Source organism: Ambystoma mexicanum, chromosome 6q (genome assembly GCF_040938575.1).
Source record: "Ambystoma mexicanum isolate Mex_15411 chromosome 6q, UKY_AmexF1_1, whole genome shotgun sequence".
Taxonomy (NCBI): Eukaryota; Metazoa; Chordata; class Amphibia; order Caudata; family Ambystomatidae; genus Ambystoma; species Ambystoma mexicanum.
In genome coordinates this window covers 226,615,435-226,687,523 of record NC_090937.1, presented here as the reverse complement: position 1 = coordinate 226,687,523, position 72,089 = coordinate 226,615,435, and the positions used below count along the sequence as shown (strand labels likewise).

General features: G+C 48.2%; 1 protein-coding gene across 1 annotated transcript; it reads right to left on the bottom strand.

The window, feature by feature from the left end:
* Nucleotides 1-30,655: 30,655 nt before the first annotated feature.
* LOC138515496 (fatty acid-binding protein, intestinal-like) lies at nt 30,656-51,216 on the bottom strand. Its single transcript, XM_069630309.1, has 4 exons — nt 51,026-51,216; nt 43,225-43,397; nt 32,855-32,962; nt 30,656-30,991 (listed from the first exon to the last, which is right to left on the bottom strand). The coding sequence occupies exons 1-4, from the start codon at nt 51,090-51,092 to the stop codon at nt 30,941-30,943; spliced, it is 399 nt and encodes a 132-aa protein (XP_069486410.1). The 5' UTR covers nt 51,093-51,216; the 3' UTR covers nt 30,656-30,940.
* Nucleotides 51,217-72,089: the final 20,873 nt, after the last annotated feature.

The window sequence follows — 72,089 nt, the reverse complement described above, 5'->3', positions numbered from 1 at the left end:
AACCCATATCATGACATACATGAAACCAATGAGATGATACCACAAATGGAAGTATAAAAAAATATATATTAAAGATAACATGAACGTAAATCAAATTAAACACACAACTATGGGAATAACAAAAGACATGGTCCATGTCCGATAAATTATGAAAATCCAGAAAACATAAGCAAAAGAAATCCAAAAAGAAATGTTGTCCAAAATCACAGAGCAAAAACCATTGCTCCATGGTGAACACAAAAAAATATTAAAAAAGATGAATCCAATGTAGAACTATGTACAATTGAAGAATCCAGGGTCCATGAGCCCAATTTAAGAAATGAAACCTACCAAAAACTACTACCTAATAAAAAAACTATATACAAAAATGTGGTCCATTTTCCAAGCGGTCCAAAATAAAGAAAAAACGAAAAGAAACCTAATACTAACTAACTAACTTTTTACAAGGGCAGCGGGCAGGTCCAACGGCTCACATGTTGATGTCCCGGGCCAGGGCATCATCGAACTCCTGCTCGATGTCCCAGAGGCGGTCCTCTTCCATGGCCCCGAGGGTTCGCAGGGACGATGACATCTGGAACTCCAGGTCCCTGCGAATGGCCTCGAGGCACTCGGCCCGCCTCAGGGCCCTACGCATGGAGTTCTCTGCCCTGACCATCGTGAGCCATGCCTCTTCTGCCCGCTGCCGCTCTGCATCTATCGCATGGCCCAACCGCTGCCACACGGAAGACACTTCCCGTCCAGGGTCCTCCTGCGCTATGGCCGATGCCTGCCCCTCCGATGTTGATGGCCCCGAGCCATCATTGCTCCCATCTACAGCCTGCTCCTGCTGCTGCTGTCCATGTGCCCTGTCCGATGGTGCCTGCACATCCTCCATCTGCTGGTCTCCAGTTGTGGTGTCCACCCCTGCTGGACCGCCAACTCCCGACTGTGGCAGGGATGGGATCTCCACCAAGTTGGCTGTGTTGGTCAGGCCAGGTCCACAGGGGGCCCTAGTGGAATCTGAGCCGGAAGACGATGTGGAGAACGACCGGCGCATAGCCTCCACAGAGGAGGAGAGGTCCGCCAGAGTGCGCGTCACATGTAGGAACCCACCGACCAGGGCCCCTCCCAGCAGTGCTATGTCACAACGCTGCTCTTCGTGATGGCGTGTGTTCTCCGCCCAGGAAGAACGCACGTCATCACGAATGACACGCGTGCGCAACACGACACCCACCAGGACGGATCCCATACGGTCGCGGGACCCCTCGCCCGCAGGTAGTGGAGAGGCAGGTGATATGGCACTCTCCCCTACCTGCGGACGGGCCTGGGACAGGGCCTCCCTGCTGGTGCATGATGGTGCAGTCACAGGGTCAAGGACAGCGACATGCACAGGCCCCTCCGCGGTGACCTGTGCTGCCTCCTGACCCTGGCCCTGGACTGCACCCCTTGCACCAGTGGTACTACCCCCACCAGGCCCCATGTGCGGCTCAGTAGCGGGCTCCTCCTCCTCTGTGGAGACCACCAACCTGGATGTCTCCACACTGTCTTCCGCCATTGGAAGCCCCTGTGGGGGCTCACCCGGCCCTTCCACCACAGCAGTTGTGACAGACGCGGCACCAGCCCCCTCGCTCCCAGATAATGGTAATTCCTGGGAGGGTGGCTGAGCCATGCGGCGCCGCCCGGCGGAGGCATCCCCGCCGCTTGGCTCCACAGCGCCGTCTCCACCCTCTTCTTCACTTGACGCTGCGTAGAGGGAGACATAGAACACAAGCATCAGGGTACAGCACAAAATACCCCAGACAGGAAGCAATAACACATGAGTGGCACTGTCAAATGTCACTTCCATCCTGTCCTTCCACAACACATGGGTCAATACATGCAGAAACCCTCCCAGCGCCTGCAATCAACATCAACACCCATGTACAAGGGCCCCTGTAAACCAAGATGTTGCCTTCAAAGTCACATGCATCCATGGTGTTTCAAAGTCAAACACACACTTCTCTTGCGCACACACACACACACATGTGCACCATACATGTATATGAAATCAGCACCCATTACTCACCCCCCCTCCATGTCCAGGAACAGACTGGCATGCTTTCAGGTGTGCATTCTGCATAGAGGTCCCCATGTTGCATTAAAACACATGCACCTACCATGTGGTTCACACATAACTGGTCCCACATGCATGACCATGATGCCCCTGCACACACACATATCCATACATGGCCTATGTCACACATACAGGCAAGTATCAGACTACCAGCACACTGCAACATGCCCTGTCTCACACAGCAATGCTTGGCCACTTACCGCTCAACTCCAGACGGGTCTGCTCCGAAGGATCTGGGCGTGGAGGGCTGGGCCTACGTGTTCCAGGACCCTCATCTGGATGTTGCTCAGGCTGCCCGGCCCCCCTCCGTGAGGCGCCGGGCCTTGTTGAGGGTCCTGGACCTGAAGTCCTCCCAGCGCTTCTTGACATGATGGAATTTGCGGACTGCCACCCCCTCCGCGTTGATGGCAGTCACGATGTCCGTCCAGATCTTGGTCCGTCCTTCCTTGTTGGCGTGTCTTGTTCTGAAGAGGACATCATAATGCCCCAGGACATGCTCCACCAGGACACCAACTTCGGTGGCAGTGAAGCTGGTGGCCCTCTGCCTCTCTGGCTGGGGGTTGCCAGTGGTGCCAGATGGAGATGTGCCCGACATGGCAACCCCAGAGGCATGAGTGGGTGGGCAACTGGGTCCTGGGGCTGGGCTGTGGAGCGATGGAATCCCAGTCGGGAGTCTTCTGTTCCAGCAGGGGTGGACACAGCAACTGGAAACCTGCAGATGGCTGACGTGCAGGCACCAAATAGCAGGGCACGTGGGCAGCAGGCAGACAGGCAGCAGCAGATGGCTGTTGGGAGCGTGCTCGGGGCTCTGGGGTGCAGGAAAATGGCCTTCAGGGCAGGAGCGTGGTCTTCCGTGTGTGTACACGTGGCCAGCTTGATACGGAGTGATTTGGCACGAGAGAATCTTGCACATCAGCGTGTAATTCGAGGAAAGGCCCTTAGCCCGTAAGCGCGTCAGCGCACGTATGCGATTTCATTGGACCAAAGGCCCTTAGCGCGTAAGCGTGTCTGTGACTTGACATGCACAGGTGTTTCCCTCATAGCACGTGATGACAGAGCACACGTGGAAAAGCTGCACGTCCGAGTGTCAGCGCGTGTAATTGGAGGAAAGGACGCGTACACGCGTAAGTGACGTGTACGTGTGGGCCGGTTTAAAAGGTAGGTGTAGAACGCCATTTTCTTGTACGTACTTTTCGTGGAGAGCGAGTGGGTGAATTCTGTACTTCTTGTCGGTTCACACGCGATTACTTCACAGCGTTTCAAGTTCGTACTCCCTGTTACCTCTGACAGCTTTCATTTTTCTACTTTTTCTGGGCCTGTTTCCTCAAACAGTGTTCACTTCTCCTTTTGTCCTGTCTCCTCAGACAGCGTACAATTCTTCTTTTGGCGGGGGTGTTGCCAACGCGCACACGTTTGTATTTTTCACGTTCTTATTTCAGGCAGACAGTGAGTTCCGCACATACATAGCAACTGTGCTTGCCCCGTGTGTCCCACTCCCCTTCAGAGGTCATTTTAGGCTGCGTGTATTATGCTTATTTTTGTGTTTCTGGGTGCCACAGCGTAGTGCGGGTTCATTTTTCCATGCACGTGGTCTACGAGGGGTTGCGTGCACATTTATTTTTGTTTTTGGGCTGCCTGTGCGTTGCGTGACCCTTCATCTTCCCTCAGGGGTCACAGACAGCCTTGTTAGAGCACTATGGTACGAATTCCATCTAGTACCCTACCCCTTTGACCCCCAATTGCCCAGGACAATAGTTTACTGCTCCTCCCATACGCACAACAACATCAGTGCCATGGTTGGGAGGCGACCAAGCGGTAAGGGAGGCAAAGGTGGCCAACCTTCAAAAGGTTGACGTGGTGGGTGCGGTAGGGGACATGACCAGGATTTGCAGGGTGCCCCTAGACCCCCATGTGTGGAGGACCAATCAGGGACACCCATGCCCCCCTCCATGGTTGAGGGAAACGTGGCTGAGACCATCCCAGCTCAGCCCCTGTTGGACCAGCCCATTGTGGCACCTGACCTGGCACAGGATGACTCCCTGGCTGACTTCCAGGTCAGCAAGTCTAGGCCACGTGTGGCGGTGCAAATTGTCACCAAGGCACGTGGATCTGGGGCAGCTATGTCATCTGCTGCCCCAAGTATGCAGGGCGGTGAGGCTGCAGGGGCAGCTGCAGCTCCATCCGCCCCAGCTCTGACTCTCCCAGCCAAGACAGTGTCGGTCCTGGTCCATCATACTGATGTTCCCCCTGCCAACATCACACTTCAGACAATGCCTGCACCAAGTCCTATGGTCAATGTGCATTCGCACACGCCAACAACCCAGTCCACCGGTGATTCTGCCCCTACTGACCAGAGCGGCGTTAGCCACTCTGGCTCCACTCCAACTTCTAAAAAGAGGAAGAAGGGTGCTCTGGCATGACAGGCTAAGACCCCAGGCACGGCTACACACTCCGGCATGTCAAGGAAGCCTTGCTTTAATGACGCGGAGCTTAATGCACTTGTGAGCTACGTGTCGCAACATAGTCACGAAATGGTGGTGACTGCAGGGTCCAAGACCACATCTGGTCAACGTAAGGCACACTGGCAGACCATCGCCAACCACTTAAGTGCCCTTGGATTTGTGAGGCGCTCAGCTGATGATTGCTACAAGCGGTGGAACGACCTGAAATGCAGAGCAAAGGACAAGCTGGCCTCAAATAATGCCGCTACTCTGGTGACTGGCGGTGGGTCTCCACAAGAGGACAACGAACTCACTGAACATGAGTCTGTTGCTCAGACCTTCGTCACAGAGGAACAGATCCGAGGTGTGGGAGAACTACCTGATTACGAAGCATTGTCCGGTGAGTGCCCATGCTTGTGTGTGTAGTGCATGTGTATGTATTTTGGGTGACGGGTTCTGATTGAGTGCCAGGTGAGGGTGTGTACTCCAGAGTGTTATGGGTCACCCATTTCCTTCCTCACATGGGATCACGTGCCTTGTATTTGGCTATGACTGCATCCCTTCTGCCCACAGTATCCTATTAGGTCCACAATTGTGCAGTTGACCTTGTACTGCCATCTTGCAACTACATTGGTCAGAATTTATAAGTGTGCCTTCAGGATAATATTTTCCACTCTCCCCTTTTTTGCTAGACATTTATCAACCATATTGTGACATATGTGATATGCTTCGGTCATTGTTTACTGGCCACACTGGGGCAATGCTTTACCTGGTTATGTACACAATGAGACCATTCAGGCTGATGGAGTATTGGCCAGCACAAATGTTTAGATGAGTGCCTGTTTGCATGTGGAATATGAGAGATGTCTCCTGCGATGTCAATGTGACGAAAAATAGATCGGCCAACTATTACTGTATTCTTGTACCTTGCATGTGTTGCAGTGAGTGGCACATGTGTACTTAGTCCCAGTATGCAGCATTTTTCATGTCATCATGTCCATCTCACATGGATGGGTGACAGTACTCAATCACTGACATATGGCTGTACTTGTCAAATGTACCATGGCTATGCTAAATGCCATCTGTGTGCTGCCATGTGTCATGTATGTGTATTGGACATGCCACTCACAGGCCAATGTGTGATGGCAGTGCTAACCAGCATGCAGAAAATGTGTTGCTCTCCCATATTGGTGTCATCAGTGTCTGCCTTTTGCCTCCCCTTACTACTCAGTGACAGTGCAGGCATTGGAGGGTTATAGTCATGTGGGACATGTGTGAATCATGTACTGGTTCTGTAGCTTGACAGGCCTATTTGTGTGCTATTGTGCTAATGCCTGTTTCCATTTTTTCTCTTTCATGTTTTTGCAGGGCATGACGCAATTGATGCTGTTGAGGTTGAGGAGATGGTGCAGACCCAGGAGGAATCCCAGGCACGACCGGGCACCAGCGGGGGACATGGTGTGGTGGTGGGTGAGAATCCAATCCTCCTGCAGACCATACTTTCCAGGGGTGTCTCTGGGTGCACCTCCCCAGACCTCTGTTCAGGTGCTGATTCGAATGATGAGACCTATGTGCCGTCACAGGTAAGTGTTTCTGGCAGGGATTCTGTTCTGTCCAACCCACCTGCACCAGGGGTAGATCCCTCTATGGGGATGTCAGTGTTGGTAGAGGCGCCTTTGGCGGTTACGGATGCAGGGTCACACTCCACAGCATCTGATCCTGTTCCTGGGCCAGCAGATCAGAGGGGGAATGCAGTCCTGCAGCCTCAGGTGGTGGCAGCACAGCAAGGTGCACATCGCCTTGCCCCAAACAGGTGTGGTGCCCGTCGACGCGGTGGCCGTACGCCACCAGGCAATAGCGTAAGGGAGAACTCCATGTACGCTATGGCAACCCAACAGTCAGCATCAGTTGAAATTATGGCTTAAGCAATGGAGAGGGTGGCCACTTCCATTATCCCCCCTGAAAGGCAGATGGAGCAACTACAGCAGGCAACAGACTCCATTTGCCAATCACACAGGGAAGACATGTTGGCGTCCAACAGGGACCGACGGGCGGCACTGGAGACTCTGCGCCAATCCATCTCAATAGAGTCCCAGGCCCACAGGGAAGCCCTGAGTGAAGAACTCCATAACCTCAGGCAGACTCTTGAGCTTGAGACTTCCGCTAATTTTAGGGCAGAACAGCAGCTGGAGCACCTCACAAGTACGCTCTCAGCTGAGATGCGGGCAACTCGGGAGGAGATCCGGGCATCACATCAGGTGTTGCATGGGGATCTCCGCACTATAATCCTCCAGAACGAGACCTTCCACACCCGCATGCTTGCTGCCATGGAGGACCATACCAGGGCTTTGCGTGGGCTGCCTCACATAGCACCACCACCTCCTGATGCAGCAGCAGAGGGTCATGAGAGTGACGGCAACAGTTCTCCCACATTGGCATAGCCGTGCAGGCCATGAGCCCATGGAGGTGTTTTTTTCCCCAACATCCACTGTATGCAGTACACAGACCAGTTTTGAAGGCTGCAAGACTACAGTTTGAAGGGGGCGATGTGGTGGCATATTCAGGTTGTATGACTACGACTACTTTAACTTAGTACTGTCATGTTTTAGAAATGTTTGAACTTGTCTAGATGCATTGTTTAGTTGGTAAGTATTTGGTCATGTGTGTTGTTAGTTCAACATTACTAGGAGCATATTGTGTGTGGCCAGTTTCCATTAGGGACACTGTACTTTGTGACCCTTGTGTCAGGTTTTTGGGATTGCTTTGTTTGCTCTCACATAGCATGACATGCCATGGTGTGTTGGGTGGTGGTGCTGGGGAGGGGTTGGGTGACATGGCACTGTTCTCATGTTGTATTTTGCAAGGGGGTCATGCATTTAGCAGCATATGTGTCTTTTGATGACACAGCATTGGTGGTGTTTCTGTAGGTAGGGATGCACACATTGTGACACTTCCAGGTGACCAATCTCAGGATGGTATGGTTGTGACAGTTGACTGTCCCTCATGTCATCATCATTGATTGTCAGCTGGTATGTGGCAGGGCTGTGTGCACTCCACAGGGGTGTGATTCTAAGTGAAGTAATTAGCCACCAGCTGTGTTCGGGCTGCCTCACCCCGTGCCCTTTCCCCTCCCATGCGCAGCGGGCGTGCAGGTGGTTGGGGATGTGGGGGCACCACCATGCCCACCGGCAGGCCCCGGCGTGTTGCAACGTTGTGCAGGACACATGCTGCCACTATGATCCTGCACACTACTGGGGGAGTGTATAACAGCTGCCCACCAGAACGGTCAAGGGAGCGAAAGCGTGACTTGAGCACTCCGAATGTGCGCTCCACTATGCCCTGGGTTGCAATATGGGCTGTGTTGTATCTTACCTCGGGTGGCGTGGTGGGGTTCCGAATTGGCATCATCATGTGGGTGCTCAGAGGGTAGGCACTGTCCCCTGGGGAGGTGGTGATGGGTATCATTAGTGGGGTTGTGACATTACTCAGTATCTGGCATGCATGCATGTGCTGTGGCATTTATACTCACCAAGCAGCCATGTATCGCCATGCCACCCAGCTTCTAGGTCCCGGTTTAGGGTTGACATTCTGTAAATGAAACTGTCGTGGGTGGACCCTGGATAGTTGGCATATACTGAGGTGATGATTCCCTTGACATCACATACTACCTGCACGTTGATGGAATGCCAGTGCTTGCGGTTTCTATAGATGTGCTCTGATGCCCTGGGGGGACGTAGGGCCACATGGGTGCAATCAATGGCACCTAGGACTTTGGGGAATTGTGCCACTCCGTAGAAATCCTGGACGACAGCCTGCCTTTCTGCAGGTGTTCTGGGCAGGTATATGTGCCTGCGCACTGATGGGCGTGCAGTCATGATGGCCAAGACCTGGTGTAGGCAGCGTGACTTTGTGGCCTGTGACACCCCCCCCCCCCCCCACTATGGCACTTGTCCGCTGAAATGATCCGGTGGCCAAAAAGTGCAGTACATTGAGGACCTTCTCCAGGGGGCTAGGTGCTTGGGAGCAGAGGGTGGGTGATGTGAGGTCATTCTCCCACTCACTGACCAGGTCGAGTATTATGTGAGGTGGAAACCTGTACCTCCCATACACCTGGTCATCAGGCATGCCAAAAAGGCTGGTTCTGGGTGTGAAAATTCTGGGCCTGACTATCCTCCTTCTCCTCCTGCGGTATCCCACGACCACTGCTGCTAGGAACGGTATGTTCATCCTGGCGTCTGAGCTTGCTTGTTGTTTGCGTGCACTTTTATGCTGCGCGGGTCCACGTACGCCTGCTTCCTGCTGGTGTACGTGTTTCCGGATTAGCGCATCTTTTTTGGTGCGTGCGTGTGGGCGTTCCGCGCATTTGCCTCCTGTACTTCCCCGCCCACCCGAGATGCACACGTACCCCGCTCGCACAGGCCCAATCACGTGTAAAACGTCACGCGAGCCCAACTTCCCGCACGCCCAACTTCCCGCGAGCCCCTGAAGTACACGTACCCCGCTCGCCCAGGCACAATCGCGTGTGAAACTTCCCGCGCACCCACGAAATACACGCTATTGTTGACACAACGGGTGTCCGTGTTTGTCGCGTACCCCTTTGCACGTCATTTGTCCTAGAGGGCCACAGTATGGGAAATTAATCACAGCTGTATATACGTGCTTTTTGATAGCGCACATTTTTTTAATACGCAGGGACGCTACCGCCTGCCTTCGTGTGGCGGACATGTGTTGATGTACATAGTTGACTTTTGGTTTGTGTCATGAAATCGCCATTTCACTGCTGGGGGGTAGGGGTGCAAGGGGACATGAGTGGGGGCCTGCTGGCAGGTGCCCCTGCACTGCTGGGGGGTGGGGGTGCATGGGGACATGAGTGGGACATGAGTGGGGGCCTGCTGGCAGGTGCCCCTGACTGCTGGGGGGTGGGGGTGCAGGGGGACATGGGTGGGACATGAGTGGGGGCCTGCTGGCAGGTGCCCCTGACTGTTGGGGGGTGGGGGTGCAAGGGGACATGAGTGGGGGCCTGCTGGCAGGTGCCCCTGACTGCTGGGGGGTGGGGGTGCTGGGGGACATGAGTGGGGGCCTGCTGGCAGATGCCCTGCACTGCTGGGGGGTGGGGGTGCAGGGGGTCATGAGTGGGACATGAGTGGGGGCCTGCTGGCAGGTGCCCCTGACTGCTGGGGGTTGGGGGTGCAAGCGGACATGAGTGGGGGCCTGCTGCCAGGGGCCCCTGACTGCTGGGGGGTGGGGGTGCAGGGGGACATGGGTGGGACATGAGTGGGGGCCTGCTGGCAGGTGCCCCTGACTGTTGGGGGGTGGGGGTGCAAGGGGACATGAATGGGGGCCTGCTGGCAGGTGCCCCTGACTGCTGGGGGGTGGGGGTGCTGGGGGACATGAGTGGGGGCCTGCTGGCAGGTGCCCTGCACTGCTGGGGGGTGGGGGTGCAGGGGGTCATGAGTGGGACATGAGTGGGGGCCTGCTGGCAGGTGCCCCTGACTGCTGGGGGTTGGGGGTGCAAGCGGACATGAGTGGGGGCCTGCTGCCAGGGGCCCCTGACTGCTGGGGGGTAGGGGTGCAAGGGGACATGAGTGGGGGCCTGCTGGCAGGTGCCCCTGACTGCTGGGGGTGGGGGTGCAGGGGGACATGAGTAGGACATGAGTGGGGGCCTGCTGGCAGGTGCCCCTGACTGCTGGGGGGTGGGGGTGCAAGGGGACATGAGTGGGGGCCTGCTGGCAGTTTCCCCTGACTGCTGGGGGGTGGGGGTGCTGGGGGACATGAGTGGGGGCCTGCTGGCAGGTGCCCTGCACTGCTGGGGGGTGGGGGTGCAAGGGGACATGAGTAGGACATGAGTCGGGACCTGCTGGCAGGTGCCCCTGACTGCTGGGGGGTGGGGGTGCAGGGGGACATGAGTGGGACATGAGTGGGGGCCTGCTGGCAGGTGCCCTGCACTGCTTGGGGGTGGGGGTACAGGGGGACATGAGTGGGACATGAGTGGGGGCCTGCTGGCAGGTGCCCCTGACTGCTGGGGGGTGGGGGTACAGGAGGACATGAGTGGGACATGGGTGGGGCCTGCTGGCAGGTGCCCCTGACTGCTGGGGGGTGGGGGTGCAGGGGGACATGAGTGGGACATGAGTGGGTGCCTGCTGCCAGGGGCCCCTGACTGCTGGGGGGTGGGGGTGCAAGGGGACATGAGTGGGGTCCTGCTGGCAGGTTCCCTGCACTGCTGGGGGGTGGGGGTGCAGGGGGACATGAGTGGGACATGAGTGGGGGCCTGCTGGCAGGTGCCCCTGGCTGGTGGGGTGTGGGGGTGCAAGGAGACATGAGTGGGGCCTGCTGGCAGGTGCAACTGACTGCTGGGGGGTGGGGGTGCAAGGGGACATGAGTTGGACATGAATGGGGGCCTGCCGGCAGGTGCCCCTGACTGCTGGGGGTGCAAGGGGACATGAGTGGGGGCCTGCTGGCAGGTGCCCTTGACTGCTGGGGGGTGGGGGTGCAGGGGGACATGAGTGGGACATGATTGGGGGCCTGCTGGCAGGTGCCCCTGACTGCTGGGGGGTGGGGGTGCAGGGGGACATGAGTGGGACATGAGTGGGGGCCTGCTGCCAGGGGCTGCTGACTGCTGGGGGGTGGGGGTGCAAGGGGACATGAGTGGGGGCCTGCTGGCAGGTGCCCTGCATTGCTGGGGGGTGGGGGTGCAGGGGGACATGAGTGGGACATGAGTGGGGGCCTGCCTGCAGGTGCCCCTGACTGCTGGGGGTTGGGGGTGCAAGGGGACATGAGTGGGGGCCTGCTGGCAGGTGCCCCTGACTGCTGGGGGGTGGGGGTGCAGGGGAACATGAGTGGGACATGAGTGGGGGCCTGTTGGCAGGTGCCCCTGACTGCTGGGGGGTGGGGGTGCAGGGGGACATGAGTGGGACATGAGTGGGGGCCTGCTGGCAGGGGCCCCTGACTGCTGGGGGGTGGGGGTGCTAGGGTACATGAGTGGGGGCCTGCTGGCAGGTGCCCTCCACTGCTGGGGGGTGGGGGTGCAGGGGGACATGAGTGGGACATGAGTGGGGGCCTGCTGGCAGGTGCCCCTGACTGCTGGGGGGTGGGGGTGCAAGGGGACATGAGTGGGGGCCTGCTGTAACGCTCACCTGATTCCCGCAGAGGCGCCGGTCTTGACTGGGTGAATGCCGTATCTTCAAAGGTGATGTGTAACACACAGTTGGTTCTTTGGGTTGGACCTCTGTGCACTATATGTCTGACTCGAAGAGTAAGATGTCTGCAGATAGAAAATATGGGAATAATGAACTGGGGTTATTGGGTGCCTCTTTCCTCTTCCCTTTCTCTTCTCCTGTAGAACCCCAAAGGTTAACGCCCTCACCTTAGGTAAGTGAACGCCGAGCTCTCCATCTTCCTCGGGGCAGGGTGCCGTAACCAGTTTCTTCACTGGATAAGGGTGCAGGCCTCTTGACCTCAGAGGACTGCTGTCCGTCGTTAACTGCACGAACGGTAAGTTCTGGGCACTTCAAATGTCTTAAAAGTCTTTTGGAATGATATCTCTTGTTTTGCAGGGTTCCGGCGATGGCGGATGGCGGGCTGATGAGAGTTGAGGATCGAACCCGCGTGAGGAATAGAAGCGCCTGGAAGCACGTAAGTAAGCGCTTGTAGCCTGCTTCACGATGCACACTAACTGTCCCTTTTATCTTGCAGGTACAAGTTCGGAGCTTTAGAGAAGCTGAAGGGTGCTGGAATACCCACTGGATTCGGCGTGGGAAGGAGTAATGGCACGTGAGTAATAAAGTTGCCCAATGTCTTTAAACGCACCTTCTTTTGTCTTTCAGATGCGGGATGCAGCGCCGAAGGCCTCCGGAGCGTGTGAAGAGCTGGTAAGCTTTTGTCTTTCAGATGCCGGAATGCAGTGCGAAGACCTCCGGAGCATGCGAAGAGTAGGTAAGCCTTTGTCTTTCAGATGCCGGAATGCAGCGCGAGGCGTTGGTGACAGCCGATGGACCAGGTAAGAGATGCGCTGCCACTGAAGACCGTAGTGCTAACCTGTTCTTTCTTTGTCTTTACAGGTGCTGCTGAAGACTGGATTCCAGGATGGTAAGCCTTTGTTCCCTTAGGCCCAGGATCAGAAGCAGAAGACACGATGAGCGTTCTGCTGCAGAGAATGCAGAATAACGCAAAGCAAGATTCATCCATCGGGTGTGGTTTAAATAGCCTCCTGCAGTGCTTAGGTACCTCCTTCCACAGCCTCGCCTAGGTAAGAAAAGAGTTCCTGCTTTCCAGAAGAGTTCCAGTGTTCTGAACCTAGGGAGTGGCTCCTGCCCCACCCAACAGGAAAAGTAGTCCCAAACAGAAGGGGATCAGGGGCTCAACTGGCAGGTAAGTAAGCAGCATGGTCTGCTGCAGGTAAATCCACCCAAGCATTATGAGCCCGGCGCTTCCAGCGCTGGGACTGGGCATCTTTATGAGCCTGGTGCCACTGGCGCCAGGACAGGGTCCAAAAGGTCCCAATTGGGACTGGCTGGTACTCGGAACCGGGGTTATGGGTCTGCTTCCAAGGGAGTCGGGCAAGTCCTGATCTTTTGGAAGCAGAGATCATGACAGCACCCCCCCTCAAGGCCCCTCCCAAACCGGGCTTCTCCGGGGGTTTGGGCTTGTTAGGAAATGTTCGATGAAATCTTTTGATTAGACGAGGCGCGTGGACATATTCTGCAGGTTCCCAGGATCTTTCTTGGGGACCGTAGCCTTTCCAGTCAATCAGGTAAAATAGTTTAGATTTGGAGATCTTGGAATCCAGGATGCTTTTGACTTCAAACTCGAGTTCTCCATCAACTAGAATAGGTTTTGGAGATTTAGTTAGTCGGGTTTGAGGTTGCACGGGTTTTAATAGAGAGACGTGGAAGACCGGATGTATCTTCATGTGAAGGGGCAAGTCCAACTTGACCGCTACTGGATTTACTATGGTAGTGATGGAATAGGGACCAAGGTATCTTGGGTTGAATGTGCGTGGTCCTTTTAGAGGGAGATATTTGGTGGATAACCAGACTTGATCTCCTACTTGATATTGGGGGGCTTCCTTCCGATGTTGGTCTGCTCCTTTCTTGTATTGTTCTTTAGCCCTTTGAAGGTGAGAAACGGCTTCCTTAAAGGCTTGGGTGATTGTAGAATGCAGGTGGTCTACTGCTGGTGTTCCAAGATCTTGGAGTGGATCCAGCTCCGAGGTTCGAGGGTGACTACCGTATAAAAGAAAAAACGGGGTCTTCCCAGTTCCCGAGTGGACAGAGTTATTGTAGGCATATTCGGCTATCCAAAGGATATCTTTCCAAGTTTTTTCAGTTTGTTGTAGCATGCAGCGCAAATACTGTTCCAGAGTTTGATTGGTCCTCTCGGTTTGTCCGTCGGTTTGAGGGTGGTGGCTGGTCGAAAGTCTCACATCAATTTGAGCCGACCGACAGCAACTTCGCCAAAAATGAGAAATAAATTGACTACCTCGATCCGAAATTAGAACTGAAGGAAAACCGTGCAGTCGGACGATGTTTTCGAGAAATTCTCGGGCCAGAGTTGCTGCTGTTGGTAAGCCTTTGAGTGGAATGAAATGCGCCATCTTGGAGAATAGGTCCACGATTACTAGGATCGTATTGTATCCGGAGCATGGAGGTAGATCGGTGATGAAGTCCATAGAAAGCGTATGCCAAGGGCGAGGTGGGATGTCAATAGGGCGTAAGAGGCCGGCTGGTTTTTCCTTTTGACTCTTGTTTTGGGCGCATACTCCACAGGACATTATAAAGTCTCTGATATCTTTTTTCCAAGACGGCCACCAGAAGTAGCGCTTGATCTTTTCCGAGGTCTTGGTCATACCGGGATGTCCTTCCATTAAAGAATCGTGATAACAAGAGATTACCCATTTCTGTAAATCTGTGCTGGGCAGGTATAACCGTTCTTGGAAATATAATAGGTTGTCCTTCACCGTAAAGTCCTTTCCCTGCAGATGCCAATTCTGTATGTCTGCTGGAGTTACCAGTAGCCTGGCTTTATCCTTAACTTCCTCTATGGATTGTGTGGCGATTACACCTAGAATTCTTTGTTCGGGAATGATAGGTACAGGTTTAGGATTGATCAAATGTTCTTCCACTCCCATCCGAGAAAGGGCATCAGCTTTACCGTTTTTTGTACCAGGTCGATAGGTAATTATGAAGTCAAACTCGGCAAAGAATAGTGCCCAACGGAGTTGCCTAGAGGATTGAGTTTTTGCGGTTTTCAAATATTGCAGGTTTCGGTGATCTGTAATCACAGTAACGGTGTGTCGGGCCCCCAGGAGATAATGCCGCCAAGCCTTAAAGGCGGACTTGATAGCTAGAAGTTCCTTATCAGTAATAGTGTAATTGATTTCAGGAGGCGAGAATTTGCTGGACCAAAATGCCACGGGATGCAACTGATTGGTTACTGGGTCCTTTTGTGATAGAACTGCCCCCATGGCAAGGCTCGAAGCATCAGTTTCAACGATGTAGGGGAGTTCTGGGCGAGTATGTTTTAAGATCGGTGCAGAGATAAATCTAGTCTTCAAATTCTGGAAAGCTTGTTCCGCCTCGGTAGACCATTCAAAACGTTTGTTTTTCTTTAACAAGGCGGTGATGGGCTGGACTATTCGAGAGAATTCGGGGATAAACCTGCGGTAAAAGTTAGCGAAGCCTAACATGCTTTGAACACCTTTTACGGAGGATGGCGATGGCCATTTGAGAATTGCATCGACCTTCTTTGAATCCATACGCACTCCGCTAGGTGATAATATGAATCCCAAGTATTCAACTTCAGTCACGTTGAAAACACATTTTTCCAACTTAGCGAAAAGTTTGTGTTGGCGCAATCTCTCGAGGACCATTTTCACGTGTTTCCGATGTTCAGTTTCCGATGAAGAATAAACGAGGATGTCGTCAATGTAAACAACAACACACACATCTATGAGCTCTCTGAGGACATCGTTCATAAAATATTGAAAGGCGGCCGGGGCATTGCAAAGTCCGAAGGGCATGACCTGATATTCAAATAGCCCATACTTGGTGCGGAAGGCCGTCTTCCATTCATCACCCTCTTTTACTCGTACCAAGTGGTAGGCTCCTCTAAGATCCAGCTTTGTATATATGCATGCTTTTCTGACTTGGTCCATGAGTTCAGGGATCAAAGGTAACGGATATCTATTCTTAACGGTGATCTGGTTCAGGGCGCGATAATCTATACAAGTTCTAAGGTCCCCTTCTTTTTTTGGAACGAAGAACAAAGCTGAGGAAGCAGGGGACTTGGAAGGACGAATAAACCCATTCGCTAGGTATTGATCCAGGTATTGTCGGAGGTGAAGATTCTCAGGCTCGGTGAGGGCATAAATTCTACTACAAGGAGGAGTAGATCCAGGTATCAGGTCTATCTGGCAGTCATAAGACCTATGAGGAGGTAGAGAGTTAGCCTGATCCTTCCGGAAAACATCTTGGAATTCTAGGTATTCAGGAGGTAACTGGGGAGCCTCCGAGGAAATTGCTGCCAGTGCAACACCAGGTCGAGGATGACAAGTAGAGACACATTCTGGAAACTGAACCGTTCTTGCTCGCCAATCGATCTGAGGATTGTGCTTCTCTAACCAAGGAATTCCTAGAATAATCTGGAACTGAGGGGCCTTGATCACATCGAACACGATCTTCTCATGGTGTCCATCTTGACTTACTAGCGTCACTTCTTGGGTGGTATGCGTTACTGGTCCGGAGGCTATCTCCGTACCATCCACCGTAGTAATGACGTCCTTTACAGCCTTTGGACAAAGAGTCAGATTCATCCTCAAAACCATTTCATGATCCACATAATTGCCGATGGCACCGCTGTCGACGTAAGCTTCAATCGCATGTAATCGATCCGGATGTTCAGGGCTAATGAGGACCATAGGTATCACGAAATGCGAGGTCACTGAACTGGTTTTAACGCTCGGCAAGAGGACCTCTATTCTTGTCGGGCGAGGTCGTTTCCCTGCTCAGAGTTTGTGACCCTGGTAACTGCAGCTCCTACTGCCTTCTTGGCTGGTTTCACCGGACAGTCTCGAAGAAAGTGCCCCGAGTTTCCGCAATAGAGTCATAATTGCAGCTGTTTTCTCCTTTGCCGCTCCTTTTGTGTTAGTGGTCCTTTCAGGCCCCCTATTTGCATGGGTTCCCCGGAGTCTACTCCTTTGGTAGGAGTTGGTGGTTTGGAAAATACTCGAGCATCAAACTTGGAACGATCGGCCTTCCTGTTCTGCAGTCTGTGGTCAATTTGAACGACTAAGTCAATATAGTCCGAACAGTCTTGCGGGGGATTCACTACTTGGGCTAACACATCTTTGAGCTCTCCACGTAGACCTCTATAAAACAGCGTAATCCTTTTGTCCTCAGGCCATCGAGTTTCCACTATCAGTCTGTTGAAAGACGCAATATAAGCCAAAAGGTCTTGATTACCCTGTCGCAATGAAAGGAGCTCATTGTCCAAGGCCTGCCCCTGTGAATGTCTTGCAAACAGTTTTTCCATACTGAGCTGAAAAGCTTGAAAATCATGGAGAACCGGATCATCTTGATTAACTAGAGGGATCGACCAGTCTGCCGCATTGCCACTAAGGTACGAAAGCACGAAAGCTACCTTAGCTTGGTCAGTTGGAAAGGCTGCTGGCCGGCATAAGAAGTGCAACCGGCACTGATTAATAAATACTGCAAACCTCTTTGGGTCACCAGAAAATCGTTCGGGCGGAGCCAGAGGTACATTCCCAGGTAGGTTGATCTGCACTGGGTTCGTAGAGGATGTTGAAGGAAGATTTGCCCCTGATGCGCGTAACGGAGTTTGTCCGGCCTGTGACTGTAGCAAATGTCTAGCGAGATCGTCTGTTCGCTCCTTGGAAATAATCAGTTCCCTTCTTAGAGCATTCGTTTCCTGACGGGCTGCATGCACTTCTGCTCTTAGTTCCCCAAGTAACTGGGCTAGCTGGTCGGTATCCGAGGTTTCCATAGCGCCTGGGTGGGAGTTTTGCGGTAGGCTTTGCGTTCTGTAACGCTCACCTGATTCCCGCAGAGGCGCCGGTCTTGACTGGGTGAATGCCGTATCTTCAAAGGTGATGTGTAACACACGGTTGGTTCTTTGGGTTGGACCTCTGTGCACTGTATGTCTGACTCGAAGAGTAAGATGTCTGCAGATAGAAAATATGGGATTAATGAACTGGGGTTATTGGGTGCCTCTCTCCTCTTCCCTTTCTCTTCTCCTGTAGAACCCCAAAGGTTAACGCCCTCACCTTAGGTAAGTGAACGCCGAGCTCTCCATCTGCCTCGGGGCAGGGTGCCGTAACCAGTTTCTTCACTGGATAAGGGTGCAGGCCTCTTGACCTCAGAGGACTGCTGTCCGTCGTTAACTGCACGAACGGTAAGTTCTGGGCACTTCAAATGTCTTAAAAGTCTTTTGGAATGATATCTCTTGTTTTGCAGGGTTCCGGCGATGGCGGATGGCGGGCTGATGAGAGTTGAGGATCGAACCCGTGTGAGGAATAGAAGCGCCTGGAAGCACGTAAGTAAGCGCTTGTAGCCTGCTTCACGATGCGCACTAACTGTCCCTTTTATCTTGCAGGTACAAGTTCGGAGCTTTAGAGAAGCTGAAGGGTGCTGGAATACCCACTGGATTTGGCGTGGGAAGGAGTAATGGCACGTGAGTAATAAAGTTGCCCAATGTCTTTAAACGCACCTTCTTTTGTCTTTCAGATGCGGGATGCAGCGCCGAAGGCCTCCGGAGCGTGTGAAGAGTTGGTAAGCTTTTGTCTTTCAGATGCGGGAATGCAGTGCGAAGACCTCCGGAGCATGCGAAGAGTAGGTAAGCCTTTGTCTTTCAGATGCCGGAATGCAGCGCGAGGCGTTGGTGACAGCCGATGGACCAGGTAAGAGATGCGCTGCCACTGAAGACCATAGTGCTAACCTGTTCTTTCTTTGTCTTTACAGGTGCTGCTGAAGACTGGATTCCAGGATGGTAAGCCTTTGTTCCCTTAGGCCCAGGATCAGAAGCAGAAGACACGATGAGCGTTCTGCTGCAGAGAATGCAGAATAACGCAAAGCAAGATTCATCCATCGGGTGTGGTTTAAATAGCCTCCTGTAGTGCTTAGGTGTCTCCTTCCACAGCCTCGCCTAGGTAAGAAAAGAGTTCCTGCTTTCCAGAAGAGTTCCAGTGTTCTGAACCTAGGGAGTGGCTCCTGCCCCACCCAACAGGAAAAGTAGTCCCAAACAGAAGAGGATCAGGGGCTCAACTGGCAGGTAAGTAAGCAGCATGGTCTGCTGCAGGTAAATCCACCCAAGCATTATGAGCCCGGCGCTTCCAGCGCTGGGACTGGGCATCTTTATGAGCCTGGTGCCACTTGCGCCAGGACAGGGTCCAAAAGGTCCCAATTGGGACTGGCTGGCACTCGGAACCGGGGTTATGGGTCTGCTTCCAAGGGAGTCGGGCAAGTCCTGATCTTTTGGAAGCAGAGATCATGACACCTGCTGCCAGGGGCCCCTGACTGCTGGGGGGTGGGTGTGCAAGGGGACATGAGTGGGGGCCTGCTGGCAGGTGCCCCTGACTGCTGGGGGGTGGGGGTGCAGGGGGACATGAGTGGGACATGAGTCGGGGCCTGCTGGCAGGGGCCCCTGACTGCTGGGGGGTGGGTGTGCAAGGGGACATGAGTGGGGGCCTGCTGGCAGGTGCCCTGCACTGCTGGGGGGTGAGGGTGCTGGGGGACATGAGTTGTTGATCATATTGCAAGGTGACATGTGCCTTGGCTGGGGGGCATGCCCATGGTGGATGGGCTGCCTGCGGGACATGACCAGGGGTGCAGGGTAGTCCCCTGTGATGTGGGCTGCCTGCAGGGGTCGTGGAGGGGGTAGAGTGGACACCTGGGGGGACCCACACTGCCAATTCACATGGAGGACTCCCCGCGCACCCCCGAAATACACCTTCCCCGCTCTGACAGCAAAATTGCGTGTGAAACTTCCCGCGCACCCCTAAAATACACGTACCCAGGCCAATCGGGTGTGAAACTTCCCGCGCACCCCAGATTTACACGTACCCCACTCGACCAAGGCCAATCGCGTGTGAAACTTCCCATGCACCCCCAAAATACACGCACACGCTATTTTTCACACAGCGGGTGTCAGTGTTTGTCGCGTACCCCTTTGCACGTCATTTGTCCTAGAGGGCAACAGTATGGGACATTCATCATGGCTGTATATACGTCCTTTTTGTTAGCGCACATTTTGCCGCACATTTCTTTCATGCGCAGGGACGCTACCGCCTGCCTTCGTGTGGCGGACGTGTTTAGGCCTTTGCGCGTCGTTGCCCGTGCGCTGGTTTGCCCTATTCGATTCCATGAATACGTGTTGTAGGCGAGCGTGTGGGCGTTCCGCGCACTTGCCTCCTGTACTTCCCCGTGATGCCCTCATTTTCACACGTTGTTCCCCATTCCACGTGTCACGCCCCGTGTTACGCCTACTTTTGTTGTGTGCGCCGCGCTATGTGCGCTTTCGTTGTGCGCTTAGCGCACACGGTTTGAAGACGTGTGCGCCAGCGTGCGCCACGCAGTATTTTAGCACACATCCTGGAATTTCCTCGCGCACGGACTTCCATGAATCGCTGTGCGCGGGTTTCGCTGCGCTTTTCGCACTGGCACTGCGATTCGCACGCTTTCGCACGCTTGCGCCGAAAATTTCAGCGTACATTATTTCCATGAATCGACCCGTAAATCTGTTCCCTTTCTTAAATATAGGGACCACTACCACCCTTTTTATGGAAGCTGGTATTCTGCCACATTATGCAAGGTGTTCAAAGTGTTCACCACATCCAGATTCGTTTATTGGGTTTACTTGTAGTGATCTGCTATCTTTTTCTTTACCATTTAGTAATACCACAGTTCTTTGAGTGCTTGGTCATTAAGGCATGCATCATGCGTTCAGCATCATTTTGGTAAAGAATGGCTCTGTGTGAGATAACCCAGTTTTGGTATTGTTGTTTTTCTTTTCTTCCTTTCTTAACATCTTGTTAGTGCTGGAACAGTTTTTAGGTACCTAAGATCATGAAGTAGCTGACGTGTTTTTTGGCGATGAGTTAATCAAAAATGTGTTTTTTGTAAAAGCTTGTTTTACAGCCATGGTTAGATTCTTCCCTAAAGGCAGGATTCATATTCAACCGCCTCATCAGGGTTCTCTTGCTGTCAGACCAGACGTCCTTTGCGGGTCCCGTGAGGGGACCAGCATTTTGACAACGGGCCCGTCATTAACGGGCCTGTTGTTAGCATTTTCCCCATTCCCATTGAGCCCTATGGGGGCTCAAATGGGAATGGGGATGGTCTGGGTCTGGGGTCTCTGGGGTCCCTGAATGGGGAAATACCGGACCCTCCAAAGTAGGATTGGCCCGGTATTTCCCCATTCAGGGACCACAGACCCGGACCTGAGTTTGGAGGCAACCATGCCCTTATTAAGGGCATGGCTGCCTCCAAACACGTAATGAGGCCCTTTATGTTTCCAAGTTTTCCAGTTACTCTTTTTTCCATTTCTCCAGAGCGGTCTTAAACAGGTTAAGATCATCGGATTATGGTCACTTTGTTTAGTTGAGAGGACTTTCATGGATGTCACCCTTGTGAAGAGGTGACCTGTCACGAAAAAATAGTCTAATGTTGCACTTGATAAGGCAGAGTGGCAGGTTTTGGCACCCTCTAGGCCTCCCCTTACTTGACCATTTACCATTAGCAAGTCCCTTATGTGGGATTCCTCTAGCCATTGCTGGCTTCTTGTCGATTTTTCTTTTGTAAGAACTTCCCGTCTCCCCTGATTTCTTTCAAAGCCGTTGAAAGACAATCGATGTTCAAATCTCCAGAGATGACAATCCATGGGTCTAGTAATTGGGTTCTTAAATCATCAATCCACTTCATTACTACGGACATGAAAGAATTCAAGTCCCTGGCATTTGGATTCCAGTACAGGTTAAAAAGAAACAATGTCCCTTCTATGTGGTTAAGGGTTTCCCCTAATTTTATCGTTAGGATTTGAATCAACGGGTTAAGATGTATAACCCTCAAAACCTTTCCCATAGAGTTGTTTTTCAACAACATCAGTAACTCAGAGCTGGGTCTACCTTTCAGACCCTTGCTAGCATGGTTCAGGTAGCCCGTATATCCATCCCACAGTGGAGTTTCTCTCAACCATGAATCTTGGATACATAAATGTCTAATTTAGTCAATCTAGGATCCAGGGATCAGAACAAGTGGACGAAACCCCTGGTGTTCCAAGATCCAATATGGAGGGATTACGGTCCTTCTCCATTCTCGCTCTAATCGCTAGTAGGTGCAGCTAGTGCTCTCGATAACCAGTCCTGTGATTCCTCTTTTGAGATCCTTGTGATCAAATCCTCACTTCTAGGGGGGATCTCTTGTGGTCTCACATTCGTCGATCCTTTTATGGTGATCCTAAGGGCCTTGGGTAAGACTCTGGGTAAGGCTCTTGTAACATGTCTGGCAGAGAGTCTCCCAGGACCCCCCTTATTATTTACATATTTCAAGTGACTTTGGGTCTCACCCACAGTTACTTGGGGAATCCAGACGTGGACCCCTTGCTCACTATTCTTAGAGAGGCACATCTACACCCTAATGATGAGGTTCAACCAGACCGAAACACGTGTCTGGGGTTGCTGTTGGTACTCTTTGCCTAGCTGTTGGAGAATTGCCTAGCATTTCGGTGCTGGACTGCCCCAGGGCAGGACTAAGACTGATATGTTTAGGATATTTCTCCTCTGTGAAAGATAGTGAGCTAAAGACTCTGGGTAAGGCTCTTGTAACTAGGACGCATGTCTGGCAGAGAGTCTCCGAAGACCCACCCTTGTTATTTTCTTAAGGGCCTTGGGGCCATGAAGGACTGGTGGGGCACCTCTATTGGGCTTGGAGATTACATCCCCTTCGATAGGACATTTCTGTTTAGTTCTCGACTCCTTTCTTTTACAACGCTCTGACCGGATTCTGAATTGTGACTATTTGATTAATCACATTCTTTCAGGTCAATTCGCAAGGCCCTCAAGTCATCGTTGGCTTTCAGCAGAAGAGCTATCAAAGCTGAAGAGGCCATATGCAGAAGTACCCTATCATTTTCTTGTTCACACGGGAAGTTAATTATTTTGATGTCTTTTGATTCGATGACTCTTAGTTGAATTACGTTATATGGAAGGGCCATAATATTGGCTTGATTCAATATGAGTCATTCAATCCCCTTCAGTACTCTCTCCAAGAAAACCTTCTTTAGGGCCTTTGGGCCCTCTTGCACTCTTAGTGAACGATTCCCCTCCAAGCGAGGTTGCGAAGTCCCTCGCAGCATGTTCTTAGGGAGGGTTGCCTTTTCTGGCAATCGGGGCAGACGATCCCTCCTGGAACGCTCAATCATTTTGTCCATCACTGTGGATTGTCTCTCTGTTAAGGCCCACTTCAAGGGGATTTATTCCCTCTTGACTTGCAAGGTATTGTGAGGTTTTCTGAGCCTTATAGGAGTCCTTATCAAAAATCGGAAGAAGATCTGTGTTTGACTGCCCGTTCACGAATGCTTCAGTTAGTCTACCGCCATCAGTCAGTTTTCGGCAGTCAGTGTGTCGATTCCAGGCAGCCTGAGAACTGGTAGAAGGCATACAAGTGTCTACTTGTATCTGGACAAGAGCCTGGTCTTGCAGAAGCCCCAGACTGCTGAATGATGTCACTTGTACATTTTCTGTTATGTCCGCCGACTCCTGAAAAGCTGCTTCACTCTCTGCGGCCCTCTCCAAGTGGCCTGAAGGTAATTGGAGAGGATTGGGTGTTAAGTCTACGTCTACTCAAGAGTTGGGTGCCTTTCTGCTGCTGATGTTGTCTTGACTCTTCATTAGACTGATTGTGTCTCTAAAGTATGCCGGGAAGGACATTTTGTCCTCTCTTGCATCCTCAATTACTTCAATAAGTGTTTTAAATATCACCCCCTCTGACTATTTCTTTTGATCTTTTTTCCCTTGATGCTTCAATATGGGATTCTACGAAAATGAGTTTTGAGTGCATCAGTGCGAGTAGGGTCGACTGGTCCTTGTAGTTCTTGTTAAGAGTTTCGAACAGTTTTAGGAAGGGAGATAAGGTGATGGAAACTATTGAGCCATTTGAAGCCTGAAGTTGGGCACTGGGCCTCCCATTTGTATTGATTTTCTTCTTGCTCAGTGTCCGGAAGCTCCTGCACTCCTGAAGTGGCAAAGGTCCTCCCTGCTCCTTTCTTCCGTTGAGTAGATTGCTCTCTTTCTGGAGCGTCTGACTCTGAATCTTCTGAATCCTCACTGGAGCTCAGCAGACACCGGATTTGCCCCTTTTGGACCCCCTGCGGTCAATCATCATTGGCTTTGCTTAAGGCCCTCTCAGTCTGCTTCGAGAAATAGCCATTTATTTGGCCCGCAGGGCTAGGGACATGTCCTAGTTTCAACTTTCTTTTGCGAGGCCCTTGGATCCAGGATCGAGTCGTCTTCAATTTCTGTGATACACCTCTTCTCACCCATCGCCACAGTGTTCGTGCTCAGTTGAAGAGTTAATGTTGTGATGTCTTCTGCGAGGCTGGTTGCCAAGGCGGAATTCGATCTCCCGTTTTGTTCACCTCTGTCCAGGTGTAACTTGTTAATTAGCCCATGTGGGGCCTCTGAGGTCTTCCGCAGGGACACCTGCTTCATCTCCGAGTCCTTGGTAGCTAGAGCCCCCATATCGGGCGGGCCAGAGGTCACCATTGGTACCAAACGCCTTCGGTCCAGCACAGACTCTATAGTAGTACTGACTTCCTCGTTTGCGGCCCCCCTCATCATCACTTCTCTGGTTAAGTTTTGGTGGACCCCCTACTGCTGGGAGGTACTCTGATCTGTGCCAGCCAATAAATCCATGTCTGATACGTTGCCCCACTCTTCCTCTGGTGGAGGGAGACTGTCTTTTCTGTTTGTTCAGCAGCTGGTCGGGTGCTCTGGCTCTAAAATGCCATTTAATGGTTTTACTTTCTGAAAATGACTTACTCTGTGATTACAGTTTCAAAACAGCACTTTATTTGTCCTAGGAGACCCCATGGCAGCATGGGGTTTATCCAGTTGAGGGGCTTTATGGACAGAGATGTCACATCGTGTTCAGAACCTTGTGGGGTATTCGTCCACAGAAGCTCAGTGCTAACTGATGGGGCCGGCAATCCAAAAGTTCTCCCTCAGCCAGTGCTCTGCCGCAAGCTATATCCCCATTCGAGACAACATCAGTCCAGAGTTGCAAGTGCACCTCACAGGGTGCCGAGGCCTGAAGCCTGCTATTCGGAGGAGTTACATGTGTGTTGGTGAGGTGTCTATAAGAGGGCTCACAAGGCTCCGCTATTATAGGATCAATTCCTGCAAGCGCAGTGTCGGTTAGGTGAGTGTGCACATCCGCTGTTGAAAGAGAAAAGGAATCCTTTCCCTGGTTCCCTGAGTCTTGTATCAATGCCTGCCTGGGGAGTGAGCTGGAAGGGGTGGGGAGACATACTGGTTCCCACCGCTGAATTTGAAGGGAGCGTTTTTACAAAAGGTAAGTGATCCATTGGCACTGCCGGTGCTGTCCCCCCCTCCTTTACCTCCATTTAGCTGTGACCTGGCTTGGTCCTGAATCCTTGCGAGGGATCCCGGGGCCTGAGATGAAACCAACTCCATTTCCACTGTAGAGCTCTGCAGACCTTCCCCGCGCCATCCGCCGCAGATCCTCTGCAAAAACACTCTTCCAACACTATGTGACGCTCCGCGTCAGGAGTGGTGTGTTTGAGGAAGTAGCCCGTCCTTCTTGGAAGCAATGAAAGGCAGACTCTGCAGACAGCACACTAGCAGTAGCGAACAGTAAACAGCAAGGTTCCAAGGCAGGCCAAAACTCTATCAACACTCCGCGAGGGTCCACGTCAGAAGCGGCGTGTTTTCTGAAGTAGCCTCTCCTTCTTGCAATCAATGAAAGGCAGACTCTGCAGACAGCACACTAGCAGTAGCGAACAGCAAACAGCAATGATCCAAGGCAGGCCAACACTCTGCCAACACTCTACCTTTGGTGACACTGTTTATTTGTATCACCTTGCAGTGGCGATAATCCGCTTGCCTTCCAACATACGGGCTACCCACAAATTGTGTAACTGAGTCCAAAAAACTGTCTGCAGCTGATTTCCCATCTCACCGCCGACCATGGCAGGGGCCCTCCCCTACTCGATCCGTGTGATTTCCCATCTCACCGCCGACCAGGGCAGGGCAGGAGCCCTCCCCTACTCGATCCGTGTGATTTCCCATCTTACCGCCAACCAGGGCAGGGCAGGAGCCCTCCCCTACTCGATCCGTGTATTCTAAGGCAACTTGATTTCAGCGTGGGCTGAACCACTGCCTGCAGGCTGTCTTGCCTCCCAAGATTAGCAGCATTGACCGTCACGATCTGCAAGCCTGCACGAGTGAGAAGTGTAATTCTCACATTACAGCAAGGCTCCCTTATCCGCTCCAACATTGCCGCCACACATCCTGCGATGACTCCTGCGACGCTGACCGCCTAGCAGCCATCCCGCCGAACAGCTGATTGGCTGTACGCCCATACTTCCCGAGACCCTGCCGACTGGAGGCGGAAGCCGGCCGTTACACCAAAAGGGCCGTGAACATAAGGGCCCTGTCTGCAGCTGTCCGCAGATGGCCGCCATCCATCCGGCAGATCATGCTCGCCCTTGTCATAGTAAGTACCATAATGTGCTCGGGTGCATCTTCGCATCTGCCTTTACCAGGGCCCAATACCAAATCCACATCGACGCAGGCCGCCTCCCTCTATGTCCTATGACCAGTCACCTGCACTGAAACATAGACTCCTGGAACTCTGTACGCCAGTATATGTGGGGGGCATTACTTACCTCAGCCCTACCCTTGCTCAAACATCCCAAGTTCTTGAACACAGACACACATTCTCCCTATACCTCGGAAATATCTCCTGTACGACCAATGCTAAGTATGTCTGAAATATGCATTCAAGTTCTGTGTTAGTAATGCCAACTTTAAAGTTGAATTTAGTTGGGCTTTGATTTGCATTTTGCAACTGCCTATCCTCAGATTAACTGCTAAAGTGCAATTTAGCTGTGTTTTTAGTCGCATTCTGCAACTGCATACTTTTAGGTTAAAGTTGAATTTAGCTGTGCTTTGATTCGCATTTTGCAACTGCCTATTCTCAGATTAACTGCTAAAGTTGAATCTAATTGTGCCTGTATCCGCGCTCCTGATTTTCTGTTACCTAGGCCCCATTGCCATACCCCAACTGTAGTGCGCTATTGACATTTGAACCTGGCTGCATAGAGCTGGTGATATTTGAACTGAGATGAGACAAAATTATACCTATCCACGTCCGACGCTCTTAGCCTGCCCGCACCAGCTACTAAGCGCACCCTGTATCTAAACTGGTCTGCTAGGCGTAGCCAGCCTGCTTGGACTCAGTCAGCTAGCATGTACTCTCTAAAACTAAACAAACTAAGTATCGCTGCACTAGATAGGACAGCTAAGCTACCTCTCTACGCCGCCTCCCTCATCATATTAGTGGCATTATCACTCCCCTACCTTACCATGCCTATCTCTCAACAAACCATAGGACCTATAGCAAACCAGTATCAAGAAGATACTACTACATATAGGCCCTGTAGTACCGCAGACAGAAACCTCAAACTTCGTGCACGTCTATCGAAATTGTACGAACTACCAGCAAAGCAAATTGAACAATTTAACCTCCTAAAAAAGAACATACAGCCGAAAATAACTGCAGAACACACTAGGAAAGTTCATATCCCCAAAAGACACACACACAAATGCTCCAAACCTATCATTATAGCAAGTACCACGCTCACCAAACATCATCTCAAAGGTGCGCTCATAAATCCTAGGTCCCTAGTCGCTCATGCAACAGAAATTTCAGATATTATTCTTGCAGACCACCTAGACTTCCTGGCCATATCAGAATCATGGCTTCACGATGCAGCGGGTCCCGCCCTCTCATTAGCAGTTCCTGATAATTATACCATCATACGAGCAGACAGACACACCGCCCGAGGTGGGGGTCTAGCCATTATAGCCAAGATCAGTCTTGATATGAGAATCTCCACATCCCCTATCACGAAATCTTGTGAATGCCTCTCGGTCAAAATCGCCACCGCTAGCTCCCAAACATTAAACATCGTCCTGGTCTACAGTCCTCCAGGTCCTATTGGAACCTTTGCTGAGGACCTCTCCACCACCCTGTCCAAAAATTTGAAAAGCACCTCCCAAGTAATAGTGCTAGGTGATTTCAACCTAGGCTACAATGACACTAAGGACACCCAGTCCACAGCTACTGCGCTGATCCTAAAAGAATTGGGTTTCGCCCAAAGAGTGAACCTTCCCACTCATAACAAAGGTTGCATCCTTGACTGGATAGCTGAACACAACTGTGGAGTAACCATCACAGATACTGTTCCCCAGATCTGGACAGACCACTATCTACTACTATTTACAGTAGCAACAAACTCAGCCACAGCCAAGTCCACACCTGCCCCTCCTATACCCACGAGGAACAAAAAGCTGATGACCATGGAAAAATTGTTGCCCATCATACTACCACAACTAAACTCGCTCCCAGCCAACACGGATCCTAATGTGCTAGTTGATCACTTCAATGAAACTATGAACACAGCCCTAGTTCACATAGCACCGCTCAAATTACGAACTAGCAAACCGAAAAAACATCTCAACTCATGGTTCACCCCTCACCTAAAAAATCTCAGGTTAACTAAAAGAAAACTAGAATCCATATGGAGACTCACTCCTACAGCAGAAAACAAACTGAACCTTGCAAAAGTATCCTCCCAATACAAAAAAGATATCCTACTAGCCAAACAGGAAACACAATACCAGAATATCCCAATCCAAATCAAGTGTCAGAGAACTGTTCAGTATCTTGAAAGAGCTGGAAACCCCTATCACTCCCCAAGAAAACTGCACCAAAGACAGAAAATGGTGCTCAGACATACAGTTTGCCCTTACCAACAAAGTAGTTAACCTACAAACTAAAGTCGCCCTTAAAAAAGCATCTCTCACACCACATGCCGCTCTCACCTCAGCACCCTTACCTAAACCTAAACAAGTAACACGATTCTGCTTCTCCAAGGTATCTACCATTGAAGTCGAAAATATTATCCTGGGACTCAAACCGTCCAACTGTAAAGGCGATCAATGCCCTGCCCAATTAATTAAGGATGCTGCGAGAGAATTATCGCCATTCATAACTAAACTCATCAGCTCATCCTTCACCACCGGCACTGTACCGAATAATCTAAAAGAGTCGTGGGTCCTGCCACTCGTAAAGAAGCAAACCCTCGACCCGGCCATTCCCACCAATTTTAGGCCTTACACGACTGTGCCCTTTCTTCTAAAAATTTTAGACAGAGTGGCATACATGCAAATACAAAACTTCCTTGAATCCAACCATCTGCTCGGAACCCGCCAATCTGGATTCCGCCCACAGCATGGAACTGAGACTTCCCTGATCGATCTCAAGGCCCAAATAGATCAATGTAGGGACAATGACCAAGCAGCCTTACTCCTCTTGCTAGACCTCTCAGCAGCGTTCGATTTAGTCGACCATACAGTCTTATGCAGCCACCTAGACTCTGCTGCTCACTTCTCCAAAGAGGCCATAATATGGATCAAATCCTTCTTGAGTAACCGCACCATGAGAGTCTTCTCTCCATCAGCCTCAGCTGACCCGATCCCTATAACGTGCGGCGTACCCCAGGGATCTTGTGTGTCACCAACCCTCTATAACATATTCACAAAGCCACTCTTTGACGAAATGGATCATCTGGGTATCGCCTACACCAACTACGCAGACGATACCCAGATCCTCCTTCCGCTTTCAGGAGATTACGTCGTGGTTCTGGCCTTAGTGAATAAAATCTACAGCATCGTTCAGGCATGGATGGCCACACATGGCTTATGCCTGAACGACGACAAAACTGAGCTCATAATCCTACGCACCCCGACATACATAACTAAACTTAACCCCGACTATGCAAGCTTCATTATCAACGGGAATAATATCAAAGTGGCAAAGGAAGTCAAGACCCTAGGTTTTTACCTCGACGCCACTTTAAACTTTGTCAAACAAGTCAATTCCCTAGCCTCAACTACGGCATAAACTTGCAAACTCATTAGAGTCAGCAAACAATTCCTCTCCTCAGACAGCTGCATCACGCTTGCCAGAGCCCTCATACTGTCCAAACTGGACTATTGTAATGGTCTCTACATTGGGGCTAACAAACAGACTATCCACAAAATCCAGGTCCTCCAGAATAATGCCCTGAGAGCTGCTCTCAAGATCAACAGAAAATAGCATATCTCCTCTATAAGAAGAGAATATAAGTGGCTATCCACTCAGGATAAAATCCAACTCAAAATTGCCTCCCTTACTCACAAGTGTCTTAATAACATGGCCCCACCCTACCTCATGGACAGGCTACACTTAAGAACCTCATCTAGACCCACAAGAATGGCCAATGCGAATTGCCTTCATGTCCCTCGCTTTAAACGTGCCACTATTGGAGGACACAGCTTCGCATTCAAAACAGCACAGCTGTGGAACTCATTACCACATGACATAAGAGAACCCCAGCCCTTCGCGAAATTCAGGCAGAATTTGACCAAGTGGCTGAGAGCCAATGACATCTAATTTCTCTGACCTGCTTGACCTGACTGTCCCCACTGGCGATCCACCTGCATGCCCCCAGCACCGATACTTCGGTCTGTATTTACACCAATGTATATTACTGTATTTATTCCACTGTATATTACCTCTACATTTTTAAGTATACCTACACCTGTATCACCTGTTTTCTAGACCTAGTTCCAGCCCTGTACATATTTTGCTTATTGTATACTGTATTATGACCATGCACATGTACCTGTACATATTTTGTCTATTGTATACTGTACTATGACCATGTAGATGTACCTGCAACGAAGTTGAGCATATTCTTGTCTTGTGCACCCTGATGCTCCAGGGCATGGCGCGCCTTACAAATAATAAACTAAACTAAACTAAACTATATTTTAGATACAATATATCTTTATTTCAAGTACAAAAAGTAATATTGAACAAAAAAGGCATTGGGAGTGGACATTTAAAGCGAACAACGCTTTTCTTTTTTTCTTGCACACTTCTATCTGGGGTTTGGCACGGTTCAACAGGACTGAAAATGGCGGCGTGTTTACATGGCAGCCAATCAGCCAGTCACGTGAGAGCTCCATCTTCCAGACATGAGAGAGTATGGTGTTTTCATCTCGCTTCCTCTTGGTCCTCCTGGTCTGGTTGGAATGTTCACTTCACTGTTAACATTTTTTGAAGTACCTCTTGGTTTCAACGCCTTCGTACTGGTATGTCTGAAAAGAAATAAGATCGATGCTGATTTCAGTGTGACTGGCGAGAGGAGAGGAATCACGAAAGAAATATGGTTACCTCGAAAATCGTACGATACAACTCTTGCTTATTTTCAACATGCCTGTACATTTCTAAAAGCTTTGGGACATGGTCCATGTCTCTAACATATGGGGCCTGGTTGCCAGAATAGCCGCGTGGTAAAATAAAATGCTGGCAGCGGAATGACCACTACTTTTACCGCATGGCCATAATCCAAGTTTGAAAGGATAGTGAAGGCACTTGGTTGGGAGTTTTTCCTCTACTTGACCTCGAAAAATTGAGGACTTACTGACAGCGGATTTACCACAGGCAAGGATTCTCCCAAAACCCCAATAGAATCCTTTGCGACGCCATGAATGAGGCCAACACTACCTTACCACTACTCATAATTTGGTGGATTTAAACCAATACGAGTGACAGCAGCGTTAAGTAAATATGGCAGAATTACCAATGATCATGCGCCCATACTCGTAAGGAGGCCGCTTGTTCTGAGCTATGCAGGTGTGGTAGACTGTTGGGAAACTTTAGGGTCATGGCTTTTTGACGTGTGAAAACCTTTGAACTAAAGAGGTAGCCTTTTCTGTAGCCTCGCAATTAATTAAGCCTTATAGACCAAGGCAGAAGTCATTATCTCAGGATAATCACCTGCCCGCAAATTATGGCTTCAGGCCAAGCCAAGGGCTATAAAATGGTGAAGGCTTATTATCCCAAGTGATAATGACTCCTCCCCTGTTCTACGACGCTTTTAGCACATGCAATTATGCAAATGGAAAGGAAAATCTTTTTATTGTGGGGGTGGGGAATCATAATCTGAGAATTCTCATTGGCCGAGGGGGAAGTCTGCAATGGAATCCATGGGCTAATTTTGCTAATTTTTCCTACTAATACTCACTCAGTCGTTCTTTACTAAGCATTTGGAATAGGTGATCAGGGGTGCCCCGGCCTATAGGCAACTCTGGAGATTTCCTGTAAGGCCTCTGCACCCTGGGCCTCTTTTGTGCGGTTATGCATTTTATTTGCAAATGTTATCATAGGAAAAGGGTTGGGCTTGCTCCAAATGTATAATATGGGGCAACTTTGAAATGTATTTCCAGGGCCTCCTTTGGTTCCCCGTCCACCCCTGTAGGCGATGTCCTCATGGTGTGTCATAGTCTTATGGTGAAGACACTAACAGATATCTGATTTTCTTGGTTGACTGAAATATGATTTTCAATTCTTGAATGTTCAACCCTGGGTCTTACCTATGCACCATATGCATTTTCTGGTCCAGCCATTTTCCGTCATGGCCTTTTTAGTGAGCGAGCCCTTTTTGGATTGGGATTGGTCCCCTGGCTTGGAGTCACTGGACATTTTTTGTGCAATTGATGTGATGATTCCACTACTTCCACTTGGGTCTTCTGCCAAATACCCCATGCAGTTCTGCCCCAGGCCTGATCCATCTCACACCGCTGCCTCTCAAATGATGCACCCTCCTACCTTGCCCAGATGCTAAAAAGTTACTCACTGGCCAGAACTCTATGCTCAGCTAACTAGCACCTCCTATCCGTACCCAGGGCTCGCCAGAAGAAAGCAGGGGATCCAGCTTCCCTGCCTGTGCAGACGCCCTTTGGAACAGTCTACCCCTCACCCTTCACGCCAACGTCTCCTACCTCTCCTTCCGAAGGAACCTCACGACTCACCCGTTCTGCTGACCTGTATTACCCTTACTTTGCCCTTACTCATCTGGACGCTCATTTCTTGTAACTAGCGCCTAAATGCGTGCTGGTTTTGTGTGCAACCATAAATACAAAAATAAATAAATAAATGGTAAATACGTGGAAACTTACCAGGATAAGTTCATCGCCATGTACTTCCCGCTGTGTCATGAGCACCTTTCCGTTATCTTTCCTCGTGAAGGTGCCAATAAGTTTATCTCCCTCCATAAACCACGCACCCTAAAATGTAAACACAGGAACGTTTTAGCTGAGAAAGCGTTGAAGAGGTGGGTGCATTTGCGATTCAGCAGAAGAGGCATGGGGTATAGTCCTGGTGAGTGGAGGAGATAGTGTGGTTTTGGCCTATTTGTGCAGTATTGCCACCTTCAAATAACATTAACTAGAGCCATTAGTCTTCCTGCACATCGATACACAATGACATAACCATTTTGAAAGCATTGCCAAAACCAGCTGCTTTGATCAAGGTTCAGGGGCACAGCATGGATATAGCAGACAGCATAGATGGGGTTCAAACACTCGGGCCCAAAAAAAACCTTGTTTCCAAATCCAGCGCTTAAACCACTAAAGGATTTCACTCCACTATCGACTCAAAATGGCCGCCAGTGCTGACAGTGGCCATACACTTTGACTTTCAGAAAATCTCTATTCCTGAAATGTATTATTCATCTGAGATATTTTGTCTAATACTTTTAATAACACAATCGGGTCTACTTGTGAAAGGTTAATCTGCCATTTTCTCATTTCAAATGTAATGTTTAATTAATGAAATACATTTTTCTGTTCAATTTATCTGAAAAGGCTTAGGTGTTAATACATTTTTGTATGCATTGTCTGTGATAAGCATCTATTTCGTGGTCTGTTGTTGATTCTGCTAAATCTGTGCTGAAAGAAAAGAGTGGTGAGTGATGCAATTGTGAAATATGTGTGAGAAGCAAATGGGAAACCTGTAATGTGAGTCAGTGCTTGCTGCCATGTAAGGTGAAAGTCCCTCCCAAACGAACAATAAAGACAGGTCTTAGAAACAGGCGATTGACCTTCCTGGAGAGGGAAGTGCAGAGGAAAGCTGGCTCGCACAGGTTATTATTACCTGTTATACTTGAACATTCCAGTTATTTATATATTTATTGTGCATTTGTAAGGCACTTACACAACAAGAAATTGTGTTTCAAAGCGCCCACAGGGCAAAGGATGGGACCAGCAGGCAGATAGAAATAAAACTGATGGACAGGAAAGAGCAGGTCCTACTAGGCCTTGTGAGCATTCAGAACGTGCAAGTGCAGAGAGAGGGAGAAGGGAAGGGGGCAAGTGCTGGTAGAGGGTGAGTTACAAATGACCTCTTCTAGACACACTACTTCCATGTTTTCTTTTACCTCTGCTTAACTGTTAAAGAGAAAACTGCACTTAATTCTGTTTGCCTCTTGAAAATGTTCTTACTTGTTTCAGTTCTTATTTTCATTTCACTTTTACAGTTCCCCTTATTTTTTCCATCTCAACATAAATGGTCCAATCTGAGAAACCCTGAGTGAGCCCGTTATCAGGGTCAACTGTAATTTCCACCAAGGAACGCATACTTGGCCCTTTTGCTTTTTCAATGTTTTATTTGCAATAAAACTTCTAGTTGCGTTATTTTAAAATCCATCTATCTATTCCTAAAGAAGCTGCGAACCTGAAGCCCATCTGAACTGCACATTATTTGCCCACTGAAATCCAACATGCCCTTTGCCCTTTGGGGGTTTGGATACAGATACTAACCGTGTTTCAGTCCCAAATGATGGAATATACACGCACGCACACACACGCACGCGTGCCCACACACATACACACGCACACACATGATATACCACCTGATTAAGAAGATTGCCACATGTCAGTGGCCTTCGCACCCACTCCAGTATCTTGGGATTATGAGGGTGAGAAGTTTTTGCAAAGCCTTGCCAATCTTATCTGGGTGTGAGATAAGTTCAGCACAATGCTGGGCCACAGGAGCAAAGTCCTATTTTCACAGACTGCCTTTTTGGAGTTAACTATCAGAGCGTGCACAGAGGTAACGAGGCCCGCTGAATGCAGAGCACGTGGAGTGAGTGTAACAGGGCCACAAGCACATACATCTGGTTAAGAATCCCATCTCCACCCACAGTGACAGGCAAAGTGCTGCAAGGCAGGATAGATGTGAGGACACCACAAATAATCCACGGCAAAGGCACCAAATGCATGGACCAGACCCGCAACATTGTCTGACAACCCTAAAGGGGACTGGTGTGGTGGGAAGAGTGGAAGCTGCAGGTGGCACAACTCTCGCCAGTTCGACAGCTCAATGGATGTCAGAGTTTGATGTCCAAATAGTTGGTGTGTGTTCTGTTGAGGTTCACAATGGCAGTGGTATGCCTACTGGCCATGCGTTGCTCAACACTGGATATTGAATGCAGGAAGGCTGTATAACTCAGTTGGTAAGTGGACTATATTTAGCATCAGAGCACACGTTAAGACAAGGGTACTCTATGACAACATATGCCTCAGCTGTGATTTCCCCCCTCTTATCCGTCACACTCTCCATGTGCTGTCACTGCCTCTCTCTCTGTCACTCTCTCCACATGCTCAACCACTCACTTGGTGCTGCCACTCTCTCTCTCTGTTCTGTCTCTCTCTGTGTGCACTGCCTCTCTCTGTGCTGTCACTCACTGTGCGCTGTCACACTTTCTGTGCAGCCGCTCTCTCTGTCTGCAGAGTCACTTTCTTTCTCCGCAGTCATTGTCTCTCTGCACTGCCACTATCTCGCTGCGCGCTGTCACTATCTCTCAATCAATCAAACAACTTTATTCAGCCAAAAAAGGCCATCAAAGTGCATCCTAAAAAAACATTTCTAGTACATCATTAAAGTAAATACAACAAAAACAAGTAAAGAAATCATGCAAAGGCAACACCCTCCAAGGATACCCCCAAACAGTGCTTTTGACCAAAGGTCAAGCACTACCATCTCGTTGCCTCAGGAGACTCCCAAGGCGCCTCGGACCCAAGATGGACAGATTAGCCCCTGAGAGGGGGCTCTTCCTAGAGGGGGTTCCCATGGTGCGCACAGAAGCCGGGATGGAGAGTGAACTGACTGTGATACCACTTTTCCTTGTCCGCCATCGGTCATTGCATTTTTTCAAAATGTTCCTAGCCATAGAGGCGTCCCCGAACACCAATTTAACCGTGTCTGTTTTAGCTGGAGAATTGGGCAGTCTGGTACACTCCAGCAAAGAGACCCAAGACACAAACCTACACTCCCCAGCAATCTGTAACCAGTGATAACATTTGTTCCAGAGGGTGTCCCTTGGTTCTCCACTGGCTCCCAGTGGCAGCACATATTCAGTTTAAATTGCTCACAACCTACCATAAATGTATCTATGGCAATGCCCCTTTATACCTGAAGGAAAAGATTAGTATCTACCGACCTAGGAAATCCTTAAGATCTGCCGAAAGGTTCCTGCTCGAACTACCCCGGATAAAAAGATCTAGGGGTTTAGGTCGCACCTTCCATGTCCAAGGCGCTCAAGCATGGAATACATTCCCCTTACAATTACTTAAAGACAGAGGACCATCTAGCCTTTTGTAAACAACTGAAGACGATGCCATTTTACTAGAACTATATGCTCTGGCTCCCGCCTGTCTTACTGTCTCTCGGCACCTGGATGCCCACAGGCTTTGGCACGCTACAAATCGAATAACATAATATAACATAACATAACATAGCTGGCAGTAGTTTTGGGACACCATGAAGAAAGATCGAGCTGCTGAAACCTTGGTAAATATTGTGCCCCGATGGAGGTCTCCCCTGACCAGGGATTGGAGCACTTACCAACCTCCCCACTGAGCATGTGTTTCCCCGAGCTCTCCCCTCTAAGTTCCAGCAAGAAAAGCGCTCGACCCCCGGGACTCGAAACCCAGTCTGCTCCCTCTGAAAAGGGGTGAGTAAGGGGGGACCCACCTCTAGATGGCTCCTTGTGGGTGGGAGAGTCATAACCACAGAAGCAGCAGACAAGCAGGGTTGCAGGGGCTGAATCCCTTTGGTGGACAATAACTTGGGATCCTCTGACCCCCCTGGGCCATCCCCTGCTAAACCCTCAGCACCACTCCCCACACCACCTTCTCCCCTGACCCCCAACACCCTCTTGATCAACACGAATAGAAGATTTTTTATCTCGCCCATCTCTGTGAGCAGAAGGTGACATTGACAGCTTGGTAGTTTTGCAGGTTCGGAGGGAGGCGAGGCTGATGGGCGATGTTCTCCTTTTGAAGGGGGTTTAGAAGCCCAAAGAGGGCTGAGTCGAAGGAAGGAATTAGCCCCCGAGGGAGCATCAATCGTAAACTCACTTCCGATGCTGGATGGAACATTAAACCTCTTCCCCCCACCCAAGCCACCTGAACCCACGCCCCCCGATTCCAGAGGCAGGGACACCGAAGAAGCAGGGGAGTGTACTTGAGGGTATGTTTTGGCTACTGGGGCAGCAATGGCGGATGCGGGGATAAGACACCAGAATTTGGACCAGTAGTTGGACAGAGAGGGGCCAGATCCAGGGAGGCAATCATAGATGGGGGAAAAGGTGGAGCCAACAACACATTCATACCAGTCAGCTTTGAAATGCCCACAGAGATTCTCTCGTACTCGATAGCCAAAGTGTCCAAGAAAGTGGCAGTGGCCACACAGTCAATGCCCCCTCTAGGGGTTAACAGATTGACAAGGGGCACAGATCCATCCAGGAAAGGGTCTGCCAGGCCATCAAAGGGGAGAGGAATCAGGGCAGAACCATGCGAGGGAACATAGGACCATGTTAGAGACCCCACCTGTGGGCCAGAAATACAGGATGGCTTGAAGGTAGGGTCCACAGAGTCTCCCTCTTTAGCACACACAGAGGCCGAGTGCAGATGGGCAGGGACTCCATTCCTGCGGGCACTCCCAGTATGAGCTCCCATTCCCTGCATAAGACCGGAGTTTGAAACGACATGCCCCCCCTCCGTCTTCTGCCCGTAGTTTGCTTCCATTGCCCCAAAGAGAGCGGGGGACCCTGTAAGTTTGACAGTACCGAGGATGTGGAAAGGTAGAGGGGGAAAAGGGGGAAGCGATGGCTCCTCCATCCAGGGTTGTGCGGGCTACATCCAGTGGGGGGCCAACCATCATATAGCCTTGGTAGGGAGAAGTCAGTTCCAGAGAAGTGTCTCACCTCCCCACACCGCACGGCGAGCGCCCTGTTCTGGCCTGCACTGCTATGTAGAGAATTCCAGGTTCCCCCACGCAATCTGGCAGTAACTGGGACGGGCTCACCTCGTTGCCCGGGTTTTGGGCTCAGACACTTCCTTGAGTCCCCACCCTCGTCAGGGTTAACAGAAAACACTCTATTCAGGCAGGGTTGATTTTGCGCCTCTCCCTCCTGGCGCTCCTCTCTTTCTCTCTGTGCGCTCCCTCTTTCTCTGCTCTGTAACTCTCTCTTTATTCCCCTTCTCATGCACTTGTACACCTGCATCCCTTCTCGCATCCTCCGTTGAAGGTTTGAGCCCTCCTCCCTGCATCCTGGGGCCTATAAATGCAAAAGGCAAAGAACAGTAAATGGCAAAACTATTGGCATTGCCAATGCTTGTTGCCACTGGATGTTGACGCATCCAAGAGTAAAGGAGCAATGTTTGATGGTCTTGTATGCGCAACACTGCCAGATGAAGAGGCATAGCTGCCGACAAAATAAATAAAAAAAGAATTTGAGACAATTGGGAGAAGCGGGTGGGTCGTTTACACTGTTCTTTTGATAAAATGAATCACGTAGCTAGTTTATGGGGCAGTGTGAACTGGCATTAAAGACAGGCTTTCCTTTCCACCAAATAATTCAAATCTTGGTTAGGTGGCAACTTACGGAGCCAGAAAAAGCTCCTCTGCAGAAAGCCATCACAGGACTGCCAGAGGGGCACAGGCAGTTTTCACCTCCATAGACTGCCCATTACTGCCACCCTGACACGCTTTACTAGGTTATTGCATACATTTAACAGCCTCTCAGCGGTAGCTCTCAAAAGTAGGCAGCGGGTTAGCAACAGATTTGAGGGCAGAGCCAAGTTGATGAATCTCTTTGCACAAGGAGATCCCCAATGCTTTGCTGTCCTACTCATGTTGGCTCCTGAGTAGACACTCAGTGTGTAGCCGCATTTTGAAAGGAAGGACGCTGGCACTAAAATGGTTGCAATTGGCCAGTCTCCTGTTCAGGAAGGGTGCTGGCAGGGTGGTAAGTACATGCTGCCATACCAAATGCTTAATGAACACCTAAGGCCCCCACCCCCTTGAGGTTGCTGGTTACATGCATGAATAACTGGGATAGCTGCTTTCCCAGCACACCACAGGGCCTCAAGCATTTCCTAACTCAAGCCGTGAATTCACATAATCCAGTGGCCAGGATTCTGATGCATGAACCCGAGGGAGGACTGTGAAATCATCAGAAAAGTGGTCAAGGTGGATCCAAAAATTACCACCTGGCCTCCATAGGGAACTAAGTTATAACTTGCCAATTTCAGCCCCACTGTGGCTGACTGACACCAGTAGCTAGTTGATCACCTAGTAAGTGATATCAAGAATTACACATGCTTGAGAGTTGAGAAGTTCTTTGACCAATAACCATGTGTGGCATTCCTCCATAGCTTATGTACTCTTGGTCGTTTCAAAGAGGCATGCACGTTGCGATGGCAGTCTTGCTGGTGCGCGTGCATGGGAATAGGCAGGACCTCATAGACCATGATGGTCTCCTTGGACTACATGTGGCTCACCACTAACTAGCAATGTGTTATAAGTCCTTCTCCGGCTCCACCAGACCACATGACTTTCCACAGAGCACTGATCAACAGGCAAGCTTGACTACTTCATATGCACTCATGGGCAGATGCCACACCTGAACCCAGTCCAGCCAACCCCATTCCATCATGCAAGACACTTTCATGAACCGGGGTACTTGTGAAAATGCCCGGTGGCTCCCAGGTGCACACCCGCAGATGTATAGCTACTTATTAATGCAGTGCTTTACAATTGTGCATAATAACCAATCAAACCTAATCACTTTAATCCAGGAAGGCCTCCACGCACAAATCATACATGAGGCATTGCAGCTACCAGCAGTGCCCAGACACAGTCACCAAAGTGTTTGGTGGTTGCTGCAAATACAGGGGGAACAAAAACACTTAATTACTAAAGAGTCTGCGGCATGCCTGGTGTGCTTAAGTATAATGAGGCGTGGACAAGGGTGTCGTCCCGTTGGCCCTCTTTCTTCCTTCTATGAAGACCTGGATCACCTCCTCTCGCTAATCTCTCCCTCCCCCTCTCCTCTGTCAGTACTTGGCGACTTTAATCTACATCTCCCTTCTTCCCCTCAATCCTCTCCCCTCCTCTCTATCCTCGATTCCTACCTCCTTTCCCCTCTCCCCTCCTCTCCTACACATTCCTCTGGCTCCACCCTTGACCTCATCTTTAACTCTTCCTACCCCCCCATCACCTGTCTCTACCCTTCCTGTCTATCTCTCTGACCATGCACTACTCTCATTTTCCCTTTCTCCAGTCTACTCACGGCGTGACTTCCGCAACTTTGACCCCTCACTCTTCGCCGACACTTGCACTTCTCTTCTCCCATCTCTCCATGACTACTCCTTATTATCGGCGAATGATGCTCTTTCCTCCCTTTCCTGTGCTATTTCATCCTCCCTTGATTATCTCTACCCTCTTTCCTCCTTCCGCCCTATCCGGAAACCCTCTCAACCTTGGCTCACTCCTCATCTCCTCTCTATGAGACGCCTTCTCAGATATCTTGAGAGACTATGGCTCAAACCTCCCTCGCTATCTAACCAAACCTCTTACTTCTCTTATCACTCCATCTATGACTCTTGTCTGTCCTCAGCTAAATCCTCTTACTTCTCTAACCTACTTCAATCTCAAGCGACTCACCCCGCCGTATCTTCCAAACTCTCTCTCGACTTCTCTCTCCCCCCACTCCTGATCCCTCCTCCAATTCTTCACTCTCTCCTTCAGACTTCGCTAACTTCTTCTCTTCTAAGATTGTTCCCCTTCGGTAAAAAATTATTACCCCCACCTCTGATTTCCCTTCTTCTTCTCCACCCCCTCCTCCCTCCTGCATGTCCTTCTTCTCTCCTGTCTCCCCCTCTGAAGTCTCCACCCTCCTATCCAAAGCTCACCCCACGTCTGCCCCTACTGACCCTCTCCCTTCCCTTCTCATCCCTAAGATTTACCCTCTTCTTGTCCCCTACCTCACTTCCTTCTTCAACATCTGTTTCTCCTCCGCTAACTTTCCCTCTGCCTTTAAACATGCCACGATCATCCCCATACTAAAGAAGCCTTCTGCTGACCCACGTCTCACCTCGAATTTCAGACCTATCTCTCTTTTCCCTTTCCTCTCCAAGCTTCTCGAACGCCTTGCATACTCTCAACTTTCATCCTTTGTCACTAATTCCTCTCTCCTACCACCCTTCCAATCAGGCTTTCGTCCTAAACACTCTACTAAAACTGCTCTCACCTCTATTCTGAACTCCTTTCTTACTGCCCGCCATGCTAAACAATCCTCTATCCTTATTCTCCTTGATCTCTCTGCAGCCTTTGACACTGTCGATCACCCCCTCCTCCTTCACACTCTCTCCTCCTCTGTGTTTTATGGCTCTGTACTCAACTGGTTATCCTCTTACCTCTCTTACCGCTCCTTTACAGTCTCCTGGGGTCGGCCGGTCCTCTCCTAATTATCCTCTTGAATATGGCGTACCCCAAGGCTCTGTGCTAGGCCCTTTCCTCTTCTCTTTATACACCTCCCTCATTGCTCCTGTTATCTCCTCGTTTGGCATTTCCCACCACTTCTATGCCGACAACACTCAACTCTTCCTCTCCTTCTCCTCCTTCTCAACTGACCTCCACCTACAACTCTCTTCCTGCCTTACTGCCATCAAGAACTGGATGTCTTCCCGATTTCTCTCTCTCAACACCGACAAGACTGAAGTCATATTTTTTCCCTCTAACTCTCTTCCCCCTTCTTCTCCTCCCCCTTTCATTCACTTCTCTCCCTCCAACCTCCCTATCTGTTCTCAGGCTCGCAACCTAGGCGTTCTCTTTGACTCCTCTCTCTCCTTCTCCCAACACATCTCCCTCACTTCTCGCTCCTGCCGCTTCCACCTCTAAAACATTCGCAAAATCTGTCCCTCTCTCACTTTCCACGCTACTAAATTCTTAATCTCCTCCCTTATCTTCTCCCGCCTCTTCTACTCCTCTTCCTTACTCTTTGGAGTTCCTACTTCTTACCTTGCCCCTCTTAAATCCATCTACCACTCTGTTGTTTGCACCCTCTGTCTCCTTACCTCCTGTGATTCCATCTCTTCCTCTCTCTCCTACCTTGGCTGGCTTCCTTTTCACTCCCAACTTAAATTTCAATTTCTCTGTCTTGTCTTCAAATCTCTCCATGGTATTGCCCCCCCATATCTCTCCTCCCTTCTCTCCTTCTACTCCCCCTCCCGTCACCTTCGGTCCACTGACCATTTCCTTCTCACTTCACCCTCTCCCCTCTGTGCTTCCTCCTGTTTTCGCTCCTTCCAGCTCTTAGCTCCTCTACACTGGAACACCCTTCCTCTTGCCATCCGTTCTTCCCCACCTTCACTTCTTTCTGCACTTCCCTTAAATCTCTCCTTCTCCATCCTCCTCCTTGAATCTCCTTCCCCCTTCTAATTCCCCCTTCTTGTCTCTTCCCTTACTCTCTCCCCTCCCCTCCATTACCCCCCTCTTCTACACTCCCGTTCCCCCTTCTGCCCTCCTCCTTCACTCCCCACTAACCTGTCCCATCTCCCTTCCTCCCTCCCCTTCAGTTAATTGCTCTTTCCACTGTTTTGTTGTTTGATTGATTCATATTGTAATGCTTCAACAGTTTTACCGTTCATTTTTTATGTATTATGTTGTTCTATGTACAGCGCTTTGGCGTAAGGCGCTTTATAAATCAATAAAAATACAAATACAATACAAATATTCGATCAGGACAGCAGTAAACAGATTTCAAAGAAAGTACCAAATGGAATAGGGATATTGTGGTAGCAGGAGAGTCTTAACATGGAGGACAGAGGAGAAATAAAGCATCACTGTAGCAGACACCAGAATAACATGCAGGGAGGTAACGTTCCATGAGCTGAAGCAGAAGATGGATTAATACCGCCAAGACATTGAAAAGAATGAAGAAGCTGTGAAACATATACATCCTGTGGCCAACAGTGGTTCATAGTGTGCTACTAAAGGCACCATTCACTCTCCCAACCTCATCTTCATAACTAGCATCAACCTCAATGCAAAGATCCGGCACAACCAATCCTGCCACGCCGTGACTCCATCCCATCTCTAGGTCTGCCTTGCCTTGACACAAGGAATGTTAGTAGTTTATGATGAATTAATATCCTTGGCACTAACTTTATAAGTGAAGGTACAGGAAGACCTATCTTACCGAAAGTTCGGTTCCATCTGCCAGGCTGTAATCAAACGGAACACCAAGGGTGTAATTTATTTCGATGGTCCGGAATGTGCTTGACTCTTTAACTGAAAAGTTGTCTCCGGTCTGCTGGATGGTGTTCTTCAGGTTGTCATGGGCTGCCAGCTTCCTCTTCATGATGTTGACACCTGCAGACAGAGAGAAAGTAAAGAGATATCAGGCTGTATAAGACTCAGTGGCGGTTCGCGTGGATTTCAAGCTGTCTCCAACTCCCATGATCCCACGGAAATTAATATGCTTGTTGCGGCTGATGCGAGTTGTAAGCCAAAATATTTGGAGGGCTGCAGGTAGCCCACCACAACAACAGTCAGATGATCGCAATGCTGATCCCACTGTAGCGCACACTGCGCAACCTTTCTGTGTGGGGGGTGGTGTTCTCAAGATGATCACAACATAATTCTGTGTGTGTCTTTAGAGGCAAATGGATCCCAGTGCAGCCAATAGAGGATGGTGTGGTGGGGGCGTGAGAAGGTGGGTGTGGACCACGAGGAGCTGTGTGTGAGTAAAGGCTGCATATATACCCTGAGAGCCAAGAAAGGCCTCCACTAACATTTCTGCTCAGATTGAACTGCCCCTTAGACCATGATTCCATGTTCTTACAGCTTGGCAAACATTAATCAATCCACTTGAAAATATGACTCAAGAGGTCATCATATTCTACTAAGTCTAACAAAATACTTCCTGTCAGAGGGGCAGAGTTCAAAGGGCTCGTGAGCGTAGGATTAGCATCAAACCCCACACCGCCTCAAAAGTCGTTAAACTGATAAAGCTGAGATTTGCCCTGCACTCTGGGCCTCAGTGGTAACAATAACCAAACTGCAACCTAGAAACGACTAGATCTGAAACAATCCCTTCTAATACATGTTTTGGGGCGTGGAGTAAACATGCCGCCTGCTCCCATTCCCTTCTGCCATTTTCATGATTCCGCTGGAAATGTGAATTTGTTGATGAATGTGTTATAAAGTCACGTTGAATGTGCTGCAATCTTTTAACGCCACAGTGTGCTGCACATAGAGCAGATGAGTGCAGCTCCACACGCCCAGGGCCTGAAGACACAATTGACCTCGGACGTGTTCATCATACACCACACAACAGCATATGCTCACAAGGACCGTTAGAGTTCAAATTTGAAAATGTAGGAAATTATTGATTTAGATTGAGCGCAATCATGGCTGGCCTGGGACTGCGCCTTTAATGTTTAGTGCTTTGAGGGAGCTTGGACTGTGATAAAGCACAGTGTCAGTGTTCTGCAAACACCTACTCACTCAAAAGTATTTCCTGAAGTGTCTCGTTTAGTGGCAGACGTTGCAGCAATGTTGGTTCTTTTAGGAAACTTAGCTATGCCCTGACCTTTAATTTGAACTTTCATTTACAGGGAAATCAGAATTTAGAGAACTTCCAGCTGCAGTTGAGCAACTTTAGCAAATGAAGTTAAAGGGAATCTAACACTGCGCTGTGTCTTGTGAGCAGGGGCTGGAACAGCAACTGATATCCCTAATGCACATGACAACCTGCTCTCCCAGGGGGCGGTGGGAGATGTGCAGGGGCCAACTTCAAATGATGTTTGGGGCCCTCCACTTGCCCTCAGATATGAAGTCCATGACGGTCGCCTTGGACGGCATGTGGCTCGTCACACACTAGCAATGTGTTATAAGTCCTTCTCCGGCTCCACCAGACCACATGGCCATCCACAGAGCACTGATCAACAGGCAAGCTTGACTACTTCATATGCACTCATGGGCAGATGCCACAGCTGGACCCAGTCCAGCCAACCCCATTCCATCATGGAAGACCCCTTAATGAACTGGGGGACTTGTGAAATTGCCAGGTGGCTACAAGGTGCACACCCGCAGATGTATAGCTACTTATTAATGCAGTGCTTTACTATCGTGCATAATACCCAATCAAACCTAATCACTTTAATCCAGGAAGGCCTCTATGCACAAATCATGCATGAGGCATTGCAGCTACCAGCAGTGCCCAGACACAGTCACCAAAGTGTTTGGTGGTTGCTGCAAATACAGGGGGAACAAAAACACTTAAGTATTACGGAGGCTCTGGCATGCCCGGTGTGCTTGAATATAACGAGGCGTGGACAAGGGTGTCATCACTGAGGTTGCACAACAGGAGCCCCACCTTGAACTTTGTTAATCTCCAAACATATTCACTGGGCTCTCACGAAAGAGCTGGACGCAGGATGCAACATGCCTGTAATTACCGCACACCTTCTGGAGACACCTGTCTTTGGCAAAGGGTTTCTCTCAAAGTGATGGAGACTTTAGTTTGCTGCATTTTCTGAGTTTCTGCTTGAAAACATTTAATTAAATGCTGGGACTTCCATAGTGAATATGTGCCTGTTCTCACCCTCAGACTGTGGCTTGATTGTGTGACTTGATCCTACCAGTGTTAATGTTAATGTTAAATAACCTTTGTACCGCACACTATCACCACCGGAGTGGTCCCCTGGCGCTCTGGAGGCTCTGAAAGAGGAAGGGAGGGGTGGGCACGTTAGTGGGAGGATGCTGAAAAAGTGCAACAGAGCAGTGATGTGCTGTTGGCGGCCTCAGCCCGGTGGGACAGTTGGCTGGGCCTGGGGTGTTTGCGGCCGGTAGTTGTCGTGTACTGTTGTGCGAGTCTATGTGTGTTTTTATTTTGTTGTTGCAAAGTAATGAAGTTTGTGCGGTTTGTTGTGCTGTAGGTTTGTGGTTGTGTTTGGTTTGGAGTTTGAGAGGTGCATGCAGAGGGGGAAATTGTTAGTGCAATTGGTTAGTTAGCATCTCTTATCCTGAATTGAGGCGCTGGGCTTGTGTAATCTCCCCAGTTGGGGTTCGGGAGCACCTCTGCGCCTCTGTCCTGATCTGGGTCAGTCCGGCCTTCAAGGTCCCTTTCACATCTGGCCTCCTCATCCCCCAGCCTCCCTCACAGCCCTACCTGTCTTCCCTTCCCACTCATATGGCCAGTGCACCTGCCAATGTCCACAGCTCAGCTAGTGTGGTGATTGCCAATATCCCGACAATTCCACTACACTGTGGTACCTGGTGGCAACTAAGGGCCGGGGAGAGAGCGGTTGATGGGTGGGATTAGGTGGGGGTGTTGATTCCGTCTCCATGGGTGTCGCCTGTGTTTCACTCTACCCGGCATCACACATCCAGGTGCCGTGGGGGCTTCCCTGTCGGTTCTGGGAGCTGTCCGTGTTCGCTCCAGTTTAGTCATCCCTTTCCTTTCTGTTGTTTTGGTTTTCAGTTTGAGTCTGTGGTGTTGAAGAGCCAGGTTTTAAGTAATTTCCTACATTTTAGGTGATCTTTGGTATTTCTTATTTCTTTTGGGATGTTGTTCCAGGCTTTTGCGGCTAAGTGGTAGAAGGAGGTGCCTGCAAGGTTTTTCTTGATGTATGGTTTCTTGTGTGTAGTTTATGGTCCTCTGCACAGCTGCAAAGAAACCTTAAATACCGTTAACATGCACATGGCATGATTTCACAGGGACAGCATAAATAGCAACCAACATGCATTAGAATAAAATCTCCATTGCACGTGTGGTTATTTACACGTGTAATAAATGAGTCACTGGCTGCTCTATTTGTTTCAGCAAAACTATTTTCACTATAAAACATAAACACACCGCACAAAATCGGGCCTAAATCTGGCCGTGGCTGATGTTTTAGACAGAAGAAAGAAACAGCGCGAAAGAGCTGGAGAGGGGGGGGGATGGAGGGGCTGTGAAGAAAACGACGCAAAACACAGCACTGACAGCCCACTCTTGCTCCCTTCTGCCATGCCATTCCTCTCCACCGGCACTTGCCCCCTGTCCTGTGCCCCCACCAGTGCTCTGCACCCCCCCTCCTGCAAGTAATGAACCAACACCAGTTGATGAGGTAGAAAAGTTGAATATGCGCACGCTTTATTAAGCCAGCAGTTATCTCACAGGTGTTGGGGGTCCGTTTCTGCACCTCGCGCCAGGATTCTGCCCCGGGCGCGGCTTCCTCATCCCCCTCTCCCCGACTGGATCCTTAGGTTCCAATCGTGTCAACACCTTGGTCTGCCTAACCATCCCTCTCTAGCCATGGGCATTTATTTAATTTTTGTAAAAATAATATAATGCTTGATTTTCCATTTCGTTGTTTTTCCCATTCATTCTATCCAGTCTATCCGAGAGCATGACCCCTCCCCCAAGAGCTCCCCTGGTTGGTGTCCCAGCAGTTGCCCTGCCTGCATTCCAGCCCTCGTGCGATCCCCTCCAGCCTGGGTATTGCACGCCCTGCCAGCACTATGCTCCCCTGATGCCCCCTTCTGATTCTTCCCCACCCTGCTACCTCGCCTCGTTATCCACTTTGATCCCCTCACCCCTGCCGTGGCCATCACTTGGACTTACCCCAATAAGAGCCCTTCTACCTATTGCCCCTCCCTCTTTCTAATCGTCCTTCACCTCATCCCCCCATTCTCTCCTTTCGCCCTCACGCCTTCCTCGGCACCTGCCCGAATCTGCCAAACTACTTCCTGTTGCCCTCCCCCCCTAGCCAACCTACCAATCCATCGCTTGTGTATTCCCCTGCTCACTCTCTCTCTTCCCCTGTGCCCACTTTCCTTCCTTGTAACCCCCGCACCCATGTTTGACATGCATCACTGTTGCTTCTCCCCCTTATTTCTACCGCGCTTCCCCTCATGGCTTATGCTTTGGGCGGTACACCCCTTTTTAGCAACATCCTTTCGGCGCCGGCCTTTTTGGTGCGGTCAGATCGACGCGAAAGACAATTAAGCGCGAGCCATTTGGCGCCAGGCTCGTTTAGGCGCGGCTGAAGTGCCAAACGCAAGTGTCCAATTCCGTTTGGATTATCTCCTGCAAATGTCCCACCGCTGACAGTTGCTGTGCTGCACACGGCCTGTTAACGTGTGACATTTGCAGGAAATAATTTGCAGCTCAGCTATTACTGCAATCAACATCACACAATCCACATGCACGGAAGTTACCTGCATGGTGTAACACACTAATCACAGCTTCTACTAAGCCCTAATTATGAAGGTACCGGAAAATGTGGGCAATTTCTCAGAAGACTATGGCCTGGAAAAGCTGGTTAAAGGTATAATCGTTCAGAATCTATTCAATTGGACATCTACTGAAGCAGGCCATATTTGTATTGCACAGGTGCCTTTAAATCAAAACATAAAAGGTATTGTAGCTATATGCCTGTGATTTACATGGTATATTGACAGCACGGCCCATCTGGAAACGCCTGCTGGCAGCCCTTTAAATGCACAGCAATGCACACAAAAACACCCTTCTCATGAATGGAGAGTGACCATATGTAGGGCAGCCTCTGGCAGTGTGGCACATTGCTAATGGGAGAAGAGTCTATGATTGCAGGCAGGCAAGGCACGTTCCTGGGTTTCTAGCGCTGTGGGTCTGCCCTGTATCACAAAAGATGTGCTATTTAATTCACTGAAACCAGAGGCGTCACTATAGGGGGGGCTGAGGCGGCTATAGCCCCAGGTCTTTTGGTTGTAATCCCGGATAGACGCTCAGAGGCTAAATCCAGAAATCTAGCTAAACCCGAGTCCCCACAGTACGTACTTGCAGGGGCGTTGCTAGGGGGGGGCTAAGGGGGCTATAGCCCCTGGTCTTTTGGTTGTAGCCCCGGATAGAATCTCAGGAGCTACAGCCAAAAGGCTAGCTAGCCCCCAGTCCCAACAGTTCCGACATCAGCGTAGCCCCGGGTCTTTTCCAGGCCTAGCGACTCCCCTGCGTACTTGTATTTGTATATTTATATTGCACACATGACGGACTAAACCATAGAGCGGCGCAGCTGAAACCACAAATTTAAGTGAAGCATAACAAGAGTTCCCAACCGAGGCATAGGAAAAGACAGTAGTCTTGCAAGGACCCTTATCTAAACAGAGACCTCTCCAAGGCCTTGCGAAACTGATAGAGTGATTCGAGTGTCTCTGGGAATCGAGTTCCATAGTTTCGGAGCAAAGACTGCAAATCTTCTGTCTCCCCTTGTTGCAAACACTAAGGGGGGATTGACAAAAGCAAACAGTCCTTAGATCGTAGATCTCTCGCTGGTTGATAAGATTGAATCTTATCTTTCAAGTATATTGGGGTTCAGTCGTTCAGGCATTTGAAAATAAGGCCAGCTACCGTCAGTGCCGACATGAGCCTAGCCCTGGATCTTTTCCAGACCTAGCAACACCCCTGACTGAAACAACACAACTCTTTCTCATCTGGACGTCCATTTGGGTTTTCGAAGCTCTTTTGGTCCCTTCTGCTAAGTGCCAGGTGATCACACCATACTGGCTGCTGGAGCCGTATGATGCTCCATTTTATAGAGCACGAGGCACGTGAGGCCTATGCCTCAATATTCTAGCAGCTCGCTGGCCTAGTAACACCCTGGTGCGCGTTCCTGCGTAGTCTGGCAGTATGACATATATCTAGATTGCATATCCGTAATGCACGAGGGCCAATTGAGAGGATAATGCCTGGCTGATACACGGGTAAAATACAGAGTCTCCATTCCACATACCATTGATGATAAAAACCCACAGAAGTGGCGACAGTGCAGTCCCCAAAGAGAAAAGGATGCACTCTCCAATTTGGGGAGCAGGAGACCTCCAGCAAGGGCCCTCACATCTGGGATATGCTGTTCACTGTACCCCAGTCCAGTGGATTCCGTGTCTTGCGAGCGCAGTATACAACTGTGCGCGTCTTTACTGCGCAGGGCTGTTTCCTCACTTACCCCTTTCACGTGGGAAGGTCATGTGAATCTGCGTGCTATTGTGAGCACGAGCAAGTGATTGAAACAATCAGAACCCAGCGCAAATATGATTCCACAATAAAACGCAAACTAAAGTGGCACACAGAAAAGTCATAGAGAAAGGAAAGACAGTAGCGAGGAGGGATCCCAGGGACAGAGGATTCAATGGTAAAAGACACTCGTCATCACATGACATGATAGGTTATTTATAATGCACTTAATACACAGAGGTTGCTGAGCGCAGCCCCGGGGATTGAACCTCTGTGGCTCCATGTTGTCTTGCTGCTAAGGCGAGCACGTTGCCGCTGAGCTATCCTCCCAAGACAACGCATTGGGAAGGTTCACAAGAAAGGCAGGTTTTGGTTTGTCATTGCGCCAAAACATACCGGCGCCAAAAGGTCCTTGCTCCCTACCGGCTGCAGCGAAACAGCAGCGCCAGAACGTCGGGCGCCAAAACGGTCGCGCCTAAACGTCCTGCTCCTTGCTTCCGACCCTTCCCCTTGCACACTCTTTCTTGCTCTCATTTGTCAACGAATTGTTCTTGAGGTATTTCATCAACATACTGTTTGCTTCTTCCCAATGCGTGGTCACCTGGCAGTCTCATTAGAATATGAAAGGAAGGGCAACACACTGGAAAACACGCAAAAGTATCCCAAATGCATTCACGGCCTGGTCTTAAATGTGTTCACTGGCAAAATGGGAAGCCGGCAGCACATTGACAATAGGCGCGGCCTCGAGGACTGCCAGAGGGGCGTTCAAGGGGGCACCGACTGGCCCTTCAGGCAAGGACATTACCAGGGAGGGGGCTGTACGTGGAAGTGGCACTTCGCTCCACGTGGCCGCACACACTTGAACGCCGCTGTTGCAATGTGTGGTGACGCGGGCTACTTCCATCTGGGGTTCACTGTTCGCGGTGACCTTTAGAGTTTTCAAGGAGGTCCCCTCCTGGATTGCCCTCTTATCCCCCATCCCCTACCAGCCCGTGAAACAGTAGAGCAAAGCAAGACTGACCCATTGCCTCCATGAACTTGTCGTAGTTCTCGCTCCTCTCCACCTTCCAGGTGCCGTCGAACGCCATGTTGTCTGGAGGCAGGGGCTTCTCACAAGCAGCATCTGAAGCAACCCGAGACACCGCGGACTCGACAGGAACGGCTATATATACACACACAGCACCGCTTATCTCTGCGCATCAGCGCTGTGATGTGGCCGTCTAAAGCTCAGGGGCTTACCCAATAGTTGCAAGGTCACGTTACCGGCTGCCCTCTGCCTTACCCAGCCTCCCACACAGTTGGATGAACTTTGTCCTCTGAGTTTAGTGCGAACATGATATAAACTGGACGGACGATCATATACTGCCCGTGTGAACCTGAGTAAACCAGATGACGCGCTGTCTGCGTGAGCTGCAAACCACCATGAGTTGCTTCAGAGCACACACTCACCACATCTCCGAGATGAGAGAGAAAAGCAAGGACAGGACTGTCACGTTTTCATCTGGGAGGCAGGGGTAACTCTGTGGCCGATGGTGCTCGCCCGTCCATCATTCATATGAAGTTTGCATTATTGTGTCATGGGGGGGCTGAGAGACAATGCCGCCAGTGCTGTGCACTCTTTTTATGCACATGAATGGACCAACTCCCCTGCGGTCTCTTATTCCACACACAAGGGACGCTGCATAGAGTGCAAATCACCCCGAACTGGCCCTAGTTTCTATTTGGCAGCAGACTGCTCTGCCATCGATCAATGTTTAGTTTTAAAACAATGAACAATGCATTCTAAGTTGCCTTTCAGAGGTAAATCTAGTCTTTTACCGAGTGCAATTTTGCAGAATTTATATCGGCCGATTATTTTACCACTTTTTTTTTTTTTGCCACCAACCCACAAATGTTATTTTTTGGTTTCGTATTTTGAAGGGCTGGTTGCGGAATGGAGGGGAGCGGGCCGGTAGTTCTCCCCCCACTATTTATGTGGTTAAAAAAAGTGGTAAATACATTCCCAAAAATTCAGCAAAGTTGCATTTGCAGAACCCTGACTGCGGGTTTGCTCACACAGGGTCCTGCAGAGACTGCCAAGCTTGCCCATGCCCGAGCTACCCGGGTCTGTGTGTGGCACTGTGACGACAGGTTAATTTATAACCCCACCACAACAGTCATATGGTAGACCATTTCGACAAGTGCCTATACCTTAGACAAGACTACCTGTGTGCGAGCCTTCACTGAGCTTCCAACCGCGGACCGGACTTCAATTCCAAGATAATGAATCCCCCTCGGGCCCACAGGATCCCAGCTGCCACACATTGAGACTGGAGGCTGAGAGAATTCACCGGCATAGTTTACATCTTCTCCACATTCAACTTATACCCCGACACCTTGGAGTAGCATGCAATCCCATGCAAAAAAAGGGGTGGGGGCGGCAATTGCGGATCCTCCATCAGGGCTAAAACATCATCTGTTTATGCTGCTACCTTCACGTCCACTCCCGACACTCCCACCCCTTGAATGTCCGTCCTGGCCATGATGTGTTGTAACACGGACTCGAGCGATAGCACAAAAAGCAGTGGAGATAGCGGGCATGCCTGCTTCATCCCACGCGTAAGTGTGAAGAATGGCGACATCACGCCGTTAACAAACACAGTGACACGAGGGTGTTGATAGAGGGTGCCCACCAGAACAATGTAGGATCCTGGCAAGGATTCGGCAACACATGGTTCATGCCCTCGTAGAACATCCCTTTGGGATTCTCATCCCTGATGTACCCTTGTTGGAGCTCTACCAGTTTAGGGGCTAACAAGCCCATAAAGGTGCAGAAAAAATCGATCGGCAGTCCATCTTGACCAAAGGCTTTCCCAACCTTCAATTTAGTAATAGTCAATGCGATCTCTTCCTTGGTGATATCCCGCCCCAAATCTGCCAGGTCCCTCTTGAGCCCACCGACCTGTTCCAAGCGAGGCGTACCCATCAAATACACGCCAATCTCATCACTTGTAGGCATGGACTGTTGCATGTACAGCATCAGTTAGAAGGAGGCAAACTTCCGAGAAATGCCCCCATCGTCCGAAAGGAACCCCTCTACCCCCCTACTAAAGTGACCACCCGATTATTCTGTCGCCTTACTTTCAAGTAAGTTGCTAAGAGCTTCCCGGCCTTGTTCACCCCACCATAAAATGTGGAATTGTATTTGAGCAATAGCCCTGTAGCCTTGACTGAGCACTTCTTGTTGTATTCTATTTTATCCTTCACCAAGGCCATCAGCCCGTCCAGGGTCGGGGATTTTAGGTACTCCACCTCTTTACTTTTAATAGCTAGAATCCCCCTACTAGCCTCTTCCCTGGTCCTTTTGTTCCACCTTGCAACATACCAGATAATATGCCCCAAACGGCTGCTTTATAAGCTTCCCAGACTAGTCCCTCTGAGAGCTCCGCTGTTCTGTTACGCCTGAAGAAGTCCTCCGTAACAGACTCTACAGACTGAATAAAATCTGAGCTTGTGAGCAGATCCACATTGAGCCTCCATCTGTTACTCCCTCCACGCCACGTCCCACAATCACAGTCCACCCCCACTGAAGCAAGGTCCAACACAAGAATTGGGGATCTATCCATGCCCTGTACTAGTTGCATCAGGCCTCTCCCCATGAAAATTTAGTCTATCCTAGAATTGGATTCGTGGACGATGGAGAAAAATGTATACCACTGCGCCTCAGGGTTGCACATCCGCCACACATCCAGTAAGTCATTGTCCCTTACCAACCCCTCGAATGCTGTATATATCCTGGACGGCCTCAGCGGGGTGCGGGACTCCCTATCCATCACCAAATCCAGTTGCAGGTTGCCACCCCCCCAACAGCAAAGCTTCTCCTTAGCTTGTTCAAGGTCCCCCAGGAACCCTTGTCCTGGTGATTCGGCCGTAGATATTCACTATGGTTAGCAGGTTTCCATCCAGTTTACACAGTGACAATTAGCCACCTCCCGCCACTGTCCGCAAATGACTTGTCCACGTGCAACGTACAATTCTTGTGCACTAATATTGCCACTCCTCCTTGATGCCCAGTTGCCTCCAATGCCTCCACCTGCCCCCCCCGTTGTTTCTTAAGCATGCTGCACCCCACACTCTTGTAGGAGAGCCACCTGAGTGTCTAATCATCTCAGATGCATCAGCCCCTTCTGTCTTTTAATCAGTAAGTCAAGGCCATTTGCCTTCCACAAAATAAACTTCAGCATGCCTCATATAAACCCTTATATGTTACGCGCCTGATCCACCCATCCCTGATCCCTTCCGAGGACTTGTATCTGTCGCCTAAGTAAGCCCTCATAACACCCACTCCGGCCGTGTCAGCAACCACCCCCTCCAAGCTATCCTCCCAGCCCACCCTCCACTTATTGGCAAAGCATCTAAGACGAGAAAAGGAGGACAAGAAAGAAAAGAGAGAATCTAAAACACATGAGAACATGACCCAGTTTACCCCATACCCCCATGTGACACATCCATACTCCCACCAAACTCCCGATAGGACTCCTATCTCTGGAACCCTGAGGAGGCAGTAAGCTGACTAAACTATTCATCCCTGCCCGATGAGCCAACCCCGGCTTTGGGAAGGGATAGCAGAGAGGAAACATTGTCCCCCCCACCACCTTTAATGATTCCTCTAACACAAGGTGCACACCCAGCATATGAACTCATAACAACAACAACACCACTACTTCCTTGTTGACCCAGCTTCCACTCTCCTAGATACCCTCTAACCTTCGGTAGCTTCCAACGCCTGTACTTTAGACAGGACATATCTCTTTCATGCCCCTCCGTCCTCCCTCGCTCCCTAGGGGGATACCAAGAGACCTCGATCTGGGCCTGTAAGACAGGTCTTTTTGGTACTTGAAGGAAGAGAGTCGGGAGACTGCCCCCTGGACCCTCCCCAGTTATGCCTGTGGATCTCTGCCTGTTCTGGACAGCCCCATGATGTTGGAGGAGTAGCTGATTTCCAAGTTGTATCCAACCCGATCACCTTGCATCTCTTTGAGATAACCTTTCAGGTCTGCTGGATCATCGAAGAATTTAGTAAGACCTTCTACATTGGAAATCCTCATCCTCGCCTCTGCAGCTCCAGCCTGAAATCCAAGAACCGCCACCTTTTCAACTTTGTGTGCCTAGAGAAGGCCTGTACTATGGATATTGACTGGTCCTGAAGGAGCAGCTTCTGCCTTGCCTGTTTTACTTTATCCAGCATCTGCAATACCTGTGAGTGACAGAAAAGACAGCGATAATAAGCCTAGGGGCCACTCTGCATTTTGTCTCCTGTGGCCATACCCTGTGGGACCTATGAATCTCACGTGGAGGTGAGAATTTGAAGCCGAGGAATGAGGGTAGCTACTGCTCCATCCACTTTACTGTGTCCAGGCCCTCCGGAATCCCAAACACTCATATTTTATTTCTGTGATTCTTGTCCTCCAAATCGTTTGCGCTCCCCTCCAGCTAACACACCCTGTTCTAGGCCTTGCACACAGTCCTCCAAAGCCGAGATCCAGTCCTCAGCTTCCTGCTTTCGCCCAGCAAAGTGCTTCATCTCTGCCCGCAAAGATTTCATTTCGCCCTGCATTTTCATTGTTCTCTGTTTCACCACCACCTTGGTTAGCCTGATGTTGGACAGTTCTCCAAGGATTAACTCAAGGTCCGCTTGATGCGTGTCTGGGGCCTGGTTGTGAGGCATTTTCTGAGGAGAAGGTTCAGATGGAGAGGGCTTCCCCCATTCACGTGTGCAGCTTTATTTGATGCCATACTCCTCCCCCCTCACAAGTGAGTGATAGATGTGGAATACATGAGGATCTGGAGGGGTCCCAATGCTCTTCCAGGCACCCATACCCGCCAAGCTGGGGCTTCTGCGCTACTCAGGAGCCTTATTGTGGCTAAAATGTACCTTCTTGCATTCTCACCTCTGCCAGCAGCACTGTCCCCGGTTCATCAGCACCAACGAAGGGCCCTTAGTGGGTGCTTAGGTTGTTGCTCATAGCACTCTCTTCATTCCAAGATGGCCACCTGGATGTCTTTGAGCCCTTGTATGAGCAACACTAAAGAGGGCCTCCTACTCTTGGGCACGGCCCACCTGTGCACCTCTAACCTCCATCGCTTCAGCCTGATCTCTGGTTCCAACTCACCAGGCCTCTCCCGACCTCTGCCGAGGGAGCAGCGCATAGCCCTGCCACGTCAATTATGCACTGCCAGTACTGCCAATGCTCACATCTGCCCTTCACCAGCCACACATCGATACAGACACCATTTCACACACCGCTACTGGCCCTTCACCTCCGGCACCCACACTCATCACGGGACTCGACACTGGTTGCCTTGCCGTCTCCGTTCTCGCTCCCAACATTATTATCGGGCCATCAGCCTTCCATATTGTGGTGAATTTCGCACCAGTAGCAGTATGTTGTGCAGAAGGTAGCCCCCCATATGCCTCAAACTGAATATATTGGAGATATACCCTAACCCCTCAAAACAAATGCAGATAACTTGTCAGGATGATCAATAGTTCCAAGTGTGCAAAAATCAGACTTGTCCTGCTTAAGGGTGCAAGAAAACATATTGTAGGGCAACACACATTTTTTGGGGTCAGAATGTCTTGCGCAGTAGAGAGTATGTCAAGTAGTACATGCTTATCATAGCTACTAAAAATCTATATTCAAATCTGAGCAGGTACCAAGTTCTGATCAAGAATAGGTTGGTCCACCGTTTTGTGATAACCAGGCATAGTGAGGCAATTTCTAAGATGGTGGACTTTTGCAAGTCATGTCAGAAATAATTATATAATTCTGTCATAAGAAGTTCATTGAAGGCTCAGAAGAAGAGAACATACTGTCCAGACTTCTTGGCTGTAATCTTGACAGTGCCGTGCCGGGAGAGCCATGTAGTGTTCAAGGGAAGATAGCAATTAGTGCATGCAGCTGTTTCAAACTAGCAACAATTGTTGGGTTCGCAGAGAGGGCACACAGCTGACGCCCATATCTCAGCTCCTGTGACAGGGAGACATGATGCTGCTTGCTAAAAATATCTCAGGACTGACGTCAGAAATTTTCTCTCTTGATACTACAAAGGATTCATTGTAAAGGTCAAGTGTATCACACACAATTTTAATGAGTTGCATGTGTAGGTATGACATGGGGGTTTGGTGAGTGACAGTTCAGTCAACCAACCCTAGAAGGGTAAAGGGCTTGTCATGAGTGTTTAAACCAATAAGAGTGAAATGCATCATGAATTAGAGGGTTGTGCCAAATGCAAAATATATATAAGACGGCAGAATACAGAGCTTGGTTGATAATTGTTGGAGTCCTGAAGTATGATGACTGCTGTGTCCTGCCTTTCAGTACCCTGAAGAATAAAGAAGCCTTTGAAATCCAGATTGAGTCTTTGCCTCTTTCCATACTTGGTCTCCAGAATATCTTTCCTGATCCAGAGAGGTTAAGACCCTAGGGAGGGTGTTGGGCCCTACTGTACAACGTGCAGCCTGCTTTCCTCGTTTTCTGGTACAGGGGTCCGGAGCCTCAGGGGCTAGTGACCATTCTCTGGGCTGTCAGGCCACACCCCCAGGAAAGCTCACATTCAGGTTTTTAAACCACAAATAGAACCTCCTTCTTTTTGTTGCAGGTGGCATTACATTCAGGGCTAGTCCTTAGTAGATTACACTGCAAATACATGTATTTTCAGATGGAAATATCACTCTCCTCTTACTCACAAAAAATATAGCTGTGACAAAATGACTTCTGCTCTGGGGGAGTGCAGGGATGAGTGGTGCCTAAAGTGCCTATTCAGCCCCACACCACTACTTGACCAGCAGTGATCTCAATCACAAAGATGAAACTGGCACAGCATAACAGGTATACCTCCTTCTCCTTTTTTGTTAATGTAGCCCGAGGGCATGCTATACTCTTCATGAGGGGTGTGAGCTGATTCAGTTGCAACACAAACAATAATATTGAGGTGCTACAAAAATAAAATAATGTCCAACCAAGCATGTAGAATAATAGAAACTTTAAAAATAAATAACTTTGCACATAACTCATTAAAAGAACTAAAGCCCCACCCCTGTAAAGGAAATACAGATAATGCAGACTTTGAGAATAAGGGTTCTCTGGTGTGATAGGCAGGGGTGCTCAGGCAAAAGATTTAAGCAACTATGAAGATTTGCAAGGACATGTCTTGAAATAATATGTATACTGAGCCTCTCTTTGACCACCTGGACAGCCTTGAAATCCCCTACACCAATTTCGCAGACGACACGCAAATTCTCAAACTCACTGGTAATCACTGCCTTGACTCATCCAATATCAACCGGATATACAGCATCATTCAGGCCTGTATGGCCACCCACCACCTATGCCTGAATGATGACAAGACAGAGCTCCTCATCAAAGGCTCGCCACATCGTCTCAAACACTTAGACCCTGCCTTTGCCTCCTTCTCCATTGAGGAAACATCATTCACGTGTCCAGCTCTGTCAAAATCCTGGGAGTCCATCTAGACTCTGAACTCACCATGTTTAAACACGTAAAAGCTGTTACCTCCTCTGCCACCTATTCCACCAAACGTATCAACTACTCCAGAAAATTCCTCTCGCTAAACAGCAGCCTTACTCTGTCGGGTCCACTATCGGCAGTAAATTGGGTTATTGCAACGCCATACTCCTAGGAACCTCGCCTAAAACTCTAACTAAATTACCCCTGCAGCCTGAGATCCTCCTCTTCCTCCTCCCTTACGATGTCCCGATTCACCAGACAGAGAACGGGAGGAGCCAGCTTCACATTTATTGCTACCACTCTTTTAAATGCTCTCCTGACATTTAGTAAAGAAGCACCATCTTACCTGATCTTCCACAAAAAACTCAAAACCATTTGGTTAATCAAATATGCCTAACTGCTCTCCTACGTACCATTACTGCTGCAATTGTACTAACAATGTAACCCAGATACTGTACTCCTTCTGTATATAAGCTGTCTTTTTTGCCAGTGTAACCTAGCGCTGTGATACTTTCGGGTTTGGGCACTGTCAACAAATACAATTAATAAATGAATAAAAGAAAGAAAGAAATGCAAAGATGGGGCATAAAAGTCACTAATGTCCGTTACGGCAGACCAGGGTCACAAGGCCTCTTAAATTACCATAGCTTTCTTGTTGTTGGGGCTCAACAGTATCAAACCAGGATTCTAAGGGCCTTATTGCAGTCAAGACTGAGTCAAGATAGTCAATTCATGGTGTTGAGTCATTTCAAGGTGCAGGTTCCCGCATCATCAGGTCAGAGTTTGAGACAAGTTGAGTTGATGTCTTTCAGTGGTTCAAGTTGGCAGTTGAGTTAGTGGTGAGACAATACTTCTGCTAGTTTGAGACGGTATACAATATGTGCGGGTCTGTGGCTTCCAGGAGGTCAAGCTGGCATTCCAATTGGTTGCTTCTATGCAGTATACCTGGTGATTGGGTCGATTTGGGATTGTCCCCTTCAATATGTCAAGTCACCGTCTGGATGTGAGCATCTAGCTCGAAGTGAGTTCAGCATGGTCGAGCCGGCTCAAAGATGTCTTAAGGTGGTGAACAGGTGTTCTGGGCAAATTCTGGACTTCTGAGTTACTGGGTGGCCCAATCTAGGGTCTCTAGGGACAAGGTGACTCTATTCCGCTTTTCTGCTCGAGGAAGATTGTCTGACACCTATAGTGGGTCTTTCGCATCCAGTGAGCAGGCTCCTGGTTCCAGTTGACATTGGTCCACAGCAATGTCACCCCAAATGTGCCACTGAGGTGGGTAGGAAGAGTAGCTCAGCTCTTCATTGGCAGTGTCTGTCTTCTTCTATTTGGAATCAGACTTTGTAATTGACTGTATTCCCAATAGAGTTCCAGGTGAATTATTTTGATTGTGAAGTCCAAAGATTAATCAACTAAGGGCAGGGATTCCCACTTTATAAAAGCAAAATGCTACAGCGGATTGGTTCAAAGCAAGCCTTTTTTCATGGTTCCAATCCCAGCTGCTGTAACAAGATTTTTATTACTTCTGATGTCATACCCAGAGTGCTGTGTCTGCAGAAAGGGTGGGGGGCCTTAGTAGAATCCAAGATGATGGAACTCCTCTCTTGGCATAAACGCCATCTCTGGATAATCTAATTCCACCCCCTACACATGGGTGCCTACTTCAAAAGGACTTTAGTGATCAGCACCTGGTGTGAGAATGGTTTTGTTGCTTCACTGCTGACTTTGAAGCACTTTTTCCCAAGGGGCGACCTCCAGGGGAGAGGTCCTGTGCCGTGAAGGAAGGTGGCACCTTCTTCAGTGGATCAAAAGTTCAGCATCCCACATGGCTTTTGTTTAGAAACCCGGGACAGATGGCTAATACACACTAGTCCTGTCCTAAGTGGAGCACTGCTCACCAAGCTGACAACAATATCACATCCAACTGCTGCAACTGTATAATTGTGTGGTCCCTGTAACCACTATACCATAACCTGTCATGGCTTACAGTTTAACATGCCACCAGTCTGATGATTTATGTATTTATTGGTAGCTTTTTTAAGACACCAATTGAGGCCACTTTCCAGCACCAATTGAAAGATTACCGGACAAAGTGGAATTACAAATGCTTATTGCCAGAAGTGTGCAGTTAAGGCCGTGTGACGCAGTGCTGCAGGGCAGGATCATTTATTTCGTTCCCTGTTGATTGGCATGAATCAGAGCCACTGTGACTGCAGTAGGGACTACTGGCTGTCCCGCTACCATTTTGATTGTAGCACTGTATGCCACTCCAGGAAGAGGAAAGGATACCTTGAAATCACATGTAAGCGTGAAGCGCACTAAGTGTGCAGTTAGCAGTGGCAGTGGTAACGAAGCATTCTGCACGCAGAAAGTAAGTGGAAAGTTTGACTTAATTACTATTTGACTGAGAAACAGTGGTGATCTGACATTAAAATGCAAGGCAAGTCAAATATGAGAAAGGCGTTTATGGAATTTGACATGGTGTTGATCTAAGAGACCTGCTTGGCTGTAATGCCAGTATTAAATGGGTTTTTGATGGATGCTGGAATGGCCAGAAAGGGGGAAAAGAGAAGACCATTTGGAGGTATTCTGACTGCAAGACAAGGTCAGAGGCACTTTTGGTAACTGGTGTCTGTGACTTGGAAGTGTTGAAACAAGGTATCTTGTGGTCAACATTTATGTCAATCCGGTTAGTGTTGATGTGGATGAGGTGATCAATTAGCTGGAAAATGTGTTTATGGAGTGGTCTAGTAAGAATGAGAAGGATTGATAATCGCTGCTGGCGACTTCAACTGTTTATTTACTAAAACTGAAATACCTTTTGAAGAATTGGATTAGAACTAAGAGAAAGAGTATGAATTAACTTGGGGGAAAAATGTAAGGACAGTATTTATCTGGTCGAGATTCCTGGCCAGATGGGAATTCTATGAGCTTAATTCCTATTTAGCCTCTGGGTCCAAGTTTCAACCAATTTGGTTTGGTACTGCTTCTTCCTCTACATTAGATGATATGTTCTTGGCAAATATTAATCATAGGGACATCTGTCATTTTGATGTGGTCAGAACCAGGTTGAGTGATCGTGCTATGTTGACCTCTAAATTTCTGATACCAGGAAGAAATACAAATGTAGTAAATTCAGTGTCTTTCAATGTTGTAATAAACTCTTCATGTAACAGGTTGGCTCAGTTTAGTAAGAATACTATGAAAGTGAACCGTCATATAGCAAAATGGTGGAATGGTTTGTCAGGTACGAAGGTTTCTTTTTGCTCTCCAAACAAATTCACTAATACATTAAATATGTTAAAGGTAAGCGTGAATTCAGTAGTAAAGTGGAGTCAGAAGATATTTCACACAAATGAAGGGAAGAGTTTTGATATCATAATACATAATAAGAAATGTAATATGAGAGCAGGTATAACAAAAAAAGGTGAGGAATCCCCCATGTATTGATGGCGACATGAGAAGGATAAATATGTATCTTACAGCAAGGATTAAAAAATTATAGAATTCAGAAGTGTAAAAAAACAAATCAGGATTATTTTGTAAATCTGCTTAAAAATATGCTAGAGCTATTTGGTGGAAATTAAATAATAAAGATCAGATTCAAGTGAAATCCCAATCCACCTGTGTATCAGAAAAAGACTGGGTAAACCACTTTTACCCCACTTCTAAGTAGGAAGATTATATGGTTTTGGGAAATAGAGCTAAAGGCCTAAGAGAAGGGTGACAATATACATTTGATAGGGGTGACATTACGTCGGCCATAGAAACATTTAATAGCTGTAGAGCCTGTGGACCAGATGATATGATGAATGGTTTGCTAAAAAATAATGTAGAATTGTGGTCTGAAGTTCAATTTAATTTGTTCACACATCGTGAAGCCATAGACTATTCCTCGGTCATGGGTGCAAGCAATCATAGTGCCCATTTTTAAAAAAAAGGTGATGGGGAGTCACCCTTGAGTTACCGTCCCATTTCCCTTATTGATATTTCATCAAAAATATTAGCTAAACTGTTGTTGTTGGGGCGGAAAGTATAGGAAGATTTAACCCTTTTCAAACTGGTTATAGGAAAGGGATTGGGATGGTGATGAGTGGGTTGGAGCTGTCTGCCTGTTTAGCGCAGGCCAGGAGGGCAACAGGCAGAAAGTAGTATGTGACAATACTGGATCACCTGAGTCACGTGACCTGCTCCTGCTCCAGCCACTCCCACAGGAAACTAACATAAAAACTGCTAGCCGCGGCCCTTGCGGCGTGAAGCCCGCAGTGGTGTAAAGGGCGCAGCTGTTTTTGGCTGTGCGGCTGGACTTCTGGCTTTGCTGACCCTGCTGGCTCTTGTCTGCTTACCTGATCTGGAAGTATCATCCTGCTCCGACTCGCGTGAGTCTGACGGCTGCAGCCGTCAGCAGTTGAAGAGAGCGAATTACTTCCTGTTGCTTCCTGGTTTCCCACGTGACCTGAGTCACATGATCTGCTCCTGCCACTCCCACAGGAAACTAACATAAAAACTGCTAGCCCTGGCCCTTGCGGTGTGAAGCCCGCAGTGGTGTAAAGGGCGCGGCTGTTTTTGGCTGTGCGGCTGGACTTCTGGCTTTGCTGACCCTGCTGGCTCTTGTCTGCTTACCTGATCTGGAAGTATCATCCTGCTCCGACTCGCGCGAGTCTGATGGCTGGAGCCATCAGCAGTTGATGAGAGCGAATTACTTCCTGTTGCTCCTGGTTTCCCACGTGACCTGAGTCACATGACCTGCTCCTGCCACTCCCACAGGAAACTAACATAAAAACTGCTAGCCGCGGCCCTTGCGGCGTGAAGCCCGCAGTGGTGTAAAGGGTGCGGCTGTTTTTGGCTGTGCGGCTGGACTTCTGGCTTTGCTGACCCTGCTGGCTCTTGTCTGCTTACCTGATCTGGAAGTATCATCCTGCTCCGACTCGCGCGAGTCTGACGGCTGGAGCCGTCAGCAGTTGAAGAGAGCGAATTACTTCCTGTTGCTTCCTGGTTTCCCACGTGACCTGAGTCACATGACCTGCTCCTGCCACTCCCACAGAAAACTAACATAAAAACTGCTAGCCGCGGCTCTTGCGGCGTGAAGCCCGCAGTGGTGTAAAGGGCGCGGCTGTTTTTGGCTGTTTGCGGCTGGGTGCGGCGTAAGTACTGCCTTTGTTAATAACAGTTTATTACACGCGTCATTCGAATACTTCTGTATCCTGCATGCGTGCGATAAAAATCACTAAAATGGAACCCACTAAACCACATACTCGCCTTCAAGGCAAACTAGAAGAAATGGTTTCTTTGGCAAACAAAAGCCCGGTTGAACTCACGATAAAAGCAAAGCAAATACCGAAATTAAATACTAGTTCTCAAGTAGATGTGACGGCGGAATTACACCGGCCTGAAGATCAGGCCCGAAATCCATTGGAAATTCAACAAACTCTTGTAAGTCCTTTACCAACAATGCAGATAGCACAGAATAACGAACCTGACCCTCTTTCACTGTCAGGTAAATTGAAACATACACCTCTTTCTCACGTTCTTCCGGTCGCAAATAGAAAATTGCCTCTACCTGCTATCCTCACTGAATTTTCACAAACAGAAACGGGAACGATTATCCAAGTCAAGGTAGACAAATCAACACATAATATTCACCATGAACCCTCATCCTTGATTTCCACAAAACAATCCAGTCTGTCCACAGTACTTTCTCATCAACCTGTCAAACTAGTATGTAACTCTACTTTTGAGGATCCTTGCTACACACCAACCCTTAGGGAACGAGCTAAAGCAGCCAAACAACAATGGCAATCAACTTACTTACCAATTGATACAATAAATAGCGAGAAATCCAAACCACTTTCAGTTCGCATTGCGCGTCTATCACTCGATATAACCGAGATCGATGCGATTATGGATTCACAACAAAAAAGAGAGGAAGTCTTTGGAGCAATCCAGAATCATACTCCAGTTCCAAAAATTAATACTTCAACCCCAAATGCCTCAAAAGGACCCCAGGTAACCATAAAAAACTCACCAAAGTCCGCTCAAGACCTCATAGAGCATGACTCTTTTTCATCACATAAGATCTCTGAAGTATCCAATGACGCTCCGGAACTACCTGAAAGACTACCAACCATGATGTTAGACCTACAAAATTCGCTAGTAGCTGTACCATCTATAGCTATGATCCCCTTTCTAAAATTACAAGAAGCGATGGTGGACTCAACCAAAGATCAAGCTACTCTACTTGCTATGATCATGACAAAACAAACTCATTTAGAAAACTTTATTGGAACCTTACAGGAACGACTAAAATATGAAGCGGAGGCATCAAGATTGTGGCAAAGCCGTCTGGCTGAAGTGGCAAGAGTCGACGTTCTGACAAACAAAACCTGATGGAGACCGTATCTTCCATTACTAAAAAAATGATGGATGAAAAAATCAAAAAAAAGTCACAGGTGTTGCCTCAATCTGCTTGGACAACAAAACAAACCCAAACTGTATCTAGTATTGTTCAAATAGATGTTCCAAAAATAGATCAGTGGACCCAATACGAGATGCAAACATTCAACAATGGTCTTCTGGACCCAAAACACGATATGCCCATTTCTAATGCTGAACCGGCATAATGTACTCCATTTGATATCTTTGACCTGACCAAACGAGGCTTGGTGGGAAAAGAACTTCATTCCAAACCAAATGCAAGGAAAATCCCAAAAAAATCTCAAACAGGCTCGTGGGCCTTCTTAAGGAAAATGCAAAACGTACAAAAATCTTTGCAAGAGAACACAATCAAGAACATAGTAAAAACAACGCCAAAGCCCACTAACTCAGTAGCTGTGACTGCCACCATACCAACTGATACAAGAGCGAACTCGCCTAGCAAAAGAGCGGATCAGCCACTGTCTGAACCATTAGACGTTTTATTGGCAGTAATAAAACAAGACTCCTCTTCTAGAGTGACTCTTCCATCCCCAGCCAGTGAGAGTGGTACCGAGGATGTTTCTATCCAGAAAGACTCAACACAGGAGGCTTCCATCTCCTTGGATCCGCAAGATGACGCATTTCTCGTTCTTGATGAATGCAAAGATTCATCTCTTGATTACTCAGATATGAGTTCGGCCAATCAGGACTCCTCGAACATTTCTTTGGATTACTCAGAGGTGTCAAATGACGATTAATGGCACAATTCAGAAATGAAAAAGAAACCAAGCAATAACACGACTTTTCCCCCTCATTTAGATCCACCTCTAGTCAGACCAACTTTTTTGAACCCGAAAAAAGGTCCTACGCTTTTGGAATCTCTTTAGCTCCCAGTTCAACAAATATTGATGAGCCTGTAATTTTGAATAGAGCTAATGTTCTACGACTACTAAATGCTATTCCACAAACGGCGGACATCAAATCACGAGACATCGATGTGATTCTATTTCCCAACAAAGAAAAAATGGAATCAGTACAGATTGATTTTTATTGTGAAGAACTAATGTACCGCGTATTATCCACTAATCAGTAACTGGAAATCTTAGGTTTTGAAGCTGAAGAAATTACTGTGTCGAGTTTAATGACTCGGAACAAATGCAGCAATAAACTCGCGATGATGGATTCCTACCATTACAATAAAATGAACACACATAAAGAGGCCCTAAACACACAGAAAAAACATAACGATCTGTCTGTTAATCCAAAACATAACGATGGAGAAAATTATTTGATCTATAAAAATGAGGCTACGAAAAAACGAGGGATATGGCGCGAGCAAGAGCGGATCCCTGACACTGATTCAAGATCCAATATGAGCCAAGACCGTTGGCCCCTGAACAAGACAACCTACCTAAAACAACCAACAGGACATCAAATCCAGGCGTGCCCAGTCTCTTTATGCTCATGGAACACTAGAGGCCATAAACACCTTTTCAGTGAAGGCTCAATTGCACTTGCTGAACTTGATATAATAAGCCTACAAGAAACTTGGTTAAAAGAAGAGCTTTATAACCCTAACAAATCCTGCGATCTCTTCTCTACAAGGCCGATCGGCATCAGGCATGCTGATCCTTGTAAAAATTAACCCTACATGGACAATTGTATCAAGAAAGAACATTCACCCTTGGGCCCAGTACATGACCATTCTCATACCAACTCCTAATAAAGATCGAGATCAACGTATGGAAATCATCTACGTTACCATTTTCAATATATATTGGAATCCGACTGCGATGAATGACAACAAGTTCCTCGATTCCATATATGACAAAATTGATAATATTGCCTCGGTCAATCATGGAGCAGAATTCATAATTACAGGGGATCTTAACATCCATTTATTTGATAAAGAAGGCCTTAAATTGGAGTCAAATGCATTATCAGCCAGAGCTAAAAAATGGGTCAAAGAATTATCCATCCGTAATATCCTACTAATTGATCCCACTGTGAACAATAAAGGAGTACCTCTCCCGACATGGTCACGTGAAAATTCAACATCCATCATTGACTATATCTTTACTTCAGAAGGGATAAGAAACCTAATCATTTCTACTGACAACACTCCTCAATCCACCAGCGACCACCATCAAATAAGAATCACATGGGACACGGTAAGAACAAAATATCCACAAATAAATTTGCCAGCTTTGGAGATCAATAACGGTCTTAGTAAACTCTTATCAAAAACCATCAAATACCTAGCTTATTATCAATCTTTAAAGAGTCCCTGCTTCAGGACCAAGCAAAACTTAACTACGGTTGGATTCTTGAGAAATATCAACAACCGTGCCATAAGATAAATAAATCTACTAACGTACATAAACATCAATTCAATTCAGAAATTGTACTGAAGAAAAATATTCTCCAAAGGCAAATTAGGCAACTAAAAAAAATGAAAGAATCTGATTTTGAAATTAAAATAAAAAAATAAAATCAAAAATACTCAAATGCAATTAAAGCAATCAAGGCTCAAATAAAACAGAATGATGCTGAAGCAATTCTAGCTGCACTCAAAGAGAAAAACACAAGGTATTTATGGTCTATATTGAACGCCAGTCCCAAAGCAACATCTATGATCCAAGAAGTGGAAGCTCAAGAATGGATTAAGCACTTTACAACACTCTATAATCCCTACCCCAATGTCTCATTAACCGCTACAACACAGAACGAGGATTCTTGGAATCTCAATTGGGATGTTAATGATATAAGAAATACAATCATGAATCTGAATCCCTCCAGACCTCCGGGACCCGATGGGTTATCAAATGCTATGCTCAAAGCAAATCCGAACGAATGGGCAGCATTCTTCATTCTGCTTCTGCAACTTATCGAAAAAACGAAACAAATCCCTCATAGTTGGACTTTGGCTGTTTTGATTCCTATCTTCAAAGCTGGTGATCGCAAAAGCCCGACTAACTACCGACCCATTGCCCTGCTGGATCCCCAGGGTAAATTATTCGCAGGATTTCTTGTTAAAAAACGTAACAACTGGGCTGAGGAGAATGCAAAACAAGAACAAAGGCAAACTGGCTTCGTCAAGAAAGTTGGAACAAACGTCAATCTACTGCTACTGAATCTGATTAAACATCAAGTATATGCCATCTTTATAGATTTAAAGATGGCTTTTGATTCAGTGAACAGGTCAAAGCTTTGGTCCAAACTTACGACCTGGGGCTGTCCAGCCTCTATTTTTAATCCCATCAAGCAGCTATATTCAAATACCTCGGTTAGAGTCCGGCTAACCAATGACGGAATGGTAACAGCTCCCATTCACACCTCCAATGGTGTGAAACAAGGATGCCCATTGGCAGCCTGCCTCTACAATTTGTATACTTACGACTTTAGTGAAAAAATCCAAAACTCAGCTGCAAACCTGCCAAAAATCAACAATGAATCTATTCAGACATTAATATACGCTGATGATATTATCATTTTGGACAAAACCATATCAGGTCTACAAAAATCTTTAGATAAAACTCAAGAATACATGCATGAGAACGACCTGGTGATTAACGGCAATAAAACAAAGACAATGAAACTTGCCTTGCGTAAAAATAATAAATCAACTCTGAAAATATATTTAGAAAGTAACGTGATCGCTGTAACAACGTCAATGAAATATCTGGGTGTGTTGATCAACTCTTCCGCTAATGAACAAGAATGGAAGAATTATATCGAGGAAAAAGCCAGATCCCTGGCCAGACAAGGCTGTTTCTTTCATAGAAAGTATGGAACATACTCTATAAAACCCATAATAGCCTTGTATAAACAAAAAGTAATCCCGATTCTGACGTATGCAACTGAGTCCTTGGTCAACCAAGAAACCATAAACTCGACCAGGTATGAAGCACTGTTCTGGAGAAAAACTCTATCTCTCCCAAAATCGTTTCCAATGGCAAGAATCCATTACGGACTAGCTATTCAGTCCATCAAATCAATAGTTTTGTGGAAACAAATGGACCTTCTCAGGAAAATAATCTCCAAAGACAAGATCCCATCACTGGAAATATTGAAAGAAAAAAAAACAGCTCTCCACATCACAGCACTTTCAAAATGGGTTTCTGAAATCCAAATGAAGATGCAAACCGAAGATATCTCTGAAGAAATGCTGATCAATAGACCTCAGCACGCAAAGAGAAGAATACAGACCAATGATTGGATCCAAACCATAGCTGACCAAAATAAATACAAGAGATATCTAAAATGCCAAACAGAAGCTAGAGGTCTCCATTAGTTGCCTGCTTATTTAAATCTCTTTCCAGATTGTATCATTCGTGATCTATTTTTCCTATTTAGGTTTAACATCTTACCAACTCGGGATTACCATTCTATGATGAACAAAACAAATAAAACAAGTCCTCACTGTCGCTTTTGTAAAGACACAAACTGCAAGGAAACTCTATTCCATTTGATTATGATTTTCCTGGCACTGAAGGATCAAAGATCCTTGCACAGAGACTACTTCGGTTTATCGAGGAAGCAACTGACAACCGAAGAAAGATGGGACAATTTGTTAAGAGGACAAGATAAAAACCTAATTCTGACAATAATCAAATTTTGGTTGGCAATTACTGTGAAAGTCAAAAGGAATGAATGAAATATAAATATTGATTTTCTTGATACTCTCACTCTCCTTTTTCTCCCATTTTTCTTTCTCTCCTTCCTATTCTTCTATTTTTAATGTAATACTTCATTGATCTGTTATGTAGAAATGAAAAGTTTGTAAAATCAAACAAAACATTTAAAAAAAAATAATAATAAATAAAAATACTGTATCTATCAGCAGCATTTGACAATGTAGATAGACCCAGATTGTGTAGAAGGCTGGAAAGATGGGGGAAGTCTCTAGGCTTGTTAAACGTGCTTCAATTATTTTACACCAACAATGAGATTGGAGTAAGAGTGAATGGAGAAGGAGAGTTATCAAATACAGTGAAAGTAGGTCAACGTGTACGGCAGGGGTGTTTAATTGCACAGACACTTTTTAATATATATATATTGCTGATTTGTGGTATGAATGCACGAAATTGAATAGTTTTCCTCATACGATAAATGAGTTGAGAGTACACTGCATAGCGTATGCAGATGATCTACTTCTGTTAGATTATACACCTACGGGTTTACAACAGTCTCTATCTGGGGTTGCTTTGCATTCATGAGAATATAAATTGGTTAGTAATCCAGAGAAATCACAGATTTTGACAATTAGTAGCCAAAGAAAACAGATGATAAATTTGGTCTATAAATAATGTCAGAGTTAAAGAAGTTGATTCATTGTGCTATTTAGGATTTAGCGTAAAGAGACAGAAAGAAAGATTGCATGTGAAAATACGAGCATCCATCTCTTTGAGGAAATCTATAAAGAACAAATACGTGCTTATTCGTTTGCTTCCAATAATAGAATTCTATCAAGTCAAAGGGCCTCATTACGAGTTTGGAGGTAGCCATGGTGCTATTAGCGCCATGGCTGCCTCCAAAATTGGTCCGGGTCTGGGTTCCTTGAATGAGGAATTACCAGGCCATTCCAACCTTGGAGGACCCAGTAATTCCTCATTCAAAATACCCATCCTCATTCCCATTCGAGCCCGCATAGGGCTCAATGGGAATGGGGAGGGAGCTAATAACGGGCCCGTTAATAACGGGCCCGTTATTAGCTCCCTGGTCATTAAGTGGCTCCCGCTAAGGGACCTCAGAATGCGGCGGTAAGGGGTTAACGGCACTGGCATCCTTACCGGCGCCATTAACCCCTTACCGCCGCACTCGGAATGAGACCCAAAGTGTTGTCAATGGTATTGTATGGTATATGGTATTGAACTAGTATGTTTCTTGAGTAGGACGTTTTTGGTACTCCCAAAGGGTGTATTTGGAGAGAGAGCCTGAATTCATCAAAAGCGGTATCAATTAGTGTTATAAGAATGAAGTTGGGAATTCAATACTGGTGGTCATTGTATGCTATGAAATGTCTAGGGTTGCATTACAAAGTCATGACTAGTGAAATTATAACATTATGTTGCATGATGGGAGACATAATGAGAATGAATTGTTGTGAAGGATTTGTGAAGAAAGTAGATCTCAATATTCATGGCTCTACCTGTGCCAGGAAAGAGAAAATAAGAAGATGGGATAAAATGACTGCCAGTGATGATCTACTGAGATACAAAATATATAAAGATAGGTCCTTTTGCTATATAACTTTGTCAGAAATTAAACCATTCAGGAAATTTCCTTCTCAGGTATTTAGATCATGGCATATGTGATTTCAATAAAATTGTTTACCAACTATGGAGGTTATTAGCCCCAGATTGGAAATTCCAGAATAATTAAGAACCTGTAGGCTTTGTAAAACTAATTGCACAGAGACGTTATTTCATCTAATCATGGAGCGCCCGCTATTGATTAATGTCAGGATAATTGTCCATTCATACACTCGGTCTGGGCTTTAATTACAGTAAATCTTTGGAATAGATTGATGGAGGGATCACAATTGCCATTATCAATTGCTCTTGTAAGATTTTTGATCATTATTTTTAAGGAATTACAAGTTGTGGAAAGACAATGAAATGGAATGTTAATGATGATTGTATCTATTTGATGTACCTATGATGTGGTTTTACTTAAATAAATGTTTGTAATTTAATGCTTTTGATATTAGGATTTGAATGCATTTATATTGACTGTTTCTAAGATATAATGTATACCATAAACGCAATACAAGATTTATTTTTTAAAGTGACCCTGCACAAAAATGTTTAAGTGACAGTGAAAGGGATTCTTATTGCCTACAGCGATCGGAGTCATCCGCGCCCCTGCTTAAGCAGGCTACTGACATGGTTGATTGTCATGGCAAATTCATTTCCTTTGACGAAAGAGATGAGTTGGTGTAAAGGGGAAAAAAAGGATGTGTAGGTTTATTTCTCAGGCTCTTACCATTTACAGATTTGTCCTATTCAAATGCACACAAGGAGTCAGGACTGCATATAACACAAGTTGTGATGGTTATACAGATTGTGCATGCCACTGTCGCACACTTTAGCAGCGCGGTCTGGTATCCGTAGTCAGTGAGAGCTGCAGAAAGAGTCTGAGATGTACTCGGGCCACATGCAG

What these genes read in the sequence shown, in the direction of transcription:
- LOC138515496 (XM_069630309.1), bottom strand. Translation starts at nt 51,092, where the DNA reads ATGGCGTTCGACGGCACCTGGAAGGTGGAGAGGAGCGAGAACTACGAC. An exon ending in CAAGTTCATGGAGGCAATGG is followed by an intron (nt 43,398 to 51,025) that starts GTCAGTCTTGCT and finishes CTCTGTCTGCAG; the next exon opens with GTGTCAACATCATGAAGAGG. An exon ending in CAGATGGAACCGAACTTTCG is followed by an intron (nt 32,963 to 43,224) that starts GTAAGATAGGTC and finishes TTTACATTTTAG; the next exon opens with GGTGCGTGGTTTATGGAGGG.